Below are 72,089 nucleotides of genomic sequence, written 5' to 3' on the forward strand. Positions count from 1 at the left end.
AACCCCTGTAGCTTCACATTGACGACGAATCACAGAAATTGCATCAGGAATCAATACAACAGGTCTTATGCCGGCTACTGTCCAGGCGAGTAACACTTTAACCGGTCTGTAGTTTGGCCCTTTCCGGTGAGTCAAGCAGTAGTTTCCGATGCACAACTACAGGTTTACTGGAACCCTTGTAGCTTCCCGTTGACGACGAAACACAGGAACTGCATCAGGATTCAATAAAACAGGCCCTATGCCGTCTTTTGTCCAGGCAAGTATAACTTGAACCGGTTTGTGCTTGGACCATTTCCGGTTAATCAAGTAGTGGTTTCCGATGCACAACTACAGGTTTACTGGAACCCTTGTAGCTTCCCGTTGACGACGAAACACAGGAACTGCATCAGGATTCAATAAAACAGGCCCTATGCCGTCTTTTGTCCAGGCAAGTATAACTTGAACCGGTTTGTGCTTGGACCATTTCCGTTTAATCAAGTAGTGGTTTCCGATGCACAACTACAGGTTTACTGGAAACCTCGGACCTTCGCATTCACTGTGAAAAACAGACATTGCGACGGTATTCATTACAACAAGTCCATTGCCAGCTTCTGTCCAGGAGAGTAATACTTGAACCGGTCTGTGCTTGGAACCTTTAATGTGAGTCCAGTAGTAGTTTCCGATGAACAACTGTAGGTTTACTGTAACACTTGTAGCTTCACATTGACGACGATACACAGAAATTGCATCAGGATTCAATACAACAGGCCCTATGCCGGCTTCTCTCCAGGCGAGTAACTCTTCAACCGGTCCGTACTTGGAACCTTTCCTGTGAGTCCAGTAGTAGTTTCCGATGCACAACTGCAGGTTTACTGGAACCCTTGGACCTACGCATTGACTGTGAAACACAGACATTGCATCGGTATTCATTACAACAAGGCCATTGCCAGCTTCTGGCCAGGAGAGTAATACTTGAACCGGCCTGTTTTTGGAACCTTTCCTATGAGTCCAGTAGTAGTTTCCGATAAACAACTGTTGGTTTACTGTAACGCTTCTAGCTTTACATTGACGACGAAACACAGAAATTGCATCACGATTCAATACAACAAGCCCTTTGCTGGCATCTGTCCAGGTAAGTAACACTTGAACCGGTCTGTGCTTGGAACCTTTCCTGTGAATCCAGTAGTAGTTTCCGATAAACATCTGCAGGTTTACTGTAACCCTCAAAGCTTCACATTGACGAATAAACACAGAAATTGCATCAGGATTCAATACATCAGGCCCTATGCCCTTCTTCTGTCCAGGATCTTATTTTGTTCATTAATCGACTGTGGGGAATTGTATCGAACGCCTTGCCCAAGTCAAGAACACGGCATCTACCTGTGAACTCGTGTCTATGGCCCTCTGTTTCTCGTGGACGAATAGCGCGAGCTGGGTTTCACCCGACCGTCTTTTTTGAAACCTATGCTGAATCCTACACAGTAGATTTCTAGTCTCCAGAAAAGTCATTATACTCTAACATAATACGTGTTCCAAAATTCTACATCTGATCGACGTTAGAGATATAGGTCTATAATTCTGCACATCTGTTCGACGTCCCTCCTCCCCTCGCTGCAGCACAGAAACGACACCTTGCAAAGGAATAAAACATTGTGTCACCTTCGGTAATCTGCAGGCACCCTTGGCAGCTCGATCAGCTTGTCCATTTCCTCGTATGCCCACATGACCTGGCACCCAGCAAAAGGACTCGTGCTTGCAATGTCGTTGGAGGATGTACAATTGGTGTTATCAAAGCTGTTTCAACTTCTCCGCTGTGTACAGGTTGTGCAGTGACTCTAATGCGCTCAGTGAGTCAGAGCAAATTAGAAGTGTTTGCCCTGAGTACACCGTATCTGCTCCAATGCCTTCAGTTTCGCGTGAAGTTCTGCGGAGAAAACAGTGGATTCCTGGGGAAGGCGAATCCTGATGACACTTTCGGGGAACACTACTGAGCAGCGAAGAAAATCCCCATATTGGGATCCATCAGTGTAGACTACCCTAAAATCATGATCCCTATCTAAAATGTTAAAAAACTAATATTTGAAAGTAAAATCTGATGTACTGTCTTTCTTAAAATTTGCCAAATCTAAAATTAGTCTGGGCCTCTGTAAGAGTCTAGGTGGATATCTGCTCCAACCTCGACGTGAAACATTAAAACCGTCCACACCCATCTCTAAAATGCATTCCTTTGCACGAATCCCATAGGGGCTTGTTGCTCGTTGCCGGTTGCGAAAAAGCCTTTCCATTGGAGTCCGAGCAACAGTGTGGTATGCAGGTTTGTATGGCGTCTATAATGTTTGATAGGCCTGGCGCACCGATTAGTAGACCCCGCCGGAGGTGAAGTGGCGGTTCACCTGCCTCTGCACAGAGGCTCAGTATGGGGCTCGTTCTGAACGCCCCAGTGGCCAACCGAATCCCCTCATGGTGCACCACATCCAACAGCTTCAAATAAGGCGGGACCACACGAAGGCTCTGTAAAACGGGAGTAGACAAGTCCTGTCTGCTCCCCATGTGAGGTGATTAAGACATTTTAAAATAGACAGCGCCTTAAGAGACCGTTTTTTCAGTTCCTTAATGTGTGGCAGCCACATAAGCTTAGAATGAAAAGTGAGGCCCAGAAACTTCACCGTGTCTTTAAAATTCAGAACGGTGTCTCTCATCCTCAACTCAGGCAAGTCAAAAATGGAACGAGAACGGTTGAAAAGAACACACACCGACTTATCAGTTGAAAATTTAAAACCACTCTTCTGTGCTCATTCATCCAAACGTCGCAGAGTGAGTTGCAACTGACGAGTCGTCGTTGCAAGGCTTGAAGAAGAGCAAAATACAGAGAAATCGTCCACAAACAAGGAACACTGCACAGGACTTTTCACAACAGACGTAATACTATTAATAGCAATAGCAAAGACCGTCACACTTAAAACACTACCTTGAGGGACACGGTTCTCTTGTTCAAAGCGGCCGGACAGTCCGTCTCTGACTCCGTACCGAAAATAACGTGGCGACAGGAAGGACCGAATAACATTGGGAAGACATCCACGAAAACTCCAATCGTGGAGCTGCCTGATGATAAGATGCCTCCAAGTAGTGTCGTATGCCTTTTCAATGTCACAAAATATTCCCAACAGGTGATGCTGGCGCAGGAAAGCCTCCAGGAGGGCCATGTTATCAAAGGTGGAGCGATACCTCCTGAACCCACACTGAAAGCGACTAAGGAGTTGTCTCGATTCTAACATCCAGACAAGGCGGCGGTTGACCATCCGCTCCAAGGTCTTTCCGACGCAGCTAGTGAGGGCAACACTACGGTAACTACCCGGGCACATGCGGTCTTTCCGAGGTTTTAAAAGAGGAATTAAAAATGCTTCACGGCACGTGTCGGGGAAGTGACCGGACATCCAAACAAGATTAAAAAGTCAGAGGAGGATTTCTTTATTCCTCCCTGTGAGGTGGCGCAGCATGCTGTAGTGGATTCTATCCTGACCACGGGATGTATCACGAGCCCTACACAATGCAGAATCCAGTTCCAACATGGAAAATGGGCAGTTGTACTCTTCTGTATTGGGTGAGCGGAAGTCAAAACTGCTCCTCTCAGCAGCCACTCTGTGGGGCTGGAAAGCTGGATTCTGACTGGCGGTGGCAGTAACAGCTGCAAAATGAGCCGCCATAGGCTGGGCAATATCTTTTGGGGTCGTTTGGAGAGTACCATTCCACATTATAGCAGCCATAAGGCACCTCCCACCTCTCCCAGAAATCCTCCTGATGGTTTCCCATACAATGGAACTTCGTGTTGTACGATTAATGGTGTTCAGGAACTGCTGCCACGACCTCTTCTTGCTCTTTCGTATAATCCGACGGCACTTTGCCCTCGCCACCCGAAAGGCTGCAAGGTTCTCTATACTTGGCTGGCATTTGAACCTACTCAGAGCTGCCCACCTAGCCCTGATTGCAGAGCGGCATTCGTCGCTCCACCAAGGGACAGGCTGCCGCTTCGGTTGTCCCGTGGACTGTGGGATGGACGCTTCACTGGCGCGGTGGATCAGTAATATGATCCACCCATTCCTGGACACTGACCCGATGTTCAAACTGGGCTAGCTGACTATACAGTGCCCAGTTGGCTCTACTGAGCACCCATCGAGGCGGTTTCCTTTCCGGTCCCACTGCATGTGGCAGGTGAATCCAGATGGGGAAGTGATCGCTGCCGTGTAAGTCATCAACCACTTTCTGTTCAGCATTCATTTCCTGGGTACGGGCTTTACGAACCCGTGCTCCTCGAGCTGTGGATTGGTGTGCGCCGCTAGTCTGCTGATATCGTGAGCTGTGGGCATGCTTCTGCGACCACCGGTGTGTCGCAACGTTGTAACGTTGTGTGTTGTATTGACCGGGGGTCTTGGCTTGATTGCCTGGATCGCGTGGAACCTATCCTCTGATTCTAGTATAGTTTTCTGATAGAAAACTGCAGGTTTACTGTAACTTTTGGCCCTTCACGTTGACAATGAAAAATAGAAATTATATTGACTTTCAACACAACAGGCGTTGATGATGATACAGAGAAATTGCATCGGAATTGAATACATCAGGCACCATGCCGACTTCTGTCCAGGAGAGTAACACTTCAACTGGTCGTACTTGGAACATCTTCTGGGAATCCAGTAGTAGTTTCCATTGCACCATTATATGTTTACTGTAACATTTTGACATCCACTTTCACGATGAACCAAAGAAATTGCATGTGGATTGATTCCAACACCCACCTTGCCAACTTATGTCCGTGCGAGTAACGCTTCAAACGCTCTCTACTTGGATCATTTCCTGTGAGATTAGTAATCATATCCGATGGATAATCGCAAGTTTACTGTAACTTTTGGATTTTTACATTTACGATGAAACACAGCAATTGCATCGGGACTCAACATAACAGGCCCCATGCCGGCTTACCTCCTGGCGAGTAAAACTTAAACCGGACTGTGCTTGGAACCTTTCCTGTGAGTTCAGTAGTTGATTCCGATGCACCACTACAGGTTCACTGTAACATTTTGACCTTCACTTAGGCGATGAAACACGGAAATTGCATCTGGATTGAATACAACAGCCCCCAAGCCAACTTCTTTCCATTCGAGTAACACTTCAAACGGTCTAAGATTGGAACCTTTACTGTGGGTCCAGTAGTTGTTTACGATGCACAACTGCAGGTTTACTATAACCTTTGGACCTTCGCATTGACGATGAAACACAGTATGGCATCGGTATAGAATATAACAGGCACCATGCCCACTTCTGGGAACGTGTTTAACGCTTCAAACGGCCTGTGCATGGAACCTTTCCAATGCGTCACGTAGTAGCTTGCGATGCACCACTGCAGGTTTAATGTGACCGTTGTATATTCGCTTTGACTATGAAACACAGAAGCTTCATCCTGATTCAATACATCAGGCACATGCTGACTTCTGTCCAGGCCAGTATGCATCAAGCATTCTGTGCTTGGAGCCTTCCCTGGAAGACCAGTAGTAGTTACCGATGCACCACTGCTAGTTTAATGTAACCCTTGGACTTTCACATCGACGATGAAACCCAGAAACTGAATCGGGACTGAATACAACAGGCACCACGCCGACTTATATCCGAGCGAGTAACGGTTCAAACGGTATGTGCTTGGAACCATTCCAGGGAATCCACTAGTAATTTCCGATGCACAACTACAGGTTTACTGTAACCCTTGGACCATCAGATTGACCATGAAACACAGAAAATGAATCTGGGATTCAATACAACAGGCAATATGCTGACTTCTGTTTAGGCGAGTATCGCTTCAAACGGTCTCTTCTTGGAACACTTGCTATGAGTCTAGTAGTTGTTTACGATGGATAACTGCATGTTTACTGTAACCTAGGACATTCACATTGATGATGAAACATAGAAATTGCATCGAGATTGGATGCAACAGGCAGTATGCAGACATGTGCAGTCGAGTAGCACTTCAAACGGTCTGTGTTTATAACATTTCCTGGAGTCCATTAGCAGTTCCTGGTGCACCATTGCAGGTCTACTGTAATGCTTTGACCTTCACTTTCACAAAGAAACAAAGAAATTGCATCTGGATTGAATACAACAGCCATCTTGCCAACATCTGTCCATGCGAGTAGCGCCTCAAATGGTCTCTGCTTGTAACCTTTCCCTTGAGTCCAATAGTAGTTTTCGATGCACAACTGCAGGTTTACTGTCACTTTAGGACCTTCACATTGACGTAGAAACACAGAAATTGCATCGGGATTCAATACTCTTTCATTTAAAACTTGTCTGATTGCGCCGGTCGACAGATCATATAAAACGCATCTGACAGTACCGGTTCAGATTTGAAATTCGATAAAATTCAGTGACATCGACGGGTGCAAAATTAACTTCGGCAGCCGCTTATGTGAATTTGATGGTACAATTATTTTTCCCGGTATGTGCTGTCCCATTTAATTCAGACATCTACAAAGGCTATTTTACTATGGAAGTGAAAAGAAAGTGATTCTTGTGTAGGTCCCCTAGTTCCAAACGCCCTATCTGCTTTCAATGTAGACAACCACATGAAATACATTTTCAAAAAGTTTGGCACCAGCAGTATTTGCTCTTCTTGAGTTTCTTGCGCTAAGATAATAGTTCAGTTAGAGACAAATTAAATGATAAATACCTTTTGTAGGTCTGGCAATTAATTCAAGAGTATATGTAAATTGAATGTGTGATTTTAATAGCAGGAATTAGCGCCCCCGAAGCAAACGAAGCATGATGTTAATGCCAACGTACACAGAAAATGGTCTAAACTTACGGGCACTACGCCACTCTAATAGGCCCAATAACTAAGCGTTTGTTTACGAATCCAATGGCAGACGTGTTTGTCAGTTAAGTCATTGAACTTCTCACATACAGTTCTGCTGTTTAGCGCAAAATATTTACCTTGCACCGTTTTAAAAAATAGCGACGTCGTTCTTTTCTAGAACAGACATCTAATTTATATTTCGTTGTGTCAGCAGATAGTGCAATTGGCAACAAACAGACTTTGTCTGAAATACCTTTCGTTCCATCCAGATTAACTTAATTCTTATGCAAGTAAGGAGGGTTTTGTAGGCGTTGTTACTGTAAACAAAATCTTCTATGTATTTTGAACGTGTCACGTAATTCTTCAATTCCTTCTTCACAATCTGCGTTTCGATCTTTACTAATAGATATTCTTCACGATCTTCGGGTGTCCGTATTCAGCTGAACGCTGCTCAACACTAGTGCTAGATTCGCTTGTTAAAGGGAGTTTTACCATATTTGTTCTGAGGAAGTGGGGTTATAGGACAACCTTTCTCCATCTTTGTTGGGCTATCGTCAGTGTCTATGCACCTGTCTGTATTACCTGCACACTGTAATCAGGTATTTCCTTTCTTGTTCGAGGAAATAACCGACGCTTGAGGCCTACAAGAGCATCATTTCTATTGAAATTAGTTTTGTCCTTAGACATCCCAACTGCTCGAAATGCGGCAAGCTGCAGAGGAGTGGCAAAGAAACTGGTACACCTGCCTAATATCGAGTAAGGACCCAGTGTGAGCGCAGAAGTGCCACAACACTACGTGGTATGGACTCGACTAATGTCTCAAGTAGTGCAGGAGGGAACTGACACCATGAATCCTGCAGAACTGTCTATAAATTCGGAAGAGTACGATGAGGTGGAGATCTCTTCTGAACAGCACGTTGCAAGGCATCCGAGGTATGCAGGGGAGTTTGGTGGCCAGCGTAAGTGTTTAAACTCAGAAGAGTGTTCCTGGAGTCACTCTGTATCAATTCTGGACGTGTGGGGTGTCGCGTTGTCCTGTTGCAATTGCACAAGTCCGTCGGAATGCACAATGGACATCAATGGATGTAGGTGATCACACAGGATGCTTACGTACGTGTCACCTGCCAGAGTCGTATCTAAGCATATTAGGGGTCCCACATCACTCCAACTGCACACGCCCCACACCATTACAAAGCCTCCACCAGCTTGGACAATCCCCTGCTGACGTGCATGGTACATGATTCATGAGGTTATCTCCATAACCATACACGTCCATCTGCTCGATATAATCTGAAACGAGACTCGTTCGACCACAAAACATGTTTCTAGTGGTCAATTGTCCAATGTCGGTGTTGATGGGCCCAGACGAGGGGTAAGGCTGTTCTTCTGCAGTCTTCAAGGGTACACGAGTGAGCCTTCGGCTCCGAAACCCCATATTGATGATGTTGATAGTACTGCAGTAAAATCTCCAGCAATTTGCTGAAGAGCTGCACATCTGTCTTGTTGAACGATTCTCTTCAGTTGTCGTTGGTACCGTTCTTGCAGGAACGTTTTCCGGTGACAGCGATGTCAGAGATTTGATGTTTTACCGGATTCCTGCTGTTCACGGCACACTCGTGAAATGGTCGTAGGGGAAAATCCCCACTTCATCACTTCCTCGGAGATGCTGTCCCATTACTCGTGCGCTGACTGTAACACGACTTTCAAACTCACGTAAATCTTGATAACCTACCACTGTAGCAGGAGTAACTGATCTCACAATTGCACCAGACACTTTCTGTCTTATATAATCGTTGCCGAATGCAGTACCGTATTGTGCCTGTTTAGATATCTCTGTATTTGAATACGCATGCCTATGCAAGTTTCTTTTGAGCTTCAGTGTATTTCCCCTGATTTTCTCGCTCCTTATGAAACCAGTTACGGAAGGAGGGGAAATACATTGGTTCAGTTTACATGGACGATGCTTATTAAAGTACATCGAATCCCAAGAACTGTACATACTGTAGCCACTTGACTCGCATTCGGGAGGACGACGGTTCAATTCCGCGTCCGGCCATCCTGATTTAGGTTTTCCGTGATTTCCATCAATCGCTTCAGGCAAATGCCGGGATGATTCCTTTGAAAGGGCCCTGCCGACTTCCTTTCCCATCCTTCCCTAATCCGATGAGACCGATGACCTCACTGTTTGGCCTCTTCCCCAAAACAACCCAACCCTTACTGTACCTTTTCTAGTCTCATTTCTTTTCGTTATGTCTTGGTGATGGAACGGCCTGTTTTTTGATGACTTTTGTGAGTGTGTGTAGGCACAGTGCCTCGTATTTGGGGTAGGGTGGAATGACTGCTACCAAAAGTTAGGTATGTATGAACTCAGAGAGGTGTACATTTTTGTACATCTTCCAATCCTGTGGTCGTATCTCGGAGTCGGATAAGGAAGACCTGGAGGAGAGCAGTTTGAGGTGGGTGCCATTGCTCTCCAGTCAGCACTGCAGAGATTTTGGATGATATTTTTTCTTATTTTCAATATTTCTTCTGCTTTTCTGCTTCTCTCAGGTGCTCGCTGGAAGTCATGTTGTAGGTGCAGCGCTTTGAGACGCTATGTTTTCTTCATGTGCGTCTGTTATATAGATCGCAACAGGAAATCATTTTATTTGCGAATCATTTTAATCTGTAGCTGAGAAAGTACTTTCGCACTACATCTAGACACTCCGTTACGATTTCTTCTGACTGTTTAGTTGAGCACACCTCGTTGCAACAGTACCCAGTCGTCGGTGTAACGTAGCTTCCTTGATATTGTTTTTGGCGCATCTGCACCATAAAAGCTGAAGAAAAGTGACGTAGTGACTGACACTTGTGGTAGGATGTTTTAATTTTTATTTTTTTTTCCTTGTATAGCGTCCGATCTCATGACTACTTGGAACGCTGATTCGTTTAGCGTACTATGTACAAGTCGAGCGGTCGGTCTACAACGAATTACGTGAAGAAGCTTGTAGATCTAGCCTTCTCTATACACTGTGCAGCTAGCAGTATAAAATATAATTCTATTGTGGCAAAGGACTCCAGGGATGAAATAATATCTAAATTATGTTCTGCCGTTGTGAAAAAGGAACTCAAAAGTGCTTATCTGTGAAAGTTATCCCTTACTAACAATTTTCGTAAAACTTATCCACATATGTGAGGTGTCAGGTCAGAGGGGTGTTCTGAACACAATTTCGACACAAAGCAGCTCAATAGGCTGTGGAGTGGAAGGGGTGGGCTAGCAATAGAACAGTGCATCACCATTGACTAGACACATTTATTGAACACATAAGTCAGGTATTACCCAAAAGGAACAATCAGTACAAATTACAAAATAATATTCTTTTCCATTAAGTTACTCAAACGTTTAAACAGGAAAACAGCAATCCTTTCACTGAAAGCCTTTTAAGAAAGTAAGACTAGAAAATTTGAATGATGAGTTAAAATCATATTTAAATAGGCTCTGACCGAGTACATATTTTAAAACGAAATACTTCCTTTTAGGAACCAGCGATCAAAATTACATAATCCTCAACAACCATATAACATCCAAGACATTTAAGATTAAACAGTAATATATAACATCATAGAGCTGCAGTACCAAGTTTTAAGCAGCACGTTTCAGATGGACTGCACTGCAACAGTACAATACAAGTCCCTCAAAGGATCTCCCCACACAGGAAGTTATCGCCGCAATCGACAAAATATCAACATCATTGCATGTACAGACCTAAAACAAACTAAAAGCTCTATTAAGTTTGGTACAGTTAATTCCCTTTCAACATAACATACATCACAAGTCTAGCCCTAGGACGGCACCAACACCCCGCAATTTAGCACGCGAGAAACTACAGCGATGCACTCATGATGTATGCTTACACAATCCAAGAACAGAGAGCAGGCTCCCCAATAGCGGAACATTTAACCACGCTCAGCGTACGGGTTTGCCGGATGCTGATCTCGCCCTTAAGCTCAACGCCAGTTCAGATACTAATCAGCCTACAATCTTGAGCCACCAAACACATTCCTTCAGTTACTGCATAGAAAGCCAATGTGATAGGCAAACAGACCAGCATATGATGAAACCTTAAGCAATTTCCTTACTAGACAACCCATATGAACAGTAGCCGTAATTATTACTTTTTTTAACGTGAACACACCCACAATCAAAAGACAAACAACGCCATTCATAAGGACAATAGCACATAAGCAAGTAGCAATGGTAACTTCTGCTGAGATTGGCTACAAAGCAGCGCATGATTTAACACACCAGAGAACAGTCTTTACAACATAACCATCAATACAATTGCAAATAACTCACACGTGTACTCCCCCACGATTTCGATTCGCAAAGCTATAGACAAAACGTGGAGAACGTATCACTTAGACCAATATAACGGTGCTCCTTCAGTTACCCCAAATAACTCACTCCCTTAGTTGCACAGCAAAGAACCAGACCTAATGAAACCACCACAGTTTTCGCCTCTAAATTGTCACAGTACAAGTGAGACTCAATCAGAAATGTAATTTTACATCGGTTCCCGTATACTCAGTACAAGCGCCTGATTTTCACCAGTTTATCACGGTAGGCAGCAACATCGCACGGGAAAGAGCGTAGACATAAGCTCTTACCAATTCTCTTCTCCGAAAGCAGCCACCGAAACTCAAGGGATCCAAGGCAAAAATCGTTACTCCTTCAGACAAATTACAGGACGCCCGCTACCCGCTGCTTGCTACGGCGCCTTCCGTTCAGAGTCAACTTGTATATCTCCATGCGATAGGTCCGGTCCCACACTCGCTGCGTCAACCCGACAACCGTCTTCTACCACGTCCCAGAGCAGACCCCCACAGGACCTCGCCTCGTTACTCCTCGCGTAGGCCCCAGATGGCGCTGCTTACCTCCCTGACCGTGGCAGGAAAGATAAACCACCAGAGTGGCACTATCGATATGAGCCGCCACGGCTCAATATGTTCAGTATTTTCTATATAATGAAAGTTGCCATCTGTAAAAGTAAATCAGAGTTCTCGTAGTTGTGTACGGACAGCAAGCAAAGCGGTGCTCCACAAGAGCGCAGTATTCTAACAGACCACACGCCGTCGGCATCGCTCGGCGGAGTTAAGCCAATCTGGACAGCCTCTAGCGTGAAGTGGGCGGGAGTGTCGCTTGTGTTTGCACAAGATGTCTGGGCCGGCTTCTTTGTCGGCATCGCTTGCCGCGTCGCTGCGGGCCGATATTAATATTTATTGTGCACCGGGGGCGGTATTGCCGTCCCGATTATCGGAGGAGCTGCAGCCTGCCGCCGGCAGATGGCAGTGCAAACAAGGAGGCGAAGCGGGCCCATCCCCGCCGCGTCGCCTCGGCATCGCGCGATATTGGGTCTGGGGGTGGGGGTGAGGGTGGGGGGTTGGGGGTGGAGGTTGAGGGGCTGAGGGTGGGACGGCAGCTCCAGCCTGCAATATCGTTCACGGTCCGCACTGTCGACACCACGCACTCAGGGCGGGATGAGGCGCTGCTGCCACCACACTACACCACTGCAGCTACCACGCTAACTGCCGCCAACAGGAGCGGTCTCAGCACCGTTTGCTTACATACTTACCGGTAGACGAGCTACGCAGAGCATCTACGAGAGAAGAGGCAAAGGCAAGTGTCGGTTTCTCATTTCCTATCAACGTGCGGCCACTAGAGATCAGGGAAGATGTGGGGCAGAGTACTAACACAGACGTTCTTGTAGAAGCTATGGTACTGTACGTTGGCTTCTCGTAAGGTTTCAGTTATGACAGCGAAAAAATTCACATAAGTAAGCAATTTTTGAACGTTTCTTAAAGGCGAGTGACAAGATGTGTTACATATTTCGCAAAATGTGTTACCGCTAAAATGAAGGGCCAAAGTATCTGGTGTAGGTATGCGTATTCAAATACAGAGATATGTAAACAAGTAGAATACGGCGCTGTGGTCGGCTACGCCTATACAGGGTGTTACAAAAAGATACGGCCAAACTTTCAGGAAACATTCCTCACACACAAATAAAGAAAAGATGTTATGTGGACATGTGTCCGGAAACGCTTAATTTCCATGTTAGAGCTCATTTTAGTTTCGTCAGTATGTGCTGTACTTCCCCGATTCACCGCCAGTTGGCCCAATTAAGGGAAGGTAATGTTGACTTCGGTGCTTGTGTTGACATGCGACTCATTGCTCTACAGTACTAGCATCAAGCACATCAGTACGTAGCATCAACAGGTTAGTGATCATCACGAACGTGGTTTTGCAGTCAGTGCAATGTTTACAAATGCGGAGTTGGCAGATGCCCATTTGATGTATGGATTATCATGGGGCAATAGCCGTGGCGCGATACGTTTGTATCGAGACAGATTTCCAGAACGAAGGTGTCGTGACAGAAAGACGTTCGAAGTAATTGATCGGCTTCTTAGGGAGCACGGAACATTCCAGCCTATGGCTCGCGACTGCTGAATACCTAGAACGACGAGGATACCTGCAATGGACGAGGCAATTCTTCGTGCAGTTGACGATAACCCTAATGTCAGGGTCAGAGAAGTTGCTGCTGTACAAGGTAATGTTGACCACGTCACTGTATGGAGAGTGCTACGGGAGAACCAGTTGTTTCCGTACCATGTACAGCGTGTGCAGGCACTGTGAGCAGCTGATAGGCCTCCACAGGTACACTTCCGCGAATGGTTCATCCAACAATGTGTCAATCCCCATTTCAGTGGAAATGTTCTCTTTACGGATGAGGCTTCATTCCAACGTGATCAAATTGTAAATTTTCACAATCAAGATGTGTGGGCTGAAGAGAATCCGCAAGCAGTTGTGCAATCACGTCATCAACACAGATTTTCTGTGAACGTTTGGGCAAGCATTGTTGGTGATGTCTTGACTGGACCCCATTTTCTTCCACCTACCCTCAATGGAGCACGTTATCATGATTTCATACGGGATACTCTATCTGTGCTACTAGAACATGTGCCTTTACAAGTACAACACAACATGTGGTTCATGCACGATGGAGCTCCTGCACATTTCAGTCGAAGTGTTCGTACGCTTCTCAACAACGGATTCGGTGACCGATGGATTGGTAGAGGCGGACCAATTCCATGGCCTCCACGCTCTCCTGACCTCAACCCTCTTGACTTTCATTTATGGGGGCATTTGAAAGCTCTTGTCTACGCAACCCCGGTACCAAATGTAGAGACTCTTCGTGCTCGTATTCTGGATGGCTGTGATACAATATGCCATTCTCCAGGGCTGCATCAGCGCATCAGTTATTCCATGCGACGGAGGGTGGATGCATGTATCCTCGCTGACGACGTTTTGAACATTTCCTGTAACAAAGTGTTTGAAGTCGCGCTGGTACGTTCTGTTGCTGTGTATTTCCATTCCATGATTGTGATCTGAAGAGTAGTAATAAAATGCTCTCTAACATGGAAAGTAAGCGTTTCCGGACACATGTCCACATAACATATTTTCCTTCTTTGTGTGTGAGGAATGTTTCCTGAAAGTTTGGCCGTACCTTTTTGTAACACCCTGTATAAGACAACGAGTGTCTATCACAGCTGTGATCGGTTAGTGCTGCTACAATGGCAGGTTATGAAGATTTAAGAGTGTTTGAACGTGGTGTTATACTCGGCGCACGAGCGATGGGACACAGTTTTTTCCGAGGTAGCGATAAAGTGGAGATTTCCCCGTGCGACCATTTCAAGACTGTACCTTGAGTATCAGGAAGCCGGTAAAACATCAAATCTCGGACATCGTTGTCGCAGGAAAAAGATCATGTAAGCACGGCACCAACGACAAACTGAAGACAAGCGTTCCACGGACGGAAGTGCAATCCTTCCCTTGATGCTGGCCCATCAACAAGTGTCAGCGTCTGAACCATTCGACGAAACATCATCGCTATGGCTTTTCGGAGCTGAAGGCCCACTCGTGGAGCCGTCATGACTGCACGACACAAAGCTTCATGGCTCGATTGGGCCGGACGCTGTGGCCGAGCAGTTCTAGGCGCTTCAGTCCGAAACCGCTCTGCTGCTGCGGTCGCAGGTTCGTATCCTGTCACGAGCATGGATGTGTGTGTCGTCCTTAGGTTAGTTAGGTTTAAGTAGTTCTAGGTCTAGGGGACTGATGACATCAGATGTTAAGTCCCATAGTGCTCAGAGCCATTTGAACCATTTGGCACGCCTCGGCCCGTCAACACCGAGATTGGGCTGTTGATGACGGGAAAGATGTTACCTGGTCGGACGAGTCTTGTTTCAAACTCTATCTAGCGGGTGGACGCGTGCAGGTATTGAGACAACGTCATGAATCCAGGGACCCAACATGTCAGGAGTGGACTGTTCAAGCTGGAGGAGGCTCCCTGATTGTGTGGAACGTGTGCATGTGGTGTAGCATGGAACCCCTAACACGTCTAGATACGACTCTGACAGCTGACACGTATGTAAGCATCCTACATCTACGTCTACATCCATACTCCGCAAGCCACCTGACAGTGTGTGGCGGAGGGTACCTTGAGTACCCCTATCGGTTCTCCCTTCTATTCCAGACACGTATTGTTCGTGGAAAGAAGGATTGTCGGTATGCCTCTGTGTGGGCTCTGATCTCTCTGATTTTATCCTCATGGTCTCTTCACGAGATATAATTAGGAGGGAGCAATATACTGCTTGAGTCTTCGGTGAAGGTATGTTCTCGAAACTTTAACAAAAGCCCGTACCGAGCTACTGAGCGCCTCTCCTGCAGAGTCTTCCACTGGAGCTTATCTATCATCTCCGTAACGCTTTCGCGATTACTAAATGATCCTGTAACTAAGCGCGCTGCTCTCCGTTGGCTCTTCTCTACACCACAGCATCATCTGCAAAAAGCCTCAGTGAATTTCCGATGCCATCTACAAGGTCATTTATATATATATTGTGAATAGCAACGGTCCTACGACACTCCCCTGCGGCACAACCGAAACCACTCTTACGTCGGAAGACTTCTCTCCACTGAGAATGACATGCTGCGTTCTGTTATCTAGGAACTCTTCAATCCAATCACACAATTGGTCTGATAGTCCATATGCTCTTACTTTGTTCATTACACGACTGTGGGGAACTGTATGGAACGCCTTGCGGAAGTCAAGAAACACGGAATTTACCTGTGAACCTGTGTTTGTGGCCCTCTGAGTCTCGTGGACGAATAGCGCGAGCTGGGTTTCACACTACCGTCTTTTTCGAAACCCATGCTGATTCCTACAGGGTAGATTTCTAGTCTCCAGAGAAGTCATTATACTCGAACATAATACGTGTTCCAAAATTCTACAACTGATCGACGTTAGAGATATAGGTCTATAGTTGTGCACATCTGTTTGACGTCCCTTCTTGAAAAAGGGGATGACCTGTGGCCTTTTCCAATCCTTTGGAACGCTACGCTCTTCTAGAGACCTACGGTACACCGCTTCAAGAAGGGGTGGGGAAGTTCTTCGCGTACTCTGTGTAAAATCGAACTGGTATCCCATCAGATCCAGCGGCCTTTCCTCTTTTTAGCGATTTTAATTGTTTCTCTATCCCTCTGTCGTCTATTTCGATATCTACCCTCATCTGTGCGACTATCTAGAGAAGGAACTACAGTGCAGTCTTTCTCTGTGAAACAGCTTTGGAAAAAGACATTTAGTATTTCGACCTTTAGTCTGTCATCCTCTGTTTCAGTACCATTTTGGTCACAGAGTGTCTGGACATTTTGTTTTGATCCACCTACCGCTTTACCATAATACCAAAATTTCTTAGGATTTTCTGCCAAGTCAGTCTCACCACGTGCAACCATTCATGCCATTATGCATCTCGACGGACTTGGGCAACTCCAACAGGAAAATGCGATACCTCGCACGTACATAATTGCTACAGAGTGGCTCCAGGAACATTCTTCTGAGTTTAAATACTTCCGCTGCCCACCATACTCCCGAGACACGAACATTATTGAGCATATCTGGGATGTCTTGCAACAGAAGAGATCTCCACTCCCTCGTACTCTTATGGATTTATGGACAGCCGTGCAGGACTCGTCAGTTCCCTCCAGCACTACTTCATACCTTAGTTGAGCCCATTCCACTTCCTGTTGTGGCACTTTTGCGTTCTTGCGGGGGCCCTACACGATATTAAGCAGCTGTACCAGTTTCTTTGGCTCTTCAGTGTATGATAACTATTTACACCAGCATCACAGTGTCTGTATACACAGAAACAAAGCATGAAACAATTTCGAATGCATGAATTCTGATCAGTTATCTGTAAGTCAGATGCCACGACATACCATATCAATATGGAAATCCATATATTACTTGAACTTCTGAACTTCTACATTGCGGTGCTGTTCGTGACTGTTTTACATTCACATCTTTACACTATTGGTTCTATGCTGCAACTGTTTCAATTTTCACTATAAACTTTTTGAAACTGATTTCTAATTATACAGTAAAAAATTTATTCTGGTCTTCCGTGTACGGTCAGTGTTTACTGTACCATGAAACAACTTTGTTCTTCAGAACAGACATCTATGGTTGGATGGTCTTTGAAATTTTTCGTTTAGCTGATGATCAATTTTGACTTTGATTTCGAAAGCATAATCTATTGTGCAAGAATAGATGTTCAGAACTTCAGATGACACAGTAATTATATTGATTCTTTGATTCCTCCAGTACATTATAAGGTTAAAAGAATCCACCTCATCCCAGAGTTGTCCCACTGTCGGGACTCTGGGCAGGGAAATTAATCTCAAGAATGTTATTGTCCACGAACCATTGCCCTAGGGATGCTGTGATATGGGAGGTTCATTGTTAAGCTGATACAAACGACCACCGCCAGCGAAATCTTCCTTTGTTGTAAGCAGTCCACAGAGCCGTAAAAAGTGCACTCAGGGTTTACTTAAGTCCAGTAGGGAACCACACTTTAACCACACTGGAAGACGCCCATAATGTAAAGCCACGTCCTCTGTAGTTCAGTGTTCACAACAGACATCCTGACAGGCGACCTTCTGCATGCGTTGCCAAATCCAAAAATTACATCGCGTTATCTCTGGGTATAGCGTGAGTCATCACTCCAAATCGATAGTTTCCTGTCTTCCAGTGCGTCGATCATTGCACCACGTCTAGCGTCAATTAGCGTTAACTACAGAACTATGTGACTTACAGGAAGTCGCGACCTACCCACATTCGTTGTTCTAAAGAGACTGTTTGTAGCACTCTAGAACTCGTGATTCCTTTCGCTGATTCAATGCGATTTTTTACGACTACCATGTGCAATACGCAGCCCTCCGTCTCCATCAGTACATGAACTTCATTTAACTGTGGTTATTCCTTCTCGCTTCCATTTGAGAAGAGCATCACTCAGGCAGCTTCAGATGGGTTGAAATGTCCATACCGAATTTGGTATGGACTAGAAGGAAGTTTTCTCTCGGCCTCGGAGTGTGCGCTGGCAGATTAAAAGTGTGTGTCGGCCCGAGACTGACATATCGCTGCAATCGTTGCCATGAAACTCTTACATTATATCATCGGTTGACCTCCTGCGGTTATGGCCATTGGAGATGGCTTCTCCGACAACTGGCTTTTCTCCTCAGGACGTCGGAGGTGGCTATCTCCGGGGAGATTCTCGTGCGTCCTGATTCAACCTTCTTTCCCCGATTGCAGAACAATGCCATCATATGGCTTGTTGGACATTATGTCCGCTACTTGATGATGAGTGGATATGAAGCATATCCGTGTGCCTTTTCCCAATATACGGCCACAGCCTATTGGACGTGGCTGAGGATGCGACGATATCGTGAGCTTTTTTATAATATGCTGTATCTTGTTTTTCATCAACAAGGAGTTGGCTGAGTTGAAATTCCCCCTTTATGTTGTGGACGCTCTTCTTTGGATTTTAATGTTACACGATGTAGAGGTGACGCAGGAAAGAAGGTGTTGGCACGTTAAAATTAACGCCATATTCCTTCAAACAGGTTTTTTTATTTAACCCTTTTGTTTTGGTCGAAATGACTTCTTTTGTTTTATTTTATATGATTGCCTTAAATAAGTGCTTCGGAAGGAAAAAAAAGTGGCAAGCTTGCCCAATGTAAACGCGGTCGTGAGTTCGAGTCCACGTGTTGCTTTATTTTCAAATCCGAATTTTGGCTGTTCCATAAAGGTATCATTTTGATGGAACCTTGAGAATCTTAAAAAAGAAAAAAAAAAGAAAAAAGTGGCTAGCGTAGCTACTTCTGGATCATGGGGTCCCGGGTTCGGTTCCCGGTCGGTTTGGGCTTTTTTTATTTTTACTTATTTTTTTTTTTTTTTAATGCTAAACGTCGCACATTCTATACTTGTAGTCAGGTGTTCACGTCCAAGAGCATTTCTTTTTGTCACATTTCGGCCCTCGTCTGGGGTTGTGTGCTTGATTGAGCATCCACGATTAAAAAAAAAAAAGAAAGAAAGAAAGCGGTAGAGCACTTGCCCGCCAAAGGCAGAGGTCCCGAGTTCGAGTAAAAAAAAATGGTAGAGCACTTGCCCGTGAAAAATAAAGTTGCCGAGTTCGATTCTCGGTCCGGCCACAGTTTTAATCTGCCAGGAAGTCCCGTGCACTAGTCCACGTTCAATATCTCTATTAAGCAACCCATCCAACACATTCCGTTGTTACCGCTTCTCTAGCGACTACAAATACTCCTGAACTCCTTTTATACTGGCAAATCAACCCCACATTACATATGAGTTTCTGAAGACAGTTTATGACGAGGTGATTAATACTTGCTCTTTTGTAAGCAGAAATTTATACCAAGTGTGTATAATTGATTCTATTTCAAACATTTCTAAGTGTTCATGCTTTATTTTAATGTGTATAGATACCCTGATGATAGTGTACACCGAAACAAATAGTTATAATAAAAGACAAGCGAGAGGCACATATAAAAAAATAATTCTTGGTTTGTTTGCTGGTACATGTTTGTTGTCCTGATAGGACTCACATAAAATAGCGTGGCCCTTGTACAGAAACGAGTTCTCTTTCTAAGTCTGGTTCATCCTTCCTCTTCTTCCTTAGGGACAGCCGCCCATCTGGTGTCTCGATTTGTGTGCTCGAAGCGTTCTCAATTGTGTATCTTCACTAAGTACCAAAGCACAGCAGTCTTTGTGCTCCACATGTTTAAGGAAAGATGATTGTAGTCAGGAATGTATAATTATATGCAATGATTTTAAATTGATATCGGAAGAGGCAATTCCTGGTCTTGAGAGGCTTGTAGGAACCGCTAGCTGTTCCAGTCACACAATAATGGAGAACGGTTCACTGCTTTGGAAAGATGTGCAAGAATATTCTATATTTCGTTCTCTTTTTTACCCTCAGACCTCTGACTTGTTGGTGCATCCCGCCCCATATTCCTCACCTGCGCCAACCATTCATCTCAGAGTAACGCTTGCAACCTTAATTATTTTCTAGATGTACTTCAGTTTCTGTCTTCCTCCACAGTTTTTACCCTTCGCAGCTCCACCATTTAAGCAATTCCGTAATGTCTTAACAGATGGCCTATCATCCTGTACCTTCTTCTTATCACGGTCTACCACATATTCCTTACATCGCCGATTCTACATACCTTATCATTCCACCTGATTTTGAACGTTCTTCTGTAGCATCACATCTGAAACATTTCGATTCTCTTCTGTTAAGGTTTTCCCACACTTCCATGTGTCACTACAGTACAATGCCGTGTTCCAAAAGTACATTCTCAGAAATGTCTTCCTCAACTTAAGGCCTATGTTTGATATTAGTAGACTGCTCTTGGCCAGCAATGCCCATTTTGCCGGTGCTAATCTGCTTTTTATGTCCTCCTTGCTCCGACTGTCATGGTATATTTTGCTACCTAGATAGCAGAATTCCTTCACTTCATTTATTGCGTGATCACCAATCCTGATATTATGTTTTTCTCGCTGTTCTCATTTCGACTACTTCTCATTGCTTTCGTTTCTCTTTGATTTACTCTCAGTCCACATTCTGAACTCATTAAACTGTTTATTCCATTCAGGAGATCCTACTTACATAATACTGACTTATAAGTTATCAGAGAAGGCATAACATGTCCACGTGACACTTGTTCCATCCGTCAGATTGTCACTACTCTAGTAGACAATGTTGTACGCTGCACTATGTTCTTCTGGTAGTTTGTGGCTAGACTGCTTTTCCTTACTGCATCGTTTGTATATGCGACTATTTCTTTTTGGGTACTCTAGCGAAAAATTATTGACTTCGAAAGTGTATATTTGTCGAAATGTTGGTTGTACCGATGAAACGTGTTAATACGACTGTTCGCAGTAAGTTATGCCATGCGGTATATGACATTGTGCGTAGATTTCAGCTGTTTAACTGCACTTTCCCTAACATAAGATGGCCGTTCAGACTAAAGACCAGTGGCTAATGTTGTACCATCTCCGACCGAGAATATGAGAAAATTCTGGTTTTTGGTGAAACGTACAATCGTTAATCGGTTCTAAGGCTTCTATTCAGTCACTCGTTGACCAGTGTGATGCGGCAGTAGAAGATAGCAAAAAGAAAGCCGAACCTTAAAATTTCGCGTTCAAGAAATCGTCACACATGACAATTCTACAAACATATGTTGTTTGGCCATAGCAAATATCCTCGTTTGGAGGACATCGTAGCACGCAACCCTGGCTTAGAGCAACAGCTAAAACAGCTGAAAACCAGTAAGTCATCACGTTCACAAGGAAGGATTACGGTTTCACAAAGAATATTCTAAAGGCTTAGTTTCTCAAAGTGGTGTCTGCGGACCCTTGGGGGTCCCAGGATCTAGCCAGGGGTTCGGCGACGCCTAAACATTGAAATGTGTTGTAACAAAGTAGAGCTCAAAGCTGTTATGCGAGAAGTATATTTTCTGTTATTAAAAAGAAAGCAATTATAATATACACATATGTTTGCAAATTTAAATGTTTTCCTCCTTTTCTAAATTTCCGACCTGAAGCCGGTAACCCGTTACATAAGACTACTTCAAGTGAGTGAAATTCCTTCATTGTTAGAACACTTTTTTAAAAGCAATTGTACATTAACTACAGAGCGCCTCCGAATTTCATGGATTTCATTTTCAAGTGCAACAAAGCTCCAAACACTACCACAATTCCAGTTCTATTTTTTTTTAATGTGTACTCATAGCCTCATATACAGAGAAGCTTTAGCAGTGAGAAAAATTTCTGAGAATTTGAAATGTGTTCTGGATGAATTAGCAAAACCTGTTAATTTCATTAAATCACGTTCTCCAAATCCTCGTCTTTTCACAGCTTTATGTGAAGAAATTGGCAGTAAACACAATCAACTTTTCACACATTCTGAAGTGCGTTCTTTTTCAAGAGAGACGTTTGAGCTGCGTGATGACGTGCGCTTCTTTCTTTTAGACAATCAGAATTGTTTTTCAGACGAAAAATTGCGTGATTTTAATTGGTTGTGTAAAGTAGCGTACTTGCTGGATATTTTCTCCTTTCTCAAAGAAGGAAGAATTGTTAATACCGTCCAGATGGACACTAAAGTCGAAGCTACAATTAGCAAACTGCAGCTGCGGGCAGTACGAGTACAGAATAGTAACTGTTCATCATTTCCAGTATTCAATGACTTAACAGACTCTTCAGGTGAAGAACACTCACCTGAAGTGCACTAAACACTTGTAGGACATTTGAGATCATTAGCTACAAGTTTTAGAGAATATTTCTCCGTCCCACAACCTGGTAACTGTTGAAATGAAAATTCTTTCACTAATGTAGAAATCCATGGCATACAAGAAATGAATCTCTGTGACACAGAACAAGAACAAGTATTAGAACAATCCTGCGTTACTTCAAGGAAAAACGTTTTCAAAGAAAATGAACTTCGTAAATTTTGGTTGAGTGCGCGGTAGGTGTAAAGATTCGTCCAAAAAATGCATTGCAACATTTGATAACTTTCGCTACTAGTTACTTATGTCAACAGACCTTTTCTGCTCCTCGCACTATTAAAACTTTGAATCGAAATTGTCCTAATGTGAAATCGAACCTAAAGATGGATGGTAACAAAACTTATCTCAGATTTCAATGTAATTATGGAAAAACACAAAGAATTTCATTCCTCACGTTAGTGACCCCACATTTGAGAAAATTGTTTTCCGAGTGCACTACATTATATATTATTATGTTACTGTATTACTGTAAAGTACTGCATTTTCAATTGAAGTTTCGTAAACTGGGCAACAGTCATGTCTTCTTGGAATAAATTATTTACTGCATTAAATTTCTATTTTTCTTTATCTTTTTCTTGTCAATTGGTAATTCTAATTAACACATTTTTAATATAATGTGAAATTTAAGACAGCACGCAAGGGGGGTTCGAATAACAGGGGGTCTGCGTTATCGGAAAAATTTGAAAAGCGCTGCCGTATGGCATTGGCCCCTTGCTTAGTTTGCATTTATCGAGAATCTCTCGACCAGTGTAAAGACCAAAGCAAGTGGAAGAAACTGCAGGTGGCTCCTGTATATAACAGGGATGAAAGGACTAAAAAATGGCTCTGAGGACTATGGGACTTAACATGTATGGTTATCAGTCCCCTAGAACTTAGAACTACTTAAACCTAACTAACCTAAGGACATCACACAACATCCAGTCATCACGAGGCAGAGAAAGATGAAAGGACTGACCCATAAAATTATAGACCAATATCTTTAACATCGTTTTGCTACATAATTCGTGAACATATTCAAAGTTATAGTATAATAAACTGAAGCGCCAAAGAAACTCTTATGAGCATGCGTATTCAAGATATGTAAACAGGCAGAATACGGTGCTGCAGTCGGCAACGCCTATATAAGAAAAGTGTCTGGAGCAGTTGTTAGACAGGTTACTGCTGCGGCAATGACAGGTCATCAACATGTAAATGAGTCTGAACGTGTTGTTGTAGTCAACGCACGAGCGATGAGACAAGGCATCTCCGTGGTAGCGATGAAGTGGGGATTTTCCCGTACGACCATTTCGGGAGTTTACCGTGAATATCAGCAGTCCGGTAAAACATCAGATCTCGTATATCGCTGCAGCTGAAAAAAGCTCCTGCAAGAACAGGACCAACGACGACTGAAGAGAATCGTTCAATGTGACAGAAGTGCAACCCTCTCGAAGATTGCTATAGATTTCAGTTCTGGGCAATCAACAAGTGCCAGTGTCCGAACCATTCAACGAAACATCATCGATATGGGCTTTCGGAGCTGAAGGTGCACTCGTGTACATTTAAAGAACACACGACACAAAGCTTTTCGCCTCGCCTCAGCCCGTCAACTCCGACACTGGACTGTTGATGACTGGAAACATCTTGCCTTGTCGGACGAGTGTTGTTTCACATTGCATCGCGTGGATAGACGAGTACGGGTATGGAGACAATCTTATAAACCCATGGACCCTGCATGTGAGCAGCGGACTGTTCAAGGTGATGGAGGATCTGTAATGTTGTGGGTTGGAGTGATAAGGGATCACTGATACTTTTAGATACGACTCTGACAGGTGGCCTGTGCATAAGCATCCTGTCTGACCACCTGTATCCATTCACTTCTATTGAGCATTCCGACGGACATGGGCAATTCCAGCAGGACAATGCTGCAATATCCCACACTTCCAGAATTGCTATGTAGTGATTCCAGGAACACTCTTCTGATTTTAAACACTTCTAATGGCCATCAAATACCCCAGGCATGAACATTATTGAGCATTTCTGCAATGCCTTAAACGTGCTATGCAAAAGAGATCTCCACCCTCTCTTACGGATTTATGGATAGCCCTGCAGGATTCATGGTGTCAGTTCCCTCCAGCACTACTTCAGATATTAGTCGAGTCCATGCCATGTCGTGTTGCGGCATTTCTACGTGCTCGCGAGGGCCCTTCACTATACTAGGCAGGTATACCAGTTCCTTTGGCTCTTCAGAGTAAATTTCCTAGACACCGAAAATATTACGTCCACAAATCAGCATATTTTTTCTCGTGAGAAACAGCTTTCCGTTATCTTACATAATACACTGCATTCTATAGATGAGAGTACGAAGCCGATTCCATATTTTTAGATTTCCGAGAAGCATTTGGCACGGTGCCCCACTGCACACTGTTAACGAAGATACAAGTATACAGAATATCTTCCCCGATATGTGTGTGGCGTGAAGACTTCTTGAGTAATAGAATCCAGTACATTGTCCTCACTGGCGAGTGTGCGTCAAAAACAAGGGTATCCTCAGGAGTGTCCCACGAAAGTGTGATAGGACCGTTCTTCTTCCCTATAAACATAAATGATCTGACAGACAGGCTGACCAGCAGTATGCTGTTGTTTGCTGTTGATGATGTTGTGTACAGGAAGCTGTCGTCGTTCAGTGGCTGTAGGAGGTTAGGAGACGAGATAGACGAAATTGTGGTTGTGAATGACTGGTAGCTGCAAATGTAGAAAAATGTAAGTTAGTCCAGATGAGCAGGAAAAACAAACTCGAAATGTTCGACTGTGCTGCTTGACAGAATAACTTCTTTTAAGTATCTGTGTGCAACGTTGCAAAGCGATATGAAATGGAACGACCTTGTGAGGATTGTGGTAGGGAAGCCGAATGAATGTAGACTTTGGTTTATTTGGAGAATTTTGGGAAAGTACGGTTCATCCATAAGGGAGAGCACATGTAGCACGCTACTGGGACTTATTCTTGAGTACTGCTCGAGTGTTTGGGGAGCGCACCACGTCGGATTAAAGGAAGCCATCGAAGCAATTCAGAGGCGGGAGGCTAGATTTGTCACCGGTAGCTCCGAACAAAAGGCGAATAATACGGAGATTCTTAGGCAACTGGAGTCCGAATCCCTGAAAGGATGGCGACATTCTTCTCGAGGAACACCGTTCAGAAAATTTTGGGAAGGACGTAGACAGTCGTCTACCTCTCGCTTTATGGAAGTGATCAGATATGGTACCCTCCGTCACGTACCGTACGCTGGCTTTCGAAGCATGTACCTTGATGCAGATGAAGACCAAGGTGTCTATATTGCTAAGAGCTAAGTTCTTTAATGCCCGTCACACTGAAATCTTTACACCACAACACCCACTGCACACCACTAGAGAACAAAATAACTGAGAGCACTGACGGATGAGAATAGCTTGAGATAATACGTTTTCTGTATCTGAAGGGAAAAATTGGTTCAAGTGGGCCGGCCGGGGTGGCCGAGCGGTTCTAGGCACGAGGCCCGAGGCAGAATTCGAACCTGCGACCGCAGCGGTCACGCGGTTCCAGACTGAAGCGCTTAGAACGGCTCGGCCACCCGGGCCGGCATCTAAAGGGAAACAACGCAGCAGCAACCCTTACTGAGTTGATGTAAGTATACAGCAAAAAGGCACCACCACACAACACTTTGGTTACGTGTTGCTTCCTGTGTGATCGAGGAAGCCTGAATGACGAAGAAGGAAGCAGCGCATCAACTCTCTGGGAAGAACTGAGAATCACAAGAGGAGTGAATGCCTTCGTATTGGAACACCGCCGTATAGTGGTATGAAGTGAAAATCAACCCTGCATCAGTTATTCTTATCGAGCACAACATTTTGAACATGACCAAAATCACCGCCATCTGGATATCACGACTGCTCACAACCGTGCTAAGACACACACACACACACACGTTTCGTTTTTCGTTCTCGCTTCAGTGATCTTCCATCAGAAAACTAGTTTGATTCATCTCTTCACACTAGTTTATCCTGTGAGAATCTTGATCTCTGCATACGTACTGCAAGCTTCGCCCATCTAAACCTGCTGACTCTAGTTAAATCTTGACCTTGCTCCCCAGTTTTTGGCACACATTCTTAGATTAGTATACCTCCATCAACACGTTGATCAGTTCTTGATGCTTCACAGTGAGTCGCATCAACCAGCTCCTTCTTGTAATCAAGTTATACGTTAAATTTCTATTCTTTTCAATTCTATTTAGAATTTCATCGATGATGGTGTACCATACTCCGAGGAGTGTAGGGAACGATGCGGGAGACCCGCACCGCCGACTAGGCAAGGTCGTAGCGGACGTGGTTTGCCTTCCTCCGTCCGTAATGGGGATGAATGACGATGATGAAGACAACACAACAACACCCAGACATCTCGAGGCATGGAAAATCCCTGACCCCGCCGGGAATCGAACTCGGGACCCCGTGCGCGGGAAGCGACAACGCTACAGCAAGACCATTGGTCTTTAAATCTACATATCACGTTTTCAGCACTTTCCGCTACTGCCTCGTTTCAACTGTATCTATTCTCTTCTGACCTCAATTGTTTATCGTTCACGTTCCACATCCGCACAAGCCTACACTCCGTACAAGTATCTTCAAGGCTTCCTAGCATTTAAATTTATCTTTGATGCTAGCAAATTCTTTTTGTGTGTGTGTGTGTGTTTATTGTTATCTCTAGTCTGGTTTTTGAATCCTGCTTACCTTAGCCATCGATACATATTTTGTTACCAAAACATCAAAACTAGTCTACCACTTTTACTGTCTCATTTACTAATGTATCGCGTAATTCATTTCTCATATATTGCACTACCCTTGTTTTACATTAGCAGATGTTAATATTATAACCTCTTTTATACACACGATACATTGCTTTCAGGCGCTGTCCCAAATTCCTTACCGTCATTCATAAAAGTACGATGTCACTGGCAAAATCTCAAAGTTTCTGTTTCTTTTCCCTCAAGTTCTATTCCGTTTCTAAAATTCAGATTGAAGTACTTTGAGGCAAGGCTAAAACAGTTTTTAACTTCCTCTTCAACTACTGTTTCACTTTCACATTCTTCAACTCTTATAATTGCAGTCTGGTTTCTGTACAACCTGTATGCGTCCTTCAGCTCCCTGTATTTTATCCGTGCTACCTTCAGAGTTCCAAAGAGTGTATTCCAGCCTACATTTTCAAAAGCGTTCTCTAAGAGTACAAACGCTATAAACGTGGGTTTGGCTTTCTTTAACATAGCTTTTAGGGTCTGTAGTAGTTCAGCACTGCCTCGCGTGTTTCTGTCTTACACCAGGATCCAAACTGATCTTCCCCGAGGGCGGCTGCTACTAGTTTTTTCCATTCTTCTGTAATTTTTTTTCCGAAGTAGTGGATTTCGAATAATCGAATTGTTTGTTCATTTCAGCCTCTGTGCATGTCTCCCACAGAAGACGACAAGATGTCATACATACCGAAGACCATGACCTAATTGGCCAAAACCTTGTCACCAAGGAAGCGTTAATGTTGATTACTGGCTTATTTACTCATTTTATAAATCGAAGCCATACTGTTAGCAAAAATAACAGGGATGGAACTGTAGTGAATACAGATAAGTTGCACGCAGGATGCTACGCACGCAGTGATGCACTCCGCTACGCACGGTGAAATAGACGTTACGGCTATGGTACCGCATTCATGTATCGATCGGTGAGAGACATGGTTTCAGTGTAACTAAATGAGAAGCACCGGTCGTCATTGCAAAGGATTTTCCAGCACAAGAGCCGACAAACTGAGGGTGGAAGCCGCACATCGGCATCTGGCGAATCCGCTTTGCTGTTTCGCTGTCAAAGAGAGTTGCGCCCTCATTTACTTGACAAGCAGGAGGCGCGCCCTTCAAAAGACCTTTGCATGTCACAGAGAAAATTTTGTCAGCATTTCATGAAAAGTTGGCTGCTCTGTGTTAGATTCCATATTCCTGTTACTGAACAGAACTTCATTTTGAAACGACTGCTTTCACCTCTAGACCACTTACCTTGGAACTCAAAATTTCACTCTCAAATAGCAGTGGCCATTGCTTCATATAATTCGTCGCAGACGCCGTCGATCACATCGCCTTTAGGAAGGGGATCGCGAGGATACACTGCACATGTCGAATAGATCCTTAACCTTAATTTGTGTGCACATATGGAAATACCGTTAAGATACATCAGGCTTTTGCATTTTTGCCTCAGAACTGAATTAAAATTGGAGCCCCCAACAGCTGGTTCTAAGCAAAAGCTTCCTAGAGATTTCCTACTGTTGTAAGATAAACGCTGGAACAGGAATTATTCCTAATTTGGACTTGCTCTGCCCCACTACCAGCTCCCCTCTTACTTGGCATAAAACACTCTTTTTCTACGGGAAACGAACCTACATTGATATTGCAATACAAAATCGTCACATCACCCAAACAAACACGAGTATGCGACATTTAGATCGATGTTGACAAATGCATACACCATCCATTAAAAAAGCTAAGCACTAACACAACAAGTAGATATTATCAATACAATAGATATTCAGTAAAATAAATTGACAAACTATCCTACAAAACCGAAGCCAACATCATAATAGCAGCACTACACGAAAGACAGTAGACTCAACAGGAACCCTCACACGCATTCCCTACTTAAACTCAGCATCACCAAGAATAGCCGACCTGTTTATAAATATTAATCTGAAAGTAATTTTCTGCGCAAACAACGAACTTGGACACTACTTGCCTCACACAATAAATACAAACACCCCACTCACAGGTACAACCGAATATATAAATTACAGTGTAACGTTGCTGTGCTTAGGCAAATCAGGAAGGACTTTTCATATGCGTTACAAAAAACACACTGATGCTTTCTTAGTACCTAACTATATGTATGTTAACAGACACACACTAAATGACATACACAAAAGTTAATTGTATCCCACAAAGAAAATAATAGTACAAGACTTGATCCGCCATAAAAATTATAAATACTGTTACACAAAGAAAACTTTTCAGAAAACATGTTAAATGAAATAAAGTCTAGAGTCACAGCATTTTCAGCAATTTTAAAAGTTCATTTTTTCCAAGCAATCAAGTTTGTAATAGTTGCCACAAATTAACAACGTAAGGTCACCATCTGATGACTGAACAAATAATTGAATCGTAGATGATGTTTATGTATAAATTACAATAATTAACACATCTGTACCATCTTACATGTAAGAATAGTTGATGTACACTATGTGATCAGAAGTATCCAGTCACCTCCAAAAACATATGTTTTTCATATTAGGTGCATTTTGCTGCCACCTACTGCCAGGCACTCCATATCAGCGACCTCAGTAGTCACTAGACATTGTGAGAGAGCAGAATGCAGTGCTCCGCGGGTCTCACAGACTTCGAACATGGTCAGCTGATTCGTTGTCATTTGTGTCATCCATCTGTACGCGAGTTTTCCACAATCCTAATCATCCCTAAGTCCACTGTTGCCGATATCATAGTGAAGTGGAAACGTGAAGTGACACGTGCAGCACAAGCGCGTACAGGCCGTCCTCGTCTGTTGACTAATAGTGACCGCCGACAGTTGAAGAGCGTCGTAATGTGTAATGGGCAGACATCTATCCAGACCATTACACAGGAATTCCAAACTGCATCAGGATCCACTGCAAGTACTATGACAGTTAAGCGGGAGGTGAGGAAACTTGGATTTCATAGTCGTGCAGCTGCTCATATGCCACACATTACATCGGTAAATGCCAAGCGACACCTCCCTTGGTGTAAGGAGCGTAAATATTGGACCATTGAAGAGTGGAAATACGTTGTGTGGAGTTATGAATCACGGTACACTATGTGGCGATCCAATGGCAGGTTGTGGGTATGGCGGATGCCTGGTGAACGTCATCTGCCTGCGTGTGTAGTGCCAACAGTAAAACTCGGAGGCGGTGGTGTTATGGTGTGGTCGTACTTTTCACGAATGGGGCTTGCACCCCTTGTTGTTTTGCTTGGCACTATCACATCACAGGCCTACATTGATGTTTTCAAAAAATGGTTCAAATGGCTCTGAGCCCTATGGGACAACTGCTGTGGTCATCAGTCCCCTAGAACTTAGAACTACTTAAACCTAACTAACCTAAGGACATCACACACATCCATGCCCGAGGCAGGATTCGAACCTGCGACTGTAGCAGTCGCACGGTTCCGGACTGCGCGCCTAGAACCGCGAGACCACCGCGGCCGGCTATTGATGTTTTAAGCACCTTCTTGCTCCTCTCTGTTGAAGAGCAACTGGGGGATGGCGATTGCATCTTTCAACACGATCGAACACCTGTTAATAATGCACGGTCTGTGGCAGAGTGGTTACACGACATAATGATGGATTGGACTGCACTGAGTCCTGACCTTAATGCTATAGAACACCTTTGGAATAAAACTTCCTGGCAGATTAAAACTTGTGCCCGACCGAGACTCGAACTCGGGACCTTTGCCTTTCGCGGGCAAGTGCTCTAACATCTGAGCTACCGAAGCACGACTCACGCCCGGCCCTCACAGCTTTACTTCTGCCAGTATCTTGTCTCCTATCTTCCAAACTTGGTAGAGCACTTGCCCGCGAAAGGCAAAGGTCCCGAGTTCGGGTCTCGGTCGGGCACACAGTTTTAATCTGCCAGGAAGTTTCATATCAGCGCACACTCCGCTGCAGAGTGAAAATCTCATTCTGGACGTTTGGCCTATTTTGGAACTTTGCAAAAACAGACATAATGTCTGATGGGATAATCGCAGTCAGTGGTTTTACAATGTTACTTAAAATTTTATGTGACGCAGCATGTGAAGGTTGCTGTGCGTGGACAGGTTAGTTCTGTAACCGAAATTGCAGATCTGAAGATGATTCCGGAGGATCCGAAACCGGTCATGAGAATAAACATTTTATGCTATCAGGACGGATTATAAGTAACATATTTTGGAACGCCGACTTCTTGCCAGGCGTCACCGATCTCTCCTCAGTGCAGCACTCCGTGAAGAATGGGCTGCCAGTCCCCACGAAACCTTGCAGCACCTGACTGAGCGTATGCCTGCGTAAGTGGAAGCTGTCATCAGAGCTAAAGGTGGGCCAACACCATATTGAAATCCAGCATTACCGATGGAGGGTGCCACGAGCTTGTAAATCATTTTCAGCCAGCCAGGTGTCCTGATACTTTTGATCACTTTGTGTATGTACAAATTTAACATCTATACATTTTACTCTTCTTTTAGATGATTAAATTTTGATTATAATTGTGTTGTCAGACGAAAAGTATATATAAATATGTGTAGTCAAACTGTGCTCAACAAATACGTAACCCCTACTGGAGACAGTAACTAAATTTTGGTTTTGTCCTACACTGTGAGAGCTTGTAATACGTTTACGTGCTCGCAACAGAACCAGTAATAATCTGAATTCGAAAAGTGTTGTAGACTGATCAGACCTATGAATATTATCCAACAGTGTTCAAAATACACCAAATCGCGTTTTGTAACTGAAGACGTTTTGTTCTTTATTTTATGAATGAGTTAATACTTGAATGGCACGCTAAACATTTAGGGGTGGATAAGGAAATATTTTAAAAAACTCATATACGGCTCTTTCTGTAATCTCCACCGGAAAAGGATAAACCAGCCACAGGTCCGCGGCAAAGTCGCCATTGGTTACCTTAAGCACATCCTGTTTTGCTAAGACCCGTTTTCAGTCATTCAGACGAACAATCACCAGTGCCAGTATTTATATTCACTCCAACAATTCCATCCCGTACGATCTACTCACCCCCCGAAACCAATATTTCTCCGCCTAGTAGTGTCTTGTTGTCGATGACATAGTCAGTTCCAATCTACACTCTGAGTGGGTTCTGCTTAATACCTTCCTGTCTGCTATCATAGTTCCGCTTCCACGTCTCACCCGTTATCAGGCAAGTTCAACTCCTGATGTCGTAACACCTTCCACCACCCTCTTTGGATACTGGCATATGAATCTCAGATCAGACTGGATAACTGGATACCACAAGGTATTGTGCCAGTCGTGGTATTGGAAGTAATTGATACCATAAAAGCCACGTTCTGTGGCTGACACATACAGCTGCCTGATGTCAGCATATAAGTGATAGTTGCAATAATGAAACAAAGGTGAAACACTATTTACACCAGGTAAGTCAGTGAAGATTGCCACCTAAAATGTATCGGGTGTGAATAAACGCAATGAGCTGCAGTTTTCACTAACTTTCAATGCACAATGTGGCGAATTTTCTGACGTACGCACGTAATTATTGGCGGTTATAGCTACCGAATTATGACACCGACGATTTTAGTGGAAAAATACACTTTGGTGTGGGATTGGGAAGAGCGTTCGAAGAGGAATTCCACCAAGTGAACACTACCAACTGAACGTTAAAAATATAGCATATTCACATATCACAGTCCTGACGTTAGGAGAAGACGTCTGATTTGCTGTACCAAACGTACGCAGAAATGCAGGTCAGGTATGGTTCGTGTGATAATATTATAACCGTCATATCAAGTGCTCAAAATGTTAACCTGCAGAACTATGATACGCTATACTCGTACAGCGATGCTGCACAGAAAATACTGCACATTGTAACTAAATAATGAAACTTCTACCGGGAAATGATCCCGAAACTTTAAGAAAAGGCAATTGTTGAAACCATCTTTTAGATCAGGCAGTACTGAAAAAATGACAAAAATCTGTCGTAACGACGGAGAAATGTGGTCCACCACTATTGGAACAAATAACAAAGCTGAAACTAAAGCACCCATTGGGGTTTCAATGCGCCGCGCGTATTTTGGTACTGTACTAATACCTGGTGTAAATATCATAAACACACTTTCAGGAACTGGAAAATATACGCTTAAATGTAGAGAAAGACAAAGATAGCAAGAAGCAGAATATCATGTGAATACTGTAAGACATTTTCAGCGAATAGAGTGCATAAGAAAGAAAACTTCTCGCTAATCAGTTGTATGGTTTAACTATTATTACGAAAAATAATTTAACTCCGGAACTAATTTTCGCAACTGAACAGTTGCACAAAACGTGCATTTGTATATAACAGCACCACAGCATATGATTGAAGCAAAGTGTCAGACATTTAATAGTTAATTAAATGACACAGAGAAAGCGTTGAAACAAATTATAACTTTTAGTGGCGAGAACGTCTTTTAGCAGCCAAAACGTTAACTGTCGGCGAAATGCATATCTTAATGCAGTGGCGACTTTCGTACTCGATCCTGTAACGTAGCTGTACTCCTGGAATTTGATATGTCAGGACGAGATAAACAATGTTTGTAGCTTTCTGGTACGTTACAGTCATTGAATTTCACACCAAGCGGTGAATATCATTAAAGTATAATTTGCAGCAGTATACACTTTGTTCCATTACACACTTAAATCTTAAGTCTCTGCGTGTCTCTCTTAAGGCGGTGGTTCGATCTGGAGACTCACATAGGTATCTCATGGATGACGAATGAATAGAACTCATTTATTAGTTCACAACTTCGAAAAATGGTGCCATATCTTTCCACTCGTTCTGCAGGACACAAAACTTCCATGAATAAAATCTTCTCGGTTTTCAAGCCATGCCAATTCGAATAAAATTCTAGAGCTTTCGATTGCTAGCTCCGCCATCATCGTCAGGAGTAAAACTCCTGACTGGCGAGGCAGATTTTTTTATTTATTGTCATTTTAGTAGCTTACAAAAGGTAGGCTGGCAGCGGCCTATCTAGGCCGCTCTTCGGCCACAGAAAAAAAGATAGCAAGCATGGAGACAGAAAAACAGACATACATGAATGGTAAAAACAAGAGACATACATAAGAAATGAAATGACGGCATTCGTGGAAGGCAGTGGTTGTACAAGTAAGTTCAGCAGTGCACACAAACGTAGAAAACAGATTCACATGCGAACGAAGGAGCACACTGAAGACGAACTCTTAAGCACTTAGACGAAGAGAACACTGTAGCACATTGGTGATGGCCTTCGGCACACTGAACACACTGAGATGGGGGATGCCTGGCACTGGGTGCACGAGACGTGCAGGGCGGCCGGAGGGGGAGGCCGAGGCAGACAGTGTCTCCTGCTTATATAACTCCGATTACGGCCGCTGGCACCAACCAGTGAGGGCCGAAACGACGCGTGCGCGGAAAGTACACCGTACATTGGGCTAGAGACGTCAGTTGGCGGGAGGGGCCGGCACCACGTTTCAAACTGCCGCTGTCGCCTCCCTACAAATATTAAGCATCCGTCATTGTTTCCTTTCGACATACAAACCCCGCCTCACGCCTAAGAATGATGCTTAACACATGTAGGAGGCGGAAGCGGAAGCGGCAGTTTGAAACGTGGCGCCGGCCCCTCGCGCCACCTTAAGTCACTCGGTCCCGCGGTGTGCCATAGCTGCTGAGAGCTGCACAATTCACCTTCCGCACACACGTCGTTTCGGCTCCCTCTCACTGGTGCCAGCGGCTGTAATCGTAGGTATATAAGCAGGAAACAGTGCCAGCCCCGGCAACATCCTGTGTGTTGGAGTCCCACTAATCTCAAACCGTAAGATTTTCTCCGCCTGGGCTCCTCTCTAGGGCAAAGTAGACGTTTTCGAAGCTCCCCCTGTCGCCTGCTGTGCTACCAATCGCCGCCTGTTGCTGATGCCCGTCGCCGCCGCCACCACTGGTGCCGCTGGCGTCCTACGGCGCCACCACCTGCGCCGCCGCCTCCGCCGCCTCCTCAGCCGCTGACACCTCCGTCGCCGTCCTGTCCTTCCATCCCCATCTCCTGTTTAACCCCATCTTCGTTATCTCTCCATACCTCGACGATACCTGCCCTCTTCACAGCCTCCTCCCTCCCATCTCTTTCCCTAGACTATCTATATCCCAAACTATATACTGCTCCTCCCAATCCCACTCATGCTGTTGCCCCCTCTCCCGCCACCACCACCGGTCGGATGACTTTTCCCTATCTCCTCACCAGCCATGTTACAACCATCCCTGCATCCCCCACCTGCGTCGTCTCCTGCCACCCCACATTCGCCACCAAAGAGCACTCAACCTACCTTTAGGAGCCTACCTCTCATCATCTCCCGCTCCTCCCAGGCCACACCGTAAATCCCCCAAAAGCCCAAGTGCCGACCTCAATCTTCTCCCCTATGGACACTATTCCTCCTGCATCCCCAGCCACTGCCCTGCATACATTCATATTTTTCTACCCCAATCCCACATTCCTCGATGCCTGCACCCTCGCACTAGAAGTATGCACATATGTCCGAAGTGCCCCATTGCTCAGCTTATTCCCTGCAGAGACTCCATCTTCATCAAGTCCACCTCTCCCTCTTTCCATACTGACCTACTCCAGAAACTTCCCCATGTCGACTTTGGCCCCCATGCATCTATCACACCTTTCCTTACCTCCTCATCTTCCCATCAGCTCCAAAGCTCTAACCCCCTCATCAACCTCCAACCCTCACCACCATGATCAGAAATCTTAGTCCTGTGGTCACAGTGGTAGGGATGATGGCAGAAACGAATGCCCACCCTGCTATGGAAATCTACTCACCTTCACAAATCTACAATAACTCCTTCCCTGCCTTCCTGATGTGAGTGTTTACTGGGTATGCTCCTTCTATTTATCACCTGTTCACTCAGGGAGCCCTGACTTTTACCACCACCACCCAACTGACCCCTCCGGTACCCTCCTCAACTCTACTGCTGTCAAAGTGCCTCTTCTGCAATGATCATCTCACCCTAAACTGCCAACCCCTGACCTGCCCAGTCTGTAAGGTCTTCCTAAAACAAATTCCTAACCTCGCCTCTCCTCCTTCCTATAACACCTGTAATGAAATCCCGTCCCACATACTCCTACAAATACAACCCCTTCCCACCAACCACAAGTTTACTGTCCCCCTTCGCCCCATCGATCAGCCCATCCAACCTAACAATTTCCTCTTCCCACGCCCTCCAGACTATCCAACCCTTCCAATGCCCCCACAACCTCCAGCAAATCTCCCTTGCTGCCCAGTATGTCTTCCACAACCAGGCCCACTTCATCTTCACCCACCTTAGCACCATCATTCAACCCTCTCTCCTCCTCCTTCCACTCCCTTCCCCCTCCACATCCTGGTATGCCAAAAGTATCATCTACTGAAACATCTGCTCATTTCCTACCAACATATATCTCTTCATGCATGCAGTGTCCCAGCACCAGATTTACTCCTTTATTATTAAAGCAACCTTCCTCCACCATCACCATATAGTCCACACCTCTCCATATCTCCTTCACCACACTGATAATACCCTTCCCATTGTGTGAGGTGGGATCACTATTAGCAATCTCAAGCATGCCCTTGTCTGACCACAATACCTCTTCAATGATATGACCAAACAGATCATGCTCACTATCTTTTTCCCATCTCTCACTATCATCTGTGCCACAATCTACATCCATCCAGCAACCTTCCTCCACCAACACCATATAGTCCACACCTCTCCATATCTCCTTCACCACACTGATAATACCCTTCCCAATGTGTGAGGTGGGATCACTGTTAGCAATCTCAAGCATACCCTTGTCTGACCACAATACCTCTTCAATGATATGACCAAACAGATCATGCTCACTATCTTTTTCCCATCTCTCACTATCATCTGTGCCACAATCTACATCCATCCAGCAACTCCTCTCCCCTAGTAATTCACCACACCTTCTCCACCTATATTATTGAAGCAGTCCCCAACATTGCCAGCCATGGCTCTGTCACCCTTCAGTGGTGACATCAGTTCCATGCCACCCTCCAAAGTGACCTTATTCCCCTCCGATAACACACTCATCCCAAAAGTGAATCCACCCCCAATATCTGGAACACTTCTCCCGACCTCCTTGGTCATACTGCCACAGAAGTCCATACCTTACCAGTTAGTGACAGCCTCCCAGTTCTTCTCACCATCCCTTCGGCCCATCATCCACCTCCTGCACCCCACCATGCTGCCTCTCTGAAGATTATCCATGACTTCCACCAAGCTCTCTGGGATGCCTACTGGGAATCCATTGCCACCCAGATCGAAGCCACCCACTTCCCCGTCAACATCTTGTTGACATCATCCATGCCTCCTCCTTCCTCCAGAACATCATCACTGATGCTGTGAAGACCCATTTTCCTACCAAAGTTATCCACTCTATCCACTCTACACTTCCTCCATAGGCTGTCCTTCTTCTCCATGAATCCCACAGCCTCTACCACCCCTTCCTCCACACATATGACAGGGATACACTGCTCTGTCACCAGGGATTACAAAGACACATAACTTCTTAACAGCAACGAAACGCCTGGCTTCGTGCCAGACATGTACACGAGTCAATGCCACCCTACTTGTCAACTCCTCCAAGTACTAGTCTGCCTTCCACCGTCTTACTGGTAGCCATTGCACCCCTCATTACCCCCTTCTCCATGACAACCGCCCCTTTCCTATCAACATCAGTGAGGCTAACCACTTTGCTTCCCCCCTCTCTGAGTTCTTCTCCATTCCTGATAATCGCCATCTTGATTACTCCCTCTTCCAAACAATCCTTGAACACAGTGATACCTCTGGCCTGTCACTGTCCCAAGTTGCCAGTACTTGGATCAGAAACCCCCTCGGATTTAAACACACCCATTACAGAACACCACATCAAACTTCACTCTAAACATATCACCACCCCTGATCACGACATATTCATCACCACCTAAACAGCATTGCTCATTCTCCTGGCTTCTGCCCATCCATCTCCGCTAACGACCAGCTACTTAACCTTACCAGTCTTCTTTCCCTATGATATAACTCCCATGTTTCCACTATGTTTGTTTTTCTCGACCTCCAGAGCACCTATAACCCTGTATGGAATACCCAGCTCCTCTTCCAATTCCAGACCTACTCCCTCCCTATCTATTTCGTCCATCATGTCTCTTACTTTCTCTCCTATCATCCTTCCTGTGTCACTCTCCACTGTACCAAGTCCCCTAAGTTTTATCCCACCATAGGCATATCCCACGGTTTGTCCTTCCCCCCTCTCCTCTATCCCCTGTACTCTCCAGATATGTCCCAACCTCCTCTGCCTGTTCACCTCCTTCAGTCTGCTGATGATGCCGCTTCACTAGACCACTAACCTACCCTTCAACAGCTCCACATCCTCTTCAAGCACACCTCAACCAGTTCACCACTTTGTGCAACCAGTGGTTCCTTTGTATCAACCCTACCAAGACCCAGATGGTCCTTCCGTTTCCATCACTTTTACCTTACCATTTATGGTCGTCCTATCCAACTCACTCCTGCCCTGAAATATACTTGGCCTCGCTGTCGACTGTCACCTAACATGAACTCCCTTTCTTCTTACAACCCCACACAAAGCCGACAATAAACTATGCCTCCTGAAACTCCTGTCCATCTGGACATGGCTACCACATCCTTCCATTATCCTTCACGCCCACAAATCCTTGATCTGACCAATTCTTTGCTAGGTCAGCATCACCACATTCTACAAAGCCCTCCGAATTCTCAAACACGATGCACTTTTCCTCACTTTCCATATCTGTCTTCTGTGCACTACACATATCCTATATGAACTCATCCCCTTCCCACACCCTCTCATGTTCATTGAATACATCCAAACTCTGTACATCATCTGCAGACTTGGTCCCTCTCACCCCCTGGTGTCTCCTATCCTCTCTACCCCCTGCCTGTTGTCGCACCTTTACCCTTGTGTCCAACCATCATTCTATCTCCACACCCTCCAACCCCTTTACCAATGCTCCTTCCAGCACCTACCCCTCCTCAGTGATGAGCTTCACTGTGATCTCCACCCCTCTTAACAATTCAAACCCTACCTTTCCCCTCCCTCACCAGAGCTTCCTCTCCCCTGCCTTTCCCTTCACCTAAGTGGGCTTTTCTCTCTCCTATGCCCCCTACCTTTCCAGTAAACCCGTTTCAGGTCTCTTTGCTCCCTCCTGGCTTGCTTTCCCTCTCCCAATCTCCCTGTCTCCTGTTCCTTGGTGTGCCTCCTGACCCCATTTCTTCATCCCACCCTCTACAGTCAGCCTTCCCTGCTGCCCCCTCCTCCCTGTCTTATCTCGTCTCTAGCCTCACGTCCCTCGGCAGGTCCATCCCAACAGTTTTAGTCTTTGACGTGTGTACTACATCTATTGTAGTGTTTTTGAATGCCGTCATTTTGGTGTGGACTTTTAAATACTGTGGCCTATTTTTATCTTGTGCTTGTGACTGATGTATTTTACTTGCTACCTTTTTAACCATGTCTCATAATGAACACCTCCATATTAGCATACTTTTAATCCCCATTGTCTCCTCCCATATTACATTCTTTTATTCCCCTTTTTGGCCTTATTATATGTTTTCATGTCATCTTTTTCAATTCCTGTATAGCTCTTGGCTGAAGAGCGGAGAATTGTGCCACTGGCAGTCCCCACCTGCCCAAATGCCGCCGGGGAATGAAATAACAATAAAGGAAAAAAAGTCAACTCCAGCAGTCAGTAATTTTACTCCTGATGACGATGGAGCAGCTGACCATCGAATGCTCGAGATTTCTATTCGAACTGAAGCAACTTGAAAACCGAGATTATTTTACTCAGTCGTGCCGCCGCGAAAGACTCCTAGGACACAAAATTCTCCTGTTTTCGTTTTTCATTTAGTCTAAACTTCACTCCAGCCACACTGGCATACCACCGTCCGATTTCCGAATGGAGACCAACATCATTAGCGACCTTGTAAGTAGGCTGTTTAGGTTTTCTTACTGGTAACGCCACGTAGCGCTCTGTATGAAAATCGCTGGCTCTGCTGTGTGCAGTCTGTGCCTGGTTTGCATCGTTGTCTGTCATTGTAGTGTTGGGCAGCGGCAGCTGGATGTAAACAGCGCGTAGCGTTGCGCAGTTGGAGGTGAGCCGCCAGCAGTGGTGGACGTAGGGAGAGAGATGGTAGATTTCTGAAATTTGTAAGAATTGATGTCATGAACTGATATAACAGTCATTTATAAATTTTCTAAGGGGACGTTTCAACCTGAAGCATTTTCTCAGCATACAATGGCTGTGGTACGCTCATATCTAAACAAACGGTTCTAAATCTGAGTCAGGTGATGGACACGCCTTCTTTAGCCCTTCTACTGGCGCCTACCAAATGTTTGAGCTTCCACCTGAATCTTCCACCTACACATTAGAGCTGCTCCAATTTTACTCCAATGAGTATTGATATCACTGCCATTGGCTGTCTGGTGTTCGTCTAATTGCGTTTTTATTTTACTTTAAGAGTGTTTTTGTATGTTAACTTCATAAATTTGTGTTCTTTCGGTTTTTTGCGATTGTGTTTCTTTGGCACTACATAACCGTTGTTGGCCGTATGGCCCTTGTAACCCAAAGCCAAAATAAGGAAATTTAAAAGAATCTAAACGATAAACACTTTGCACAACACATCTTTCGAAAAGCGCACAAATCGCATTACGTTACACCATGAAAAATAATTCGCTTGAAAATGATTTTAGTTCACAGAACGTGTGTTTAGCTATGCATATCAATTCAGCTGTGAATTATAATAATTACCAACGCGCGAAAGACCTGCAAACCTTCCAGTCACCGCTCGCTGAATTGCAGAAATGATTCATCTGAGAAACGTATCTTAACTGGCAGTTCATATGTGGCATTTCGTATATTAATTCAACTGTGACCAGTAATGAAAATAAGTGTATGACAAACAAATAATAGAAACCAGAGCACAAAACACGTGGGAACACCTAAATCACTGTTCACAACACCATAGATAATAGAGTTCCGCTATTTAAATGGCGTATATTACTCATCATACGGCAAGCTAGTGGCAGCTTGTACAATAGCAAGCAGAGTACAAATCATGCGTAAATTTTAACCACATTTCTTTGTCCTGCGGAAAATTATTCACCTAAAAAAGTTGTTTTGATCTCACAGGATGTTTGTAGTACTTCACTTAATAATTTTAAGAAAGATTTACTCTGGACAATGAACTCATAAACACACCTGATTCTCAAAATATACGCATTTTCTGTTACGCGGTGACGTTTCACACACCATTCTCCACACACACACGATTTTCAAACCTCTATCCAGACTGCTTTGTTACCGTCTCACATAGCGACCTATCGGAATATTAAAAACTTTGTCCTCTTTCAAAACATTACTTGAATTACTATCATTTACATTGTTTGCACGAGTGCGCAGTTTTATGCAAATAGAAATGTTTCACATAAAGGGGACAACGTCGTATTAAATGTTCAAGCACATTAGACCACAAAATAAAAAGTAACAGTTCCATACATAGTGTTACAAAACGTATACTTAGGGACAAACAAAACCTGACGTACGTTATCATAATTCTGTATTGGAAGTGGAAGTAAAAAGACAAAGAAAAGAAGAAACTGAAATAGAATTATAGTAGCGTCTTCAGAACTTCCTGTTTTAATTTCATATTAACAGTTAAAAGCCCAATGGTCAAATCTGATGAATGTGCAGGGCATTTCAGTTTCCTGATTGACCTATACAACGATTCCCATATATTCTTTTACGAAGGTCTGTAATTATCTGTTTGTAATGTGTTGGACATCCGTCCCGTCAATTAAACGAAGGCCAGTGATGTCCTTCTTGAAAGGTCCGCACCGCATGATGACAGACGACTATCAGTTGGCACAGATTTTCAGTCATCCAGTATCAGACACTTCATGGAAACAAGGGAGGACACTCGTATTCGTAGCATGGGGAAGGGGAGGGATGGAAATACTGCACCGTAGCACTCCGGCTTCAGGCCACAAGTGGCCTATCGTCAACATCCGACCGCCGTATCGTCCTCAGTGGGGGATGTGGATAGTTTGGGTGTGTGGTCAGCACACCCATCTCCAGGTCGTTATGATGGTTTCCTTTGACCGAAACACTACTGTTCAGTCGAGTAGCTCCTCTATTGGCATCACGAGGCTGAGTGCATCCCAAAAATATAACAGCGAATGGCGGCCCAGACGGTCACCCATCCAAGTGCCGGCCCATGCCCCAGAGCTCTTAACTTCGGCGATCCACATGCGGCAAGGCCGTTGCCTTCTGCAGTGTAGCGTAACAGCAAATGAGTTATAGGCGGCACGAGCATACGTAACAACTTGTAAGCATGTCTATTTTACAGGCATCGACCTGTGAAACGTACAGTTTGTTTGTAAACAGTAGCTACGCTATTAACAATACTTTCACAGATATTTAGAATAATTGCAGACACAACTATGCATTACACATAATACAGTTCATTGTTTGGCATAAGACTAGGGAACCATTCCACACACAAAAAAAATTTGCAAATGCTCTACCCCGTTCTTCTTAATCTTCAGTTGCTGTACCAGTTTTACTTCATCTAGTAGTTTCTGTTGATTTAATCTCATCTTCACTTGCGGAATCGTTATTGCATCCATTGCTATGACTATCGCTTTTGGAATTGTGCCACTTGTCACATTTATGATCACCTCCACCTCCTGGTCCAGTGAACTTTCACTTGAAATATACTACTCTTCAACTTTCTTTACCCGCTCCCAGCTTTTTTCCAGCGTTCTTTTGTTATGGAAGCAATTTTTCATCAATAAATTTTGATAACGAGTCCATTCACAGTCTCACATTACGTTCGGAAACCCTGTTCTTGACTGTTGCTCGTATCAGTTCTCTAGCTTTCAATTCTGGGTGGTATGGTATAGTAGATCGTGTTCGGTTAAAATACCGTCTATTTTATAAGTGACGAGGCCTGATTTGTTCAGTTTAATCAGTGAATGTAACTGGGTTTTCAACATGTCCTTGCAGAAAGGCATTTCTTTCTCTGTTAACCAGAACATCATTTCTCTCCTCGTAACGTATTCTTGGAGCATGAGTCAGTTGTTTACAGTGGTAAGGGGCGTTATTTCTAACGTCAGCCACTTGCCTTAGTTTGAGAAGTCTACATGGTTGTGATGATTCCTTATTTTCTGGGCGTATGTAACCCTTATGCATGCATTCGGTACAAAACCGCTCGCCCCCCCCCCCCCCCCCCCGCCACCCGCCCCTTCCCCCACCCCCCCCACCCCACCCACCCACCCACTATCATGGATGATGATAATTCTGTTTCCTTTCGAAACGGGATTCAACAGGCTCTGTAGTGAATTGTGACTCCATCTGTAAGACGCTGTGTGACAGGTGTGAGCATACGTACGTCTGTACTCTCGGGTACTTTTTAAGTAACCAGTTCCTTTTGTCCTGATACTACGTAGTTCCAGGAGAGCTCGGTTTTTCGCGGTCTTCTATCACCTATAGCCTAGACTGCGAAGAATTTTACAAAGTGTGTCAATACTTCCCTCAAATATTATTAAACTCTGTAACTTTTTAAGAAATTTCTTCAAAGAGGGACTCCTTTTACCTTTGCTGCAGAAATTATTCACCACGCTACGGACGACTTGTTCATTAAAGTTCTCTAAACTGCCCTTCCAAGACTTTCTGGCCACTCTTTATGACGTGTTCTCTTTTGATTCGCCGAGCAGAAGTGCACGGTACTTCAATTGCTCCTGCCACTCGTTTCAATGTGGATTTTTGTTTCAGTGGTGCATCTAGTACAACTTCTTTCTTCATAAACTAATAGACACTTAAAGAGTTTGACTATGGAGAACTTGGCCTTTAACCTGCTTTGTACTAGTGGCATCCTCTCTCGCAGTCTTTACTACTGGAACGCTCAGCCTGACTCGAAAGCAATACTTCCGCCGCAGGAGAGCGACTGAGCAGGGTCTACTGCGAACTTTGTTTAGGGAGACCATGTATACTGGCACGAATTTGATGTTGTGAGGATTCGTTTGTCCACGGACTGTCAAAACAATGTTTAACTGTAAACAAAGACTGGCGCAGAGACGCCTCATGAGATTGTGGTTTTTAAAGTCACTGCAATTAGGATGTTGATGGATCGAAATGTGGGAAGGATTAAAACTGTTGGAACATAAAACTCGTAGGAGAATTTTCAAGGGATCCCACTCGCACATTCAAGATCACTAGCAGAGACGTGTAGGTTGTGTTCAACAAGCGCTAATGTTAATTACACTTCTTTCATCAGTTCTGATCCTTTCCCGTCTTTTATTCTTCACACTTCCAGTTTCTTGAGTCTTTTAAAATAATATATGTCAAGGCAGATTGTGAGGTCCTTGCAGGATCACAATACCTTTCAGTATACAGTAGCAACGATTCTATATCAGTTTGGTGACGCAATAAACGAAATTTGTATCTACTTTTTCGAGTGTCGTAACGAGTGTGAAAGTTGAAAGGCTTCACGAGGAATTTGTCTGATCTCTACAACAGCACAGCACCGACTGGAAGCACGCGAACGACAAAAGACACGGTGCGTTGTGTGTTGGCTTACAATATAATTGTGCAGTAAGGCAGACTTCTGCGCAACATCTCCTGACAGCGGAATAGTCGTTTGCAGTACTGTTATCCTGTTACTACTTATGTCATTAAAGTTTTGATCGAAGACTCTTTCCAAGGCCATAACTACGTATAGAGTGCGATCACCCATAAGAATAAGTCCGAGGTGTTTCTCGTTATCTCTTTTCTTGTAGCTCCATTCAAGTATACCTCCTATCCAAATGGTAAATACGTGTTTAAACGTCTTAACAATAGATCTTGTTACAATATAAACGATGTTCTAAGACGCCTTTTTCATCTATCCACAATTCGCCCTTTCTTCTGAAAGCTTCCTACAGTGACATTGTTTGGATAATCCAAGCACGTGGTCTCTGAGTGGCCCAATTCTAATCTTTTGGTATGTTACCATTCTCACTCTATACAGAGTGAATCAACTGAGGTCATCCCAAATACATCCGTAACTAATGCATATGTCGAAGTACCGTTTCAGCCAAGATACAGCCCACAATGTAACAAATTTTCAGGCGTAAGCTCCCGAAATATGACTGCGACGTTTTTTGATGGCACCCCAGGGTAGCTCCTCGCCGCAAATGCTTCGTGCGTACTTCGTCCTAACTACAATGCATATGACGCCGTCTACAGAGCAGTAATAAAATGCACTCGTTTACCGCATTAACGTCTACCTGTAGCAAGTGCTCCCATTCCGTCTTTAAGCCCCAAAGATTCAACAAAGTAAGTTGCCCTGAGATGGACAAAAACTTGATTAAATATAGTTGCCTATGGGGAAGATCGAGGATAGTTAAATACCGAGTAGGCAACACTTTCATGAAAGTTACTTCAGTCAATCTCAACCAGATTGTCAGTTAATGAAATTCTCATAATGAAACGAACGATACATTTCGTAGGATTATGTTCCTATCCTTAGGAAGAACACATTTGCGAATCTTAACATACACTCCTAAAAGAAGAATTAGAAGAAGGAAAGGAAAGGCAACGACGTACCACGAAGGAATTATCCTAATGCGAAAAAAATCAGTAGATATGATGTACATTTACAGACAAACGAATGATTACAATTTCAGAAAAATTGTGTGATTTATCGAGTAGAAGGAGCTTCCCAAATTGAGCAGTAGTATGTCCGTCTACCTCTCGCCCTTACGGAACCAGTTACTCTGTTTGGCCCTGATTGACAGAGTTGTGCTCCTGACGGATAATGTGCTATATCTTAGATCTGGAGACCTTGCTGGTTAAGGTAGGGTTTAGTACGCACCAGATAAGTAGCAGAAATACTTGCCGTGTGCTAGCCGGTATTACCTTGCTGAACTGTAAGTCTAGGATGGCTTGCCATGTAGATCAACGAAATGGGGGGGGGGGTAGAATATCGTCGACGTACTGCTGTGCTGCAGCGGTGCCGTGTGTGACAAACAATGAGTCCTGCTATCAAAGTAAATGGCACTCCAGACCATGATTCCTGGCTGTCTGACGGTATGGCGGGCTACACTCAGGCAGGTATACCACCACTGTCCAGGGCGTCTGCAGAGACTTCTCCGCTGGCATCATTTCGAAGTGGGACCCGTCACTGAAGACTGTCCTACTCCAGTCAATGAGATTCCAGGCCGAAGACGCGTCTGAAGACGCTCCGGACAGAGGTGGCATACCGTTCTGCCCCTCACCCAACATACCATCCGTCAGCCAGGAGTGATGGCCTGGGACAACTTTCCATAGCAGGACCCCATGGGTTCCCACACGCGGCACGTTGGAGCACAACGGCACATCGACGATATTCATGGCCCATTATGTTGCCCTTCATGGCAAGCTATCCTGCTCTGGCAACTCCTCCAGAAAACATACGCCTGCATACGTCGAGAGTTTCGACTGCTTTTCTTCGTGCTTGGCAGATCCTAATTTGGTCAGTAGCTTTTACTCTTGAATGAATCATCAAATTTTTCTGAAATTTCCTTGCCTCTACATTTACTTCACACCTACATAGCTCGGTCCCATTCGCATAATTGCTTCGTGGTGCGTCGTTTTCTTTGTATTGCAGTGTATTACACACAGTGAATGAAACCACTCATTGCCTAAAATTAATGATACACTAGAAATGAAAATAAGTAGAATCGACCAGTGTTTCATTTTTTAAGTAGTCACACCTCGTTCTTTTATATATACATCCATAACGCCTCTCAGGTATATTACACATTAGTTCTTTAAATGACGTCATTTGCGCTTTTAGCTGTAGCTCTAATTGTTTTTTATTGAGATATTGCAGCTTTGACTTATCTGACTTTGTTTTGTATCAGACTTGATGCCACATTGTGGCATCAAGATAACATAAATCTGCTCGTGTCATTGATAACTACAACCAACTGTTACCTTCCAGAGTGACAGAGTCCTTCAAGAAAGTCGCTATTTTTAATGTATCTCTATGTTTTAAAGTGGCAGCAAACCTTTTGTTTGACAACGGCACATGAGCCGAAATTGCAATGACGGAATAAAAACGGCTACAGCTAAAAACGGAAATGACGTAATTTTTAAGAATTTGTAGAGGCCGAGGACACATAGTAAGGGAACATATTGCAAGAATGAAAAATTTATTATGATAGCCTTATGTTTATGTAGTGAAATGCTATACCAGGACACACTACTGTATTGCATCTGTCGCAGTTTTATTGCTTATCGCTTTCCTGTTATTATTTCCATTTTCTTAGCCAAGCACGGAAATAAGAAGAAAAAATTATTATTTTCGTTCTTCTTCATCACTCTCTTTTGAGCTTTTCTTTTCTTAATCGATATTGTACACAGTTTCATTCCTTACTTTCGAACAGAAAGGCTACATTGTTTCTGAAGCATACCATTAGTATCTACTTTTCCTATACTTTTATTCCACATCTAACACTAGCTTCCCCCCCCCCCCCCTTCCTTATTTCTTCGATATATCATTTTCAAAGTAATGCCAAAAAGGTGCATGTTTGCGAGCATGCATAACAACATAAATGTGTATCGCTTGTCTCAATGGTTACGTGCTAGACTGTAGATCTTGTTAAGCCTTGTGATCGATGTCTAGTCAGTTCTAGAATTTTTATCTGTCACTTATCACACATTCCACCTCTAGCAATGTTCGTTGATATGAAAAATAAAGAATTGCTCCATGTATCGGAGGACACTGTAGGACACCTTGTAACTGGTTAAGCCAGCTTAGACGTTGCAAGAAGGCAGCATACTATTACCTTTAACGCAACGCTTCGTAAAACACTATGGTGGTCAAACTAACCTTCCAGTTGGTGATGGTTTAACCTTATTGCAACAGTGTGTAACACATCATTTCTGAGCCACCTACCTGTACTATCCCTGTCCACTGTTGTAGTCACATCGGCAAGTATCTGGCTGCAGGGGGAAGATGTTTTTTGTTCAGCCTGCAGCTGATGAGCCCTAATCCTCCTAAACGGCTTGTAGCCGCAGCGTGCGTGGCTAACTTACAGGGAGAATAATTTCCCCATGATGATCGGTGTTCCTAACATTCTTCACGGAAAAGGTTGTTAAGTCATACCAGAAGACACACATAACTGATGTGCTGTAAGCAGAAGCTGTATGGCCACTGAGAATTTCTACGTTATTTTTGTGATGTGGATTGGCTGGAAGGGTTAAGTGTTAAATAAGTCCGTAGAGCCATTTTGGAGCTCGTGAAATCGAGTAGTCAACTGACAGTCATTGTGCTCAGCTGGCAAGTGGTGGGGCGCCTGGGGCGGAATTTCCGTTTTGAAGTAGTTACGATTTCAGAACTCTGTGGTTTCAGATCATTCGTGATCAACCAAATTGCGTTTCCGGTAGAGAAAGACTACAAATCATTTGGAAGAGCGTCCTCGTGTGCGAATGTCGAATTCTACTTAATAACTTTTTTTTATTATGGTTCCATGCCTCACTCAGTAAAAACGGGACTCTTACAGGATCACTTTATTGTTCGTCCGTCTGTCTGCTTGTCCATTCACTCGATACAATTTGAATCGAGCTTTGTCCAACCAGGCAACATGCTTCCAGTCATCAACAGTCCAATGTCGGTGTTGACAGGGCCACGCGAGGCGTAAAGGTTTGTGTCGTCCAGTCATCAAGGGTACACGAGTGGGCCTTCGGCTCCGAAAGCCCATATCCATGGTGTTTCGTTGAATGGTGCACACATTGGCTCTTGTTGACTGCCCAGCACTGAAATCTATATCAATTTGCGAGAGGGTTGCACTTCTGTCACATAGAACGATTCTCTTCAGTCGTCGTTGGTCCCGTTCTTGCAGGATATTTTTCTGGACGCAGCGATGACGGAGATTTCATGTTTTACCGACACCCGCGAAATGGTCTTACGGGAAAATCCCCACTTCATCGCTACCTCGGAGATGCCGACAATAACACCTCGTTCAAACGTACTTAAATCTTGATAACCTGCCATTGTAGCAGCAGTAACCGATCTAACAACCGCTACAGACTCTTGTTGTCATACATAAAGCGTTGCCGATCGCAGTGCCCCATTCCGCCTGTTTATATATATCTCTATTTCAATACGCATGTCTGTACCAGTGTCTTTGACACTTCAGTGTACATCACTCAAAAAAAAAAAAAAATTGTCGCTTCTTACCCTACTGTCTGTCACTCCATCTGTTAATACCCGTTTTCCTCAGGAATGAGCAAACGTATCAGGTTGAAATTTATATCACGTACTGAGATTTATGGTCCTTTGTAGGTGTAAAAATGAGAGTTTCTAAGGCAATGCAAGCAAAAGATTGGGCCATGTATGTCACACATTTTGATGCTTGCACATTCTCTCTGTACGTTATATCGTACGCAAAGAATTCCTTTTTATCTTTTTTGAACAATTTCGAATTTGAAATTTAAATATGATTGAAAGCCATCTTATCCCTGGAACCTATATTTTGCCAGTATCAGTGTCGGTAACATGCAAAAATCGTCGACATCTTCGATTCCCGGTTGGATGTACTGTCTTCACGCGTAATTAATTTTGAACAGAACCCTCTGTGCGCCAGTCCTACTCCTGCCCGACCATTTACTTTTCCAGCGAGTGGGTAAAAACATGTCCCAAACCTGGTGCAGGTTGCAACGAAGCAGTTGGAGGCAGTGTATGACCTGTTAGCGGTGTACACATTGCCGTCCAGTGGTCTGATTCTGTCATGGTTCTGTAACCGGTAGATTGCTACACGGCTTTTAGTACTAACTTCGGAGTTGTGAGAATTTAACGCTGTTTCGCGGTCAAAGGGAGACAGGCGACCATTATTCAATCTGACTGGACGGCGTGGCAGAGCTGACAGTTAACCCGCATCCGTCAATAAACGTTTTCAATTAAGTGCACGGAGAAGCACTTGGTCCAGTTTGTTGCACGCGCCGCACACAGCGAAGAGCACGTGGACAGTGGCCCGCGGCTGCCATTCTGATTCAGCGCAGTGGTTCTGAAGCTCGTATGTACGGACGACGGGAAGCTTCAAGTGTAGTGTTCCCAGCAAAACCATACTTGTTTAAGCATTCTGTTCCTCATACACCACGATTATCAGAAACATTTTTATATGGGTAGCGGCAGAGTGAATTAAAATTCTCGTCAAGAGCAGAAAAAATATCATAATACATAACAAGTAATATTAGAGTAGACTGCCTCGCCTTTGCAGATGATATGGTAATTTTAACTAGGGACATTACCACGGCTCAAAAACCTATCGAAATTCTTAAAGAAGTTGCGGAAAAAGTACGACTACAAATCTCATTCGAAAAAACTGAATGTATGACATGCAAAAAACAAGCACCAAAGTTTTTGAACCTTAAATATGGAACAATACGAAGGGTTTTTGAGTTTAAATACTTGTGGGAAATCATACAGGAAAACGGTCTGGAAAACGCTGAAGACGAAGATCGCTCTCAAAAAATGGCAACTACATTCAGATTAACACCAAATATCACTGTCTAAATTCAGTAAACTTAGGCGTTACAGCACTGTAATAAAACCTCAACGTCTTTATGGAGCAGACACTTTAATTTTAAATAGCGATACGGATATTGAAGAAATCCAAAAGAAAGAAAGATTATTAGGAAAATATTAGGCTCCAAAAGTACAGGTGGAGAAACTTATAACTGAAAAGTAATGAGGAAATAGAAGAATACACAGATATATATGGTGACATGAGAAAACAAAGACTTACATTTTATGGGCACATTAAAAAATAGTAGAATTCTACGAAAGTAAAAGTAAGGCCAATACTGAGCCAATTAAACGAATCGCTGAGATTAAGGGGGATCTGAAAGTAGCCGGCATAGCTCAGGCAGGTCTTACAGATAGAAAAATATTCAGGCATAACATATTTGCTTGGAAAGTTGGTCAGAGGGAAATTAGGAAACGAACTGCAGCACCGTGGTCCGATGAAAGAAAGAGACTTCATTCTGAAATGATGAAACAAATTGGGACACAAAGGAAGGCCAACCATCAAAAGTGACATTGATGGATTGTAGCTCGCGTGGTCCTATTGAGCCCATACGTTAATAATGATAGTAAAATACAACATAGCTTAATCCTCACAGTAAAGTGAAAACAAGAATTAGCCACTATTACTACTGCTATTTATTAGGAACAAATAACGTCATTACCGACAGATTCATTGTCAGATAGATATTCACATTCAAAATTACTTTACTTTACGCTTTTACGCTGTGCGTTTGATGTTCGCTGATTTTTCTTGTGGTGGAATTTCCGAGTGGTGGTGGTGGTGCCCTAAAAAAAAAAAAAAAAAATCCGAATAATTACTGCCACCATCACCTTGTCTCAGAATGTGTCCTATCAACCGATTAGATCAGTAATCGACTTTGTAAGATACTAATTCAAATTAATAATGTCTTACTTGCACCAAAAATCGTAGGTCTTTTTAATTCACTGATGACGGCTTTCCAAAAAGTGTTTATTTCGCTGATTGCCAGGCAAGATTTAACAATGAACTTCGATGACACGTATGGTCTCGAGTACCACACACACGTAAGTATTTCAGACAGGGAAATGTATAGACAAAAATGGCGATGTACAAAGATAAAACTGTGCCAAGCATTGCGTCTGTCAGAGAAGCTACAACCCGTACATACATGTTACGACCGAAAATTATTATCCATAAGTGTTTTAGCTAGCGCAATGAAAATTCATTGAACATTAACTGTATGTCGTGTAAACGAATAAAGAAAGCCAGTTCATCACAAAAATATTGGGAAATAGATGTTTTATTAAATTTTGTGAAAGGTAAAAAACAGGGATAGAGAGAGAGAGAGAGAGAGAGAGAGAGAGAGAGAGAGAGAGAGAGAGAGAGAAAGAGAGAGAGTGAGTGAGTGAGTGACATACGGAAAGACATGGGTGAATCAGTATTACGGAGTTATATATTGTGATAGCATGCCAACAATTTACATTATCATAATTATTATATATTTGTAATAGACAAGTAGCGATTATGACAGTAAGTACTATAACAGCATTGTGTCATCCATTTGAAAGTCTAGAGCAAATTCAGCTATTCTACGAACTTATGAAAAATGGGTTATATAAATTAGCACGCTCTAACATTTTACAACATTGACGTGTCTGACTTTTATTCTTCTGAATATGACTGGTTTTTACTTATTTTTCAGTGTGTGAAGTATGTGATCAAAATTCTGTTAGAACTGCTGAAGTGGCTAACTCAGTCTGCCTAATGAAAAATTTAAGTGGTGATTTGACTTTGGCTTGCAACTTACACAGTGCATCAAAATCTAGTTCAGTTACGTTGTTGATTTACCAGCCTCAAGCATATTGATGAGCCTGCCTTTTCAGCGTGGTGAAATATTTGGACATGCTCTTCAATGCTTTTTACTCAGCGTCTACTAAGAGATGTGTGTATTGCAACTGTCAATTCAGACTTATTATTCATATGTATGGCATCTCCGTGTTCTTTGTATCGAATCTTCAAGCCTATATATTAGGAGAGACATCTTTGGCACCCGAGTTTGTATATACATGGTATTTTGTGGAGAAAGTTATTATTACTTTATTAATGATTAGTTGATGAAATTTATTATTTGTGTTGGCGTTTCTCTATGTTTCATTCTTTAATAGCTCGTTTATTTCACAGGCTAACCTCCCTTTAAAAAAAGGAACTGAGCCCTTGCGGCTTTAATATTGGCGTAATTGCACTCCGCTGACTCCATTAACTAGTTGGACTGCCGATATCGATTTGATCTTACGTCACGAGGTAGGATCTTTGATCGAGGCGTATGTTGTCGGTCTGGCGGGCCCTGTGATTTGTCTAAGAAGTTGATGCTTTTGATGGCGTCCGCCTGTCCTTTGCAGACATCGAGAAGCCACGAGTGATTCCATCGGTCGCAGGCAAGTCTTGCTGGCTTGCTTAAGGATTGGTATCGGCGAGCTGCGGCAAGAGCAGCCGACGTTACATGCAACCTGGTAGCCAATTTCCCCTCCCACTCTGCAAGCTTAAATATTACGCCACCTCGAAGACCGCCTGTACGGATTGTAGGCAATAACACTCCTGGAAGTGACGGCTCCTTCACATCCGAGTGGAGTTAAGTGATTTTTAGATGCTCTACATTGCAAGGCCATGTCTGTGCTAATGTGAAATTGGACCTGTTACATTAACGTTCCTCCGAGTAACTGTGTGTATCGTCGTCGATCAGTGTTAACTGATCGCTGTTTGTTGTTCCAGACGGAATTCCGTGCAAGTGTACAAGTATTCCCTGTTATAAACTCAATCGACGAAATTAATTTTGTAACATAATCTGTGTTGGAGGCAAAGCGCCCTTTGTAGATGAATATGTATTAATCAGTGCTTCAGCAGGCGCTGATATTTCGTCGTTTAACTTACAAGTAATTTTAAGGGATGTTAAGCTTGTAGCTTGTGCGTGTAGTCGCTTTCGCAATCAGTTGAGATTTCCCAAATATTAGGCATTCTCGTCTGTAGCCTTATTTGCGCAGATTACTGCTCGTTTCTGATGTGTGTTGGCAGGATAGCAGTGGTAGCGGACGACGCAGAGACGTGTCTGATTTCTGCTGCAGTGCTACTCCGTCGTCGCAAAACGTCTGAGTTGGCCGGCAATCTGGTGCCTCTACCAGCCGCGTCGTGGTGGCTCAAGTTATGTGAAGCTGGTCGTTTGATGTGTGGCACGGTGAAGAGTCGCCGATGAAGCGTGAACCGTTTGTGTGTCCTGTTTGTAGAATTCAGTTAGCTCATGAGGTGTAAAGTTCTTCCTCGCCAACCTGTCCTTTAATTCATCATTTAAACTTTGCACCCTTATTGCTACTTAGGGAGTGTGTTAAGTTTTATGTACTGCAGAATCTTTTCTTGGATCCATAGTTGCTGCTACGGTCGCTGGTTCGAAGCCTGCCTCGGGAATGGATGTGTGTGATGTCCTTAGGTTAATTAGGTTTAAGTAGTTCTAAGTCTAGGGGACTGATGACGTCAGATGTTAAGTCCCATAGTCCTTAGGGACATTTGAACAATGTTTTGATGCACAGTCAATAGCTAGCTCCACTCAGTGTGAATCTTGTCTGCTCGTTCCTCGTTGGCTGTGATAGCCGTCTGCTGTAGCCCTCAGCTTACTTTGTATTTTGGGCATCGTATATTTATTAAAGGTCATGGTCAACGTTTCTGCTGCAGTGTACCAGCTGGGAGTCACATTTAAATTGCATGACATCCCAGCTTTGTCCGTATTTTGGGGGATTGAGTATCTGATTGCTTAAAGGATTTTTATTAAGGCTTTACACTGTTAAAGACTCTCCTACCTCCACAATCACTGACTTGTTACCTCCACAATGACTGACTTGTTACACTTTCTGTATTTTGGATGGGTTTTCTTCATTTGTGTAACGTGTTACGCATGCTTGTAAATTGTTAGTTCATTTAGTGCCTGTCGCTCGAATTCATTTTACTGATAAAACTGTTTGTTGAACCCACTGTAGCTACTCCTAGTTGGTTTGACTTCTTCTTTCGTGTACTTAGGAACTGTATACGCTTGGTTTCAGGCCAAATTAATGGTATAAATTATTAGACTTTCTTATTAATGAATTGAGCCTGTTCAAGTTTTTAAAATGATTGTGAACGTTGTCATTCTTTTAACAACGTTTTTTATATTGTAATTAAAACACTTGTTAACCAATAGTGTATTTCATGAAAACAACAAATGACGAAACTTACATGTGTTTTTACTTAAAATTATCAATCAATGTGGTATCAATTGCCACGTCTGTATCCACGCTCTGCTACAAACTGATTGACCAAAATACAGCATTGCCCAAACTACAAGATAAGTTCGGAGGACATGCAGTTTAAATGTGAATCCCAACTGGTACACAGTAGCAGAAATGTTGGTAATGATCTTTAATAGACATAAAATGCCCAAAACACAAGGTAAACTGAGAACTTACGGGCTTTCAAACAATAAAAATGATGTGGTGGCCCTCAACTACGTACCTTCAGACTCAGAGTAGAAATATTAAAAGTCTTGGCTGGTTTCGTTGTCTAGGGGGCTGTGATACGTAGCTGCCTCATTACAAGGCAAATAGAGCTAAGTCTACAGTATCCAATATGAATACACGCATGAATCGAATGGTAGAAGGTTCCTATCACTCGGCAACTGCGAACTATGAATGTAACACATAAATTTATATATGAAAGACTGCAATTAAATAAAATCCGCAAATACTACTTTAACAATTTTAAATGATGAGTACGATAGCAGGAGTATTATTGAGAATGTCGTATATTTCTGCAATACACTTACTGGTGTCGATGGTCCAGCAATTAAATGAAATATAAGTTGAATAACAGGGAAACAATAGATACCTACTGCACGTAATTAATTATGAACAACAGAGGTATTGACTTCTAAACGCATACTATGTCTTCACTGTAAAAACCACAGAAATCACACAAGAGCACAAGTCGGCACTACAAAATATTTCTATCTCGGTAAGTCTCTCCCGCGACTCTGTGTCCATCACGCCATCGCGTCCAACACTTCCCGTGTCCTGTGCGACTGTCCTCAGAACTCCCTCCGACCGCTCTCGAAACGATGCTCCCCCTCCCACATCCATCCAGTCTCCTCACTCACGAGCGCTGTGATTGGCTAGAGCGCTCGCGCCATGTCTTCAAGCCAACGCGCTCACACAAACATAATGAAACACATGCCAAATACTGGATTTACATTTTACCGAGCGAAGTGGCGCAGTGGTTAGCACACTGGACTCGCATTCGGGAGGACGACGGTTCAATCCCGTCTCCAGCCGTCCTGATTTAGGTTTTCCGTGATTTCCCTAAATCGTTTCAGGCAAATGCCGGGATGGTTCCTTTGAAAGGGCACGGCCGATTTCCTTCCCAATCCTTCCCTAACCCGAGCTTGCGCTCCGTCTCTAATGACCTCGTTGTCGACGGGACGTTAAACACCAACCACCACAACCACCACTGGATTTACATTTAAATAACTTGAAATTAAATGAATATATCCTACTGCTGAAACATAAACACGCTGTAACCCACATTATTAGATACATAAACAAATTAAATAAACGTATATCAGAGGAATAGAACAAAACGTAGGCCAGTAGTCTAATGTCTCTGTGCTTTCTAAAACACAGCAAATATTTAACCAATTTCTTCAGCAATAGTATATATCGTCTATAAACAAAAACATACGCGAATAAATATATTTATAAGCATGCTGCTACCGTTTTTTCGTGTCACTCTGGAGTACTTATGGCCTGACGCCATCGATAGTAATCGGCCACTTTGACCTCCAACATCTCGTATACTATTCAACTTACATGCCGGTAATTTATACCAATTTAGATTTACACTAATAGCTCTCTAAAGACATGTCGATCGACAAAATCGGATGAATCGTTTAGATTTTGGAAATTCGTTGTTGGGTGTTGTATAATTTACAGTCACATACTAAACTTTAAACTAATAAATATATTGAATATCTGATTACACCATCAGAATCTTCGTGCAAATAACGGTAATGCACTTGTTTCTTTTTGAGGTATCATGAATCCTCTGGCTACTACTAATTTCCATACGAATTGTGAAATGTCTGCCATTAAGGTTTCACAAAGTCCGCCATCTTTGGCACTCCTGGCATGTCTCCTTCATAGACACAGGGTCACCATGGAATTCCTAGCCACGCGGCTGGACCATGCTCTGGGGCTACCCTCTTGGTAAACTAACGTTTGGCGCCACACGTGGTTGCTGCCTGGCCGCGACCCGCCCAAAGGCCACGCCAACTCTCAACTTAGAATATTTCCAGGGCGTCACAACTCGCCCATTACCTCGCACACCATCACTTATTAACATATTGGCTTGCCAGAATGTTTAGAAGTAGCATCCTTCAGTACATACAAGTACGTGAAAAACAAATTTCAAAGAACAGAATTAAGTGATTAAAACGCCACGCCAATAGCGTTTACATTTTTTTTTTTTTTTTTTGTAGTGTTGTGGGAGCAGCATGAATTTCGAAATGAACTTAAACTAACACAAATTATGAACGAAACGACATATTAAATAAATGTCTTCATTTCAGTTATGCATAACAATTTTTTGGACAATAAATATATTTTTTAAATGCACTTTCACCCATGTGTGATTTTGTAAGCACTTCTTATGCCACTCACTTAGCACTAAGGCTCCTTTTTGCACTAATTTTTTCCGTCTCACTACACACGCTCACACGGATTTTAGCACAAATTATTGATCAACTCACATCAGTTATCTGACCAAACGCCTAACAGAAATCGTGTCTGCCTCTAAATTCCTAGCTCCCCCATTTATTGTAACATATTTGTTTTCAACGAAAACCAAAAGTATAAACCCGTCAACAAACAATTTCAAAAACCAACTAGGATCCTCGCTAAAGCTTCCCTCCAGCGGAAAACGATACTTTAGGAACAAAGTCACAAGGCAAACGACCGAATCAAAGTATGCTCAAATACCCACAACTTATTTTTCATTGACTTTAATAAATCTTTCCTACTTCCATGCACCAAAAATGCGTGCACGAACAATTACAATTTTAATACCTTTCAAATTTACCACTTAATTCTTTGCCACACTGTTATACAAAGCATAAATCAATACATATTTTACTTAAATCCACAAGGTCACTGACCTCCACACACCCTCAGTGCCTAAACGTCCCCCTTTTGCACACGTACAGTGCCACAATAAACTAACAGATTACTAATGAATCCCCAAATAAAAATATAAATTATCATTCCAAAATTACTACCACTAATTACAGATTAGAACAGCTTTTCACTTCTGCCCTTTCTCTGTATAACCTTAGCAATTTTAAACTTCTCTCATTTCCACATGTGCAGCAGCAACCACCGTACCGTTCTGCCATACCTACGCCAATCAGTCTCACTAGAATCACACTCCTCCTTCACATACCAATTTCTATGAACTTCATCACACAAACTATCCCCATCCACACTATTTACTTCAGCCCTCTCTCAATTTTATGTTAGTTCTTCCACACATTTCGCTGATTCACTACATACAGCATTCGAACTTTACTGTTCTTCCCTTGAAAAATACCGATACTTGCAACTTTAACAAAATTACCCATCCTTTCACTGTTAATCACAGCATTTTCCTGAAATAATACATCGATGCCTAAGTCATCATCACCATAAATATTCATCGCAGCAACCTTATATGCTGATACACAATTTAAATCACTTCAAAAATTCACATCAGAAACCTTACTTTCCTCGGTCGACATATTACCTTTACGCGAATCGTACACAATTTTATCCTCCGCTGCTACATTACACAAATTGCTGCTACCTTGTCATACAATGGTGGGACTTCCAGACTTGCTACATTCCGCTGTGATCGGACATAAATCAGCACACACTGCCATTTATACATACTCTTCATCCACATTAACCCCCGATCTCACTTTTCATATATTCTCACATTCATACTCTGACAAACATTTTAGATCCACACATTCATCAATAAGTTTCGTTTCGCCTTCATTCGTGACTAGAAACGCATAAATTCCTTCCTCCGAAGTATCAATACCAGTAGCTTTTAAATCGTTACATAAATTATCATTACTCTGTTCCTTTAAACAGAAATCATCTATCTCTGCAGATACATTTTTAACTTCAACTGCTGGCGAGACAATGCTGAGCCTCCCTTAATAACACTGACGCTTTCCACCAAAACACAATCATCCACCCTCGGAGCCGCCGACACCAAAGCAACACCGCCTTCACTAACATCGGTGCTTTTCACTGACTCACAAATACTTATTACTACAACACCTTCCTTACTCCAATTGCTACTATTTGCTAAAACCTCTTCAGAAATCTCCACATAATTTGCTTTCACAAAATCCATCTCTGCTTTAACTTCTTTTGAACCACTGAATCTTTCCATTCATCACCATTCACACACTCATTCGTTACGTATTCATAACTAATATCATTCCCCGCAAATTTATTCTCATTACCTTTACTTAACTCTCTCACAAATCTATGCTTCCGCTGTTCGCGCCTGCTTTTATTGAAAGAGCCATCTATATAGCCTTCCTCTTGAGCGTATTCCATATTACATATTTGTGGCCTTTCTCCAAAGCTACCAACATTTCTACCGTTACCATTATACCCAGACCTTTTCATCGCCTGTTCAGATCGCCATCCCTGGACCTGAGATGTGGCGAATAACAGTTCCCCGAGAGGTTGTCACGCGATTGCAATTCGCGCCAATTTTTCCCGTCAAATCTGCGTTCCTTACTAGGATTCCGTTCACGGAAGTTATCACTCTTGTTCGTTCCCGACCAGTCTGCTCATTCCAGCTACTACCTCCCTGAGAATTCCTTTAATTTTTCTCACGATTATTATTTTGGTGGTGATTATGTGGATTCCCATTTTGAAAATGACAACTCAGTTTGGTTTAAGGTTTGAACTTCAAAGCCCTCTCTAACTTTTCTACAAATTCTAGAAATTCGTCCACGGAGTCACATGGAGTATGGACAAGATCACACTGCAAATCATCAGGTAATCGCCTTTTTAATGTGGTGATTTACGTTAAAACCCCCATTGGATTTTCACGTGCACAAGTTTGCGAAGTTCGTGCTTGCAGAAATCTCTCATCGTCTCATCACCATACCTGTAACTCGGCCCGTTTAAAAATTCAATTTGGATCTGTTTTGCCTCGCTCAAAAATTTATTCAAAAAACACTTTTCAAACTCTTCGTACGATTCGCACGAACTTCATCTAACATTTTCCCAAGACTGTGCGTCTCCCTTCAAATGCCGTTTAACGTATTTTATTTTCGCTTCGTCCCACATGTCGTGAACTAAAGTGTCCCTACATGCAGCCAGCTGTGTAGCATTTCACAGATTCGGTATTTGCCAATGGGATATTTATAACCGGCGTGGCCTGTTGGGAGGCTAACCACTTTAACTCACTTTTTATAGGTTGCATTTGTTTTTTTTTTTTTAAATTCATTTTCACTAGTGACATTGGACTCTATTTACGCCGAGAGACCCCAGAGCAGCCACGCCTTCTACATCTACATCTACATCTACATCCGTACTCCGCAAGCCACCTGACGGTGTGTGGCGGAGGGTACCCTGAGTACCTCTATCGGTTCTCCCTTCTATTCCAGTCTCGTATTGTACGTGGAAAGAAGGATTGTCGGTATGCTTCTGTGTGGGCTCTAATCTCTCTGATTTTATCCTCATGGTCTCTTCGCGAGATATACGTAGGAGGGAGCAATATACTGCTTGACTCTTCGGTGAAGGTATGTTCTCGAAACTTTAACAAAAGCCCGTACCGAGCTACTGAGCGTCTCTCCTGCAGAGTCTTCCACTGGAGTTTATCTATCATCTCCGTAACGCTTTCGCAGTTACTAAATGATCCTGTAACGAAGCGCGCTGCTCTCCGTTGGATCTTCTCTATCTCTTCTATCAACCCTACCTGGTGCGGATCCCACACTGCTGAGCAGTATTCAAGCATTGGGCGAACAAGCGTACTGTAACCTACTTCCTTTGTTGTCGGATTGCATTTCCTTAGGATTCTTCCAATAAATCTCAGTCTGGCATCTGCTTTACCGACGATCAACTTCATATGATCATTCCATTTTAAATCACTCCTAATGCGTACTCCCAGATAATTTATGGAATTAACTGCTTCCAGTTGCTGACCTGCTATTTTGTAGCTAAATGATAAGGGACCTATCTTTCTATGTATTCGCATCACATTACACTTCGCTACATTGAGATTCAATTGCCATTCCGTGCACCATGCGTCAATTCGCTGCAGATCCTCCTGCATTTCAGTACAATTTTCCATTGTTGCAACCTTTCGATACACCACAGCATCATCTGCAAAAAGCCTCAGTGAACTTCCGATGTCATCCACCAGGTCATTTATGTATATTGTGAATAGAATATTTTCAGGGCACCACATCTCTCCCGTTACCTTACAAACTGCAGCAGATGGCTATCACAGCCAACATCGAACGAGCAGGCAAGTTTCGCACTGAGTGGAGTTAGCTAATGACTGTGGATCAAAGAAAATGTTCTGCAGTTTATATTAATAAGTAAAAGGCTATAAAACTTAGCATACTCAAAATTAGCAATAAGAGTGCAAGGTTTAAATGAGTAGTCAAAGAACAGGTATAGCGAGGCGGAACTTTGAGCTTCCAGAACACGCTGTACTTATGAGCTTACTAAATTCACCAAATGGAACAGACAAATGGTTCCCTATTGATCGGCTACGCTCCACCATGGCATGCATCGAACGATCAACTTCACTTAACTTCAGACACCACGACGCGGCACCAGATTGCCAGCCAACCCAGACGCCGTACGAAAGTAGACGTGTCACCACAGCAGAAGTCAGACACGTCTCTGCTGCAGGCCCAGAGAACTGGAACACATTGTCCGATACCAAAGCTATCCTGCCAACACACATCAGAAAGGATCAGTAATCTGTGCAACTAAGCCTACAAACAAGAATGCCTGAGATGTGGGAAATCTCAGCTGATTACAAAAGCGGCTACACATACAAGTTACAAGCTTAACATTCCTTAAAATTACTTGTAAGTTAAACTACTAAATATCAGCGCCTGCTGGAGAACTGAATAAGACATACCCATTTGCAAAGGATGCTTTGTCTCCAACACAGATTACGTTACAAATTTAATTTCATCGATTCAATTTATAACACAGAATACTCGTACACTTATATTGACAGCCCGTTTGATCAGTGTTTACGTAGTCTAGGTTAAAATTACTAGTAAGTATTTTCGTTTGTGTGCTGAATTCTTCCATCGTCGCACATTCTTTGGAACTGATGAACTTCGCAACCTTAGTTTCCCTGATTTTATGCTTTTCTTTAAATCGTTGGACACAAGCAGAGCTGTCCACGAAATTAAAGGTATCCTATGAAAGTGGAACAGCAGTCTTCATTCCCATTGGTGTAAAGTTCCGGTTGTCACCTGCTCGCAGAAGAAATTATATTATTTTCACAAGCCAGTCTCTTTCTTACAACGTCTTATATTTTGATATGACTTGCCTGTTCCAAAGTCTGTCTCACTTCGACGAACCGTTCATGCGCCTCACACTCGATAGAGTTGCATTTATCACGACGAGATCCACCTTGCTTCACTTCCTTTTTCTATTGATACAGCATCGACTGTGTTTTAATCGAGAGACCCCGTGGGACTGCAAACTCTTCAGGCTCCATTTCGGATAAGCTACTGCAAGAGCGACTGCTCGTTCATTGTAGGATAGAGGCACATAATATGATGGTGCACGTGCGAATTTGTCGGCGTATACTGCAAAGTAAATAGCATTATATTATGTCGATTCGTCCGCAAAAAAGAAAACATCCACACAAAAGTGAAACTTACCGCCTCATATTCGTACTCCTCGTCTTCTTCTTAATTCATTGCCATCGATGATTCGTCTCTCGATCAACGGTCTTGTACTACGATACGTATCTCATTGCCAATTGCAATTGAATTAGCAAAGTTCGTGCTAAGCCGTGTATTTGTTAGAAGATTTAAATCACCAAGCAACCTTTCGGCGTATTTGATGGTGTTAGTGATTTTGCCTCTCCATTGCTTATTCAACTCCTCTACCTCTGATGTATCTCCTTCTGGCTGCACTTCTGTAGACACACTTGGGTCGTCCATTTCACTGTATTCTTCGAACACGCAACGCACTAACAACCCGTTGCGAGCAAATGACACTGATGAAAAATGCGAACTAGCGGTTTAGATGCCAGTTCGCCGCCGTTTGTTTGACCATGGTGATACGTGTTCATTATACACAGAGGACTGTCCATGCCAACTTTGTATATTATGAAATTACATCGTCAGAGCCAAATAAAAGGCGGTGACCAGGGCGATACACTGTCACAATACACAGAGTTCACAAGGGGGGTCCGCGCGAACAGTCCTCTTCCTTTTGACCGAGCTTACACAGTTTAAACTGCTTAATAATTTCATGTAATTTACACTGTTTGTTGATGTTCTGTAAAAATAAAATGTAAAAATACCGGAGTATTGTGATTTTAAAATAAGCAAAAATACGTAAAGGACCCAAACACGGTACCTCTAGTGTGGTAGCTGTAGACCTTAACCGCTACGCTACACTTGGAACAGGGCTAACGTTACGCGTATTACAGCGTCCATCAACACCAAAATCAATTTTCTCGAAAGCCAAGAACCTTCGCTAAAAAAGCGGATACCCTCTTACTCAGGGAATGTCTCTCTACAACATATCCGAGACCCATCAAATTCACACTTATGATGGCCCCCTTGTAAGTCACATTGTACGCGGTCCAGTGACATCAGTGTGATCACCGCCTATGTTCGACGTCAACGTGTAGTAACCACTCAAAGACGGTAGATGGCAGCACTAGCAATCGAGGACATATGCAACGTGTCGGCCGGACGCGGAAAACAGTGCAGTCGAGGAGACGGGCAATTTATCTGACGCCGAGAAGGGTATGATCATTCGCTTTCGGGACAAAGATAGAAACATTTTCCTAACGGCTAAGTTTCTAAACTGTTGTTCATGTGCTACTGTAGTTACAGTATACCGTGCATGGCAAAATGGCGCCGGCGCCGAGGCAACAGAGGCGCACTGCGAGAGACAGATGACAAAGGGTGAGCGACGGCTGCAGACATGTGTACAGGTGAACAGACGTGCTACTGTTTAGCAGCTGACCGTCCAGATGAATCAGGGGCTATCTGCAGTGTCTCCTCAACGACCATGCAGCGTATTGACCTCCGCAGCCAGCGCCTGATTCAAGCACCCACGCTGACTGATGTTCATCGGCGACGAAGGCTGGACTTCGCACACCAGTATGCCAACTGGACTTCCACCGATTGGAAGGATGAATCACGTTTTATGCTCCATCGGACAGATGGCCATTGCATGCACCATATAGAACTTCTAAATGCGGACACTTTGAAATGCAACAATCGTCGGAGGACGAAGAGCTACCGTCGGATGTTGTCACGGCATTCCCTGGGTAATCTCGTCATTCAGGCAGGTACTATGGCTCATCGTAAATGTGCATCTGTCTTTAGGGACAATGTCCCTACATGCAGTTTGTTTTTGCTCTGCTCGATGACATCTACCAGCAGGACAATCCAACGTGTCGCACAGCTCGCAGCGTGCGTGTGTGCTTTGAAGAGGTCCAGAATGGGAGAACCGTACTCCCCTGGCCCCATAATCATCGGTTTTAAACCAAATCTACAATCTGTGAGGCCATGTCGATCGAGCAGTACGTGCCACGGACCCTCAACAGAGAAACCTAACGCAGATGGCCACGGCACCAAATTCATGGTTCCACATCCCGGTTGGTACCTTCCAGAACCTCGTTGACTCTCCTCCTCCACGTCTTACAGCGGTCCGATCCCGCAAAAGATAGGTTATTCAGGCTTTTGACAAGTGGTCACTTTAATGAGACTGGACAGTGTCCGTCGGTTCATGATGGGCGGTCGGTCTTATAAGCTCATCTCCATAAGTGAGTAAGTTCCAGAAAATGGACGCGCCGGCATACAACTTCATATCCAAGCAAGCATACGTGTGTGGTGCTCTAAGATATAGAGGATGATTGAGCTGCCCGTAACAGTGGGTTCAAATGGCTCTGAGCACTATGGGACTTAACATCTATGGTCATCAGTCCCCTAGAAGTTAGAACTACTTAAACCGAACTAACCTAAGGACATCACACAACACCCAGTCATCACGAGGCAGAGAAAATCCCTGACCCCACCGGGAATCGAACCCGGGAGCGAGAAGCGAGAACGCTACCGCACGACCACGAGCTGCGGACTAACAGTAGGTTTTATGCAACCAAATACCACGCTCAAGACTTTCATACTCTCTTGCTCACTACACAGAAGCTATTAGTCCAAGAGAAAAATTAACAAGAACTTTTACAGGAAATGTAGTTTAGTTAAATTTTGTAGCGGCATACGTTTTCGCTATAGGCTGTAGTTCTAGAATTATTCAAGAAAAACATATAAAAGTTACCTTCAAACGCGTTTTTCTTGAACAGCTCGTAAATCATCCAGCCGAAACCAGTGTATATTTTAACTACATTAAATTTGCTACAAAAAGGTTCTCGTTCATTTTTTTCTTTCAAGAAACATAAAAATGTGACCTTCAACGCATTTTTCTTGACTAGCTCGAAAATCATCCAGCAGAAAAAGGAAACCAGTGTGTATTTTAACTACATTAAATTTCCTATAAAAAGGTGTTGTTCATTTTTCTGTAGCACTAATAGTTTGCACGTAGTGAGCGAGAGAATATACCCGCCAGGTTAGACGAGAGCGCTGATGCGCTGCTTCCTGGACTCGGGTAGGCGCGCCGGCCCCGGATACAATCCGACCGGCGGATTAACGACGTCGGTCGGTCCGCCGCCCAGCCTGGATGTAGTTTTTAGGCGGTTTTCCACATCCCGCTAGGTGAATACCGGTCTGCTCCCCACATTCCCCCTCAGTTACACGACTCGCAGACATCTGAACACGCTCGCACTATTCCTTGAATCCGGTAGACGCAGACAGTAGGGGTACACTCCTTCCATCCTGGGGGTGGGGGGGAGTACGGCATGGCGGCAGGAAGGACATCCAGCCACCCCTTCAACTAACATTGCCACTTCCGATTAACCATGCCGACCCTGTGTCAGCGAGGGACGTGGCACCAGTGAATGAAAGAAAGAGTGAGCGAGAGAATATGGCAATCCACACGGGTTTTTGAAGGCGAGGGTTGTAGACCCATAGGTAGATGCATGTGAATCACCATTTACATGTCTTCGAAGGTCAGAAATTGTTATGTGCTCCCTGGCGTTCGGAATATGGACTTCTTCGATACTATCAACAGTTATAGAAAGAGAGAGACATTTCGATCTAAGTACCGTAAAACTAATTCATTTCTTATCACATGCTATTGTTTACGTTATCCTAATTCACTGTTAGGTACAATGACAACAATATGGTTCGATTTTATTACATCGGATTTTTCTGTAAGGCACCACCACCTCAAATACTTTCACCAAAACGAAAGTCAGTGAATGTAACATGTAAAGGTTAACGTAATTTTAAGTGTGAAAATCCGTCTGATGATGAACCTGTCGCTTTGAAATTCTTAACGGCGGTGTTTGTTGTCAATGAGTAGCACTGTAATTGACGCGGTTTGAAAACCGAAAAGATTTTATCCAGTTATGCCGCCGCGAAAGACTGCTGGGACAAATAAGTAGCATTATTAGAGTTGGATAGTTGCTATTTTCACTTTATTGTAATATTAAAATGTACTTTCACGCAGCCACAGACTCACCATGTTGATTTTATGCAAAACAGCATGAACAGAATAATTGTTATGTTGTGAAATACAGTGTTGAAGGTTTCATCGTAGGGACACTAGCAGAACACTTATACAAAGCTCCCTAGAGTCCGCAGACTCTCGTGTTAGTATGAGACGGTAGGCAGCTGGCTCGCTCTCCAGCACAGGTGGACGGACAACGGGATGGAGCGACCCGCGTGCGAGGTCGTCTCAGGCGCAGCAGGACAGGGGAGCTGGCGGAGCGGCCGACCTGTTGATTAATGGAGCGGCGGCCGTGTAATGCCTTTAATGAGATGGACGCCTCTGGGAGCAGAGCTTGCAGTGACGCCACGCGCCGCTTAGCGAGTTCTTAATCACGGGGCTGTGCAGGGCCGCGCGCACTCCGCTTTACACGTGCCGCTCACCGATATGCCGGAGCCGTCACCCAGGCCCGGGTTTCCATGCTTCAATTCAGTTTACGCACGGGACTAGGTTCTCCGTCAGTGTATACTCCACACAAGGCAACATACAAGGATTGTTTTATCAATCTGATAAAAAAAAAGCAAGAAAAATGTTTGTTTCGTAAATAACTCACTTCGCGACACAGTCTCCTTTGAGGAATATACTCTGAGGTGACAAATGTCGTGAGATACCTCTTAATTCCGTGTCGCATCTGCTTCTGCCCGGATCAGTGTGGCAGCTCGGCATGGCGTGGACTCATCAAGGCGTTGGAAGTGCGCTGCAGAAATATTGACCCATCCTGCCTCTGTAGCTGCACATAATTTCGAAAGTCTGGTGACATAATTCTTTCTGAAGACGTCTTATAGTCAGGAAATCCTGAGATTATCTGGCTTCCAGTATGTGTTAGTTAATTTAACGTTACCCCGGGTGCACGGACGCGAACTTGCTTACACCCCGATTTGGCTAAACAGCCCACATGTAAAAAGGGTGGATGTCCACTTGCATAACACTCTGAGGAAGATTTCTGGAGTAATTGAACCCACTCCAACGCAATGACTCCCAATATTAAGCTACATCCCTCCGCCACATCTGCGACGTACTGACGCCCTTGTACGTGATTTAAAAACATCATGGGAAATCGAAGCCTGCCAATCCACCAAGACATTGAGGCTGCAAACACTAATATGTTTCGATCTAGGAACCCGCCAACAACAAAAGCAAGGACCTGTGTACAAGAAAGTTTCAGTATCACAAACACATAGTCTGAAAAATGGAACGCATGGCAAAATCATAACATGCCTTGCATCACACAAAAGCCACCTAGTTTTGGCCTACCTACGCAAAACGTTGTCCACTCTAAATAGGATTGGAACTCTTCATGACAGATGTGCTTACTCCCTGTATAAAAGGGGTCACTGCGGAGAAAAACAGAAAATCAGCCACATTGTTGAAGCCTGTTCCAGAAGAGCCTATAATGGGAGCCCTGGTGACTTCCTGCTCGCAACTCCAGAGTCGATAGATTATATTAATGGACTTGATGTTTGTTTGTAATAGTTTGTTATATTAGTGACGTTTGTTTGCAATTATTAACGTTTGTTATATTAGTGATTTGTCTGTTACTCTCTTCTGTGTTTGTATTGCCATGCGATAAATAAATAAATAAAATTGCGTAAGTGTTGCCGGAGCTGGATTTTGTGCATGTACTGATTGGTCGATTAAGTTCAGTAAACGTTTGATAGGATTCACGTCGGGCGATCTTGGAGGCCAAATCAGTCGCTCCAACTGTCTAGAATGTTCTTCAAACCAATCCCGTACCACTGTGGCCCAGTGACATAGTGCATTCTCATCAACCAGAAAAATGCTACAAATGGTCTCCTAAGTAGCCCAACATAACCATTTCCATCACAATCATTTTCATTCCATGTAGACACAGCCCATTCCACTATGCAGCCAGCACCAACTTGCACAGTACCCTATTGACAACCTGAGTCCACAGTTTCGTTTGATCTGCATCACACTCAGACGTTACCATCAGTTCTTACCAACTGAAATCGGGACTCATCTGTCCTGGCCACGGGTTTCCAGTCCTCCACGGTCCAGATCGTATGCTCACGAACCCAGAAGACGTCCTGCAGGCGATGTCGTGCTGCTAGCAAAGGCACACGCGTCGGTCTCTGCTGTCACAGACCATTTACGTCAGATTTTTTCGCACTGTTCTAACGGATACGTTCGTCGTACGTCCCACATTGATGTCTGCTGCTATTTTACGTACGGTGCTTGTCTGTTAGCACTGCCGAATCTATGCAAAAGCCACTGCTCTCGGTCGTTAAGTGAAGGCCGTCGAACACTGCGTCGTCCGCGATGTGAGGTAATGTAAGTAATGTGGTATTCTCGGCACACTCTTGACACCATGGATCTCGGAATACTGAACTCCCTGAAGATTTCCGAAATGGAGCCTACCTCCAACTAGCATTCCGCGTTCAAAGTCTGTTAATTCACGTCGTACGGCCGTTATTACGTCGAAAACTTTTTCTTATGAGTGTGGACTTGGTCCAGCAAAAATGGTTCAAGTGGCTCTAAGCACTATGCGACTTAACATCTAAGATCATCAGTCGCCTAGACTTACAACTACTTAAACGTAACTAAACTAAAGACATCACCCACATCCATATCCGAGGAACGATTCGAACATACGACAGTAGCAGCCCCGTGGTTCCGGACTGAAGCGCCTTGAACGGCTCGGCCACAGCCGCCGGCCTTGGTCCAACAATCCTGCAGCTTTTTCATCCCGTGGTAAAAATATGTTCTGTCAAAATCTACACAATACTCGTTGACTGCAACGATCGGTTCCTAATTTGATGGAAATTTCTTCAAAGTAAGCAAAGATTCAAGTTTGGAAACAGGAAGAAGCCACTTGGGACTAACTGGCGAATGGGATGTATGACGAACCAGTTCAGAGCCTATTTCATGCACTTTCACTATCGTTATCGCTGATGTGTGGGATGCTGCTCGATCCTGGTGAAAGAGCACTATTAAAAGTGCCAAACTTGGTAATTCTTTAGCCAACGCAGGGTTCAATCGATCCAATACGAAACATGGTGTTGTCCAGCTATGGTCCTGCCTTTTGTCAAGTAATCTGTAATCTGCGAAGATTACTCCTTGCAAATACAATAAACAAAAACTACTCTTTGCCTGCTCCAGTGCCTTTTCCCCAGTCTTTATCAAAATTCACAATGCGTGTGAAATCTTATGGAACTTAACTGCTAAGGTCGTCAGTCCCTAAGCGTACACATTATTTAACCTAAATTATCCTAACACACACCCATGACCGAGGGAGGACTCGAACCTTCGCCGGGACCAGCCACACAGTCCATGACTGCAGCGCCTTAGACCGCTCGCAGATTTTATCCATCGTTTTGATTGCTGCTTAAAATTTCGTGTGTAATAATTGATCCAGATTTCAATAACTGTCAGAAATGAGACACAGAAGGTCTTGCAGATTGCAATTAAGCAGCGCCAGACGTTATGTTGTAATGTTATGCCGGACGCGCCTTTGGTCCAACTGCGACCAACTACGGCGTCCACCTTGCCACAGCTTCTTCATAGCCAATTCTCCAATCAGGTTATTATACTCTCGCTCAGCTCAGACGCCTACTGTCTCAGCGATCTCATTAATTTTTATTCGGCGATCTTCCATTATCATATCATGCATTCTGTTCACATTTTTCTTTGTGGTGACCTCAATTGGCTGCCTGGAACATTCCTTTCTCTTCAGCGCTTGTCCGACAACGATCAAATTCATTAATTCAAAAGTAAAGGGTGTTCAGTGATGGTGCAGAGCGTGCATGAACTGTGGTATCATACAGAGACCGCGTTGCCACATAAAAGATTGAAACGCAGTTCGATCCACAGACATTACCGAGAGATTTCAGCAACCACAACGACGTATGGTTGGCTCTCCAGACGACCACACGTCACCTTTCTGCATAGCAGCGCCCTCACATAGAGGTCAACATACTGTCGAGATAGGAAGAGCTCTACCCCAGTTCGAGACGTCAGTTACAGCAGTCATCATCATCGAGTGGGACAGTGACAGTTACAGTTTTGATGACATGTATTTCGTATATGTTGCATTTTGTTCTGAAAGAGGGCAGTGTGTTAATTGTGCATTAAGTGTACCTTTGCTTTTCAATGAACAGTTGCAAATTATCCCGTATTCCTGTGGCAAGGAACAGTGTCAAAGTTAAGTCTTGTGCTGATTTATGTAACGAAATTAATTAATATTCCGTGTATTCTACTTTGATGAAGCTTCTCCTGAGCAATCGAAGAACCAACAGTCGTGGATATACAACATAATTTTGTAGGTCACAACAGGAACTTCATTCAGTTCATTATGTGGTAGTCTAACCCATCAAATGAAAATGTTTAATAACAGAACGGAACTCGATTACTTCCATTTTCAATCGTAGTCGACACATTGACAAATTCATACTTCTGTCAACAATGAACTATATGCTGTACATTGTTCAAATTCTATATACGAATCTTAGGATAATCAAACTTACCAATCATGAAGTTACAACAAAAATGTTCTTTCAGGGAAATTTAAGAGACTTATCAAACCATCCTCGTATCATCTTCAGTTCTGTTTAAAAACTTAAATTCCGCCCTCATTTGAATAAAACGTCTCCATTGTTAAAATGGAGAACCGAAGTTTGGTAATAGCGAAATATAATCGGGAATAGTGAGAAATGGATGAAAAACAGTCGAGTAACCCCCAAGATTACCATCAATACTTTCCTGTGTACCATTACCTCCTTTCTGAGCAATTGTTGTCAGTGTTGGATTAATTTTGTTATTCCCTATAAGTTAGTGCAAGTTGCTACGTGCGGTCTGAAATACGTGCGTAGGCGTCAGTCGTAACCTACAGCGATGACAATGTAACGTACTGTAGCAGTTCAAATTGTGCATATTGTTTTTGGGAACGCCACGTATATTTTGAACGTGAGTAAATACGTCTTCAATACACATAGCATGACTTAATCTCAATACGCAGACAAAAAGTTACTTATTATTAATGGAAATGTTTACGCTCTCTTTCAATGAATGACAACGTAAACGTAATCTGCAACTAACCTAGTTATAATATAGGGCATGGGATGGTTTCTTTTTCCCAGTAAATTAAATTAATTTTACGTAGAAAGAAAAGATAGTACAAACACATGCGTATTATTAAAATTGTTGCA

This window comes from Schistocerca gregaria, chromosome 7 (assembly GCF_023897955.1).
Source record: "Schistocerca gregaria isolate iqSchGreg1 chromosome 7, iqSchGreg1.2, whole genome shotgun sequence".
NCBI classification, from domain to species: domain Eukaryota; kingdom Metazoa; phylum Arthropoda; class Insecta; order Orthoptera; family Acrididae; genus Schistocerca; species Schistocerca gregaria.